Genomic DNA, 66405 nt, shown 5'->3' on the forward strand with positions numbered 1-66405 from the left:
GAGTGTATGTTAATAAAACACATATGTAATAATCACTACTGAAATACGACTACTATTGATATAATTATTTCAATAGTGGATGAGATTCAATTCAATAACAAACATAGGTTGCAACCACTATTGAAATAATGTTCACTTTTGAAATAAAGATTTCATTATAGATTAAATTATGGTTTTAGTTTTGTAATATTATCAGCAACTATCAAAATAATTATTTAAACCACTTTTGAAATTATAAATTAAATACCTATCTATATCTTAATTTAAGGATAGATGATACAAACAAAATATGGATGCATGGATTGGTATATATTTTAGGTCTGATTTCATTGAAAATGATGAAAATAATATATTTCTAGAATATAAAGTAATTGTAAAATTGTAAACCTTCCTTATTAATTTATACACTTACATTATTAACCTAAATTTTTTCCACTTCAAATCCAATTCTTGTAAAATTTTGGATGAAAAATTAAAAATTACGCGGTGAAACTTTTCTTTCGATACTGGTCGTATTTCAATAGTGGTTGAAACCTATGGTAATCATATTGAAAATGACTCTTCCCCGCTATTAGATAATTATTTCAATAGTGCTCGTATTTCTATAGTGGTTGAAAGCTATGGGTATCACATTGAAATGCTCTCTCACCCACTATTGAAGTAATTATTTCATAAGTGGTCGTATTTCAATAGTGGTTAATATCTATGTTTGTTATTGAAATGCACTCTTAACCACTATTGAAGTAATAATTTCAGTGGTGTTGGTATTTCAATAGGGGTTACTAACTATGTTTGCCATTGAAATGCGCTCTCAACCACTATTGATATAATTATTTCATTAGTGGTCAAATGTCAATAGTGGTCACAAACTATGTTTGTTACTGAAATGCACTCTCAACAACTATTGATATAATTATTTCACTAGTGGTTGTATTTCAATAATGGTTACTAACTATGTTTGTTATTGAAATGTACTCTCAACCACTATTGATATAATTATTTCAATGGTGGTTGTATTTCAATAGTGGTTACTTACTATGTTTGCTATTGAAATGCACTTGCAACCACTTTTGATATAATTATTTCAATAGTGGTCGTTATTTCAATAGTGGTTGCCACACAGCAGCAAATACTGAGTATAGTATTTATCTGGAAAGGCAAATTATTATCACCACATAATAAAACATTAGTATCAATAGAAACCAAATCAAGCATGAACAAACGATTAAAAAGAGTACTTCTAGCATTAGAATAATTTGTGCATGCAAAAAAGAAATGGTACACATCTTCATTTTTTCCACATAAACATAATCGACAACTTTCAATTTTTCGTTTATATAGATCATGGTTAAGTATATATACAGTAATGTCTTAACTCCGTATGAATGATATTTGTGTTTCGCCTACCTAAAGAAAAGGTATGATGGTAGATTATCATTTTTTGCTAGCAAGTTTTTACGAAGTATTTTGATTGAAACGGCTTCTATGGTCTCTGTTTTTAATAGGTTCCATTGTTTTGTAGGGTCAGGTACGAATGAGTTTCTGAATAACTCTAATTTACACTCAGGAACAATAAAATCTTGTTTGTTACGGGTATTTTATGTGGATACATGTTCACGCTTATTGGGGACACTATTTGTCAAATATTCCGGTGCTCGGCCCGTATTAAATTTAAGGTAAGGTTTGCGTTTACAGGGAGATAACTCTTGCGAATCACCAAAGCGTTTGAAACAGGCGAATTTAAACCAGCGATGCTAAGCATCTCGGTAACGAATTTCCTCTGTCATACTTGATGTTTGTTGTCACTTATTGTTAGGACTAAAAACAAAGGACGTTTTCAGGAGAAAGTCTTATAACAAATCAAAGCATAGGAATCTTAGAAGCCTTTGAGATTAGCGTGATGCATGTGGATGAACCAATAAAGGAGGACTTGTTTATTTTCGATACGGAACATGGCAAGTTACAAGGCCATTTCGATCAGAAGAAAGTCATTGACGCATTGTGCTGTTGTGTGTTTCTCGCTTCACCACTACACTAAAATTTTAAGTGAGAATGGGAAAGAAAAAAGAAAAGACCTGAGAGTATCCTGTAAAGTATTATGCAGTCCGAACAGAGAAGAAAAGTCACGGTGCATTTGACCATGTCCAATGATGATGTTGACAGTTTGATTGTTGATAGTATTTTCATCAGGTAATTATTTAACTATTCATCTTACTGAAAGTTATGAATGATCTACTGACTACGGCTTTAAAAACGATGAATAAACGGTACAAGGATGTCAGGATGTGACTAATATCCCAACATTGCCAAAAAATAAAAATGCATTAATTCAAAAATTATGAAAAATAAAATCCTTGCTTTTTAGGCATAATATTTGTAACATTATTGAAACAGGTATTCAATTGTTCAAGTTACCTTTTTAAATGAGGTTTGATGTTTGATTTTAATTAATATCTCATTTTCTAATTAATAAAAAAGAGACACAGATTGTGCATGACAAGAACATTAACTTTCTTGATCAAGCATTTGCATTTCACTAATTCAATCTGTAAATTTTACAATAATTTCATATTGATTCTTCATTGATTATATTGGAAATTTATTCATTTCAGTGAGTGAATGAAACTCAGTGCAATTCCTTATGCAATTCCAAAAATGCAATTCCTTAAATGTTATTGTAAAAATGAACACATATGATTTCAGATCATGGGTCATTAATATTGGAATAGATAAGAACCAAAAAAAAGTACTTCAGTGTTTCCTTAAAAGATTTGTGTCATCCATCAAAGTAGAGACATCCCATATCAGCTCAAGAATATTAAAGAAAGTTGGATGGATCAAGCTAAGATGTTGAACCAGGCATGGCAAAATCAATGGAGATTTGGAGAAGAACTTCTGACTTGTTATACCCAATGCATATTTTTATATGTCTATAGATTATAGAAGAAAATTTAATGTTTAACCACATCCTATATAGTATATATATGCTGTTTTCCATATATTTAGAAAATATGTGTATGTGATGATTGCAGTGCATGCTCTGTTTGTCCATCTTTGAAATTGTTTTCAGTAAAATAAAAGTATACATCATAGGTATTAATTGAAGGTTGCCTTTGTCTATACTTACATGTAACAAGTTTCTTAAAAGGGTAAAATTGCAAGGAAATTAATACATGAACAATTAAGATTAATATTTTTATACATTAAATTTTGTTCTTACCAGGACCTAATATGCTCAAATGAGTATTTCTGAAAACTGATGAGTTTTGTACATAAAGCTGCAGTGAACATGTATAATATAAAATACATGGTTACTGTCTTGAAATATAAGCGATATTTGGGCGAGGGTAAGAAAACGTGATAGAGGGCGAGGCTTGCCGAGCCCTCTTACCTTTTCGACCCGAGCCCAAATATCGCTTATATTTCAAGACAGTTATCATGTATTTTGTTTATCCTGCAACAGAATCTTACATTTAAACGTCCAAAACAAGCTATTTCCGACAGATTTAGGCACATCCCTGCAGTTGAAACTATGACGCCATGGCGTAAACATTGCAATATACATGACGTCACAATGCTTTTAGAACGTCGGAATACATACACGAGGCTTTATTAGGGCAGTGACCGGATAAAGCTTTGGTTTATTAGGTTACCTTTATTAGGTCAATGCAAGGGGTAGTTGCAGGATAAAATTATATCTATTGTAACAGTTTAAAACATGACACTTGGAAATTGTAAGGTTGTTAATTTAGTAGGAATGATAAGACCAGTTTAGTAATCTACTTAAATTAAAATTTTTCACAAATACATGTAGTTTATTTTAAAATTGTTTACATTTATAATATTTTAATTTTTTTCTGTATTTTGATTTTAAAAAGGAGAAAATTTTGTTATATTTAAATTATTATTTCATGGATATCAAGGAGATATATCTATCACTGTAGCATTGTTTCTTTTTTCCTGTTCTTGACAAATATTTATGACAGTGTTATGTCATTTTGCAGAATTTGCCTTTTCTCTGAAATCAGAAGTACTCTGTAAACTCATTAAAGTATGAATTGATGTCACTTAGAATTCATCTATATTTTGTTCTGTCTGATATTTCAATTTAGATTCTCAGACTACCTAATCCAATGATTGAGCTAATGTCCATGAAGTGTAGAAATAGGCCATCTTTAAAAAATGTTTGGTTGTCGGCCTCTCCAGACCGACTGACTAAAATGACCAGACTAAAAACTTTTTTCAATGCAGGGCCGTATTTTTGTTCTTTTTATTCCTCTAATCCCCCTTAAAGAAATGTTGTTGAAGATTTTCTCACCAACCGACCCAATAATTTTACCCTGAGTCAAGAGAGGGCAAACAAACATTACTTTAAAGATAGCATTTCTGGTCTTCGAAGTAAAGAAATCATTTAATTATAAAAACAGCAGCTTCATGGATGCAATGCTTTAATACAACATTTCACTCAAAAAATGGCATACATGTATAATGACAGTCACCAGCCATAACTGAATAAAGATATTTTGCTACAAAGATGTCTAGAAGTTACTACATGTTGGAATAACTAAATCAGCATGAAGTCAAATTCATAGGCTTTTAATTGGTTAAGTTGCAACATGTTCTGAAGTATGTTTATATACATATACATGTACTTCTAAAGGTGTTGCAGTATAATGCATGGACAATTTCATCAGAATATTCAGATGTAAAGATTGCCAAAAATACTAGAGTTCTTCCATGGAATAAATTTTTAGACCATCATGTAGCACAGGAGGAGTTTATTTTGAATATATTTGTCCAATTTATGCCTAAAAACAATATCAAAAATAACATTTAGTCTTTAACATTCACCATGACAAGGTGATATCAATGTTGTCTTTAAAAGTGTAGAAAAAGCCTGATTTTTATGTTCCGGACCCATAATATAGCCCCTGTTTCCATGGAAATAATATTGGGGACATACATATTTTTTTAGTTCAAATTCATGAAAATGATCAAATTAATAACTTCATGGATTTTGATGGAATCGGTAGATATGTAAAACGTTGATTTTTATATTTTTGTTGCCATGGCAACGGTTTCACTTTATCAAGGAAAATTGAAAAATCTTCTTTTTTACCCAATTTTTCACATTTTTGATAACAGAAAATTAAAAGTTTAAATAATAGAAGCATGAATTATACTAATTCAGGTCATTTTAATTATAAAAGTTTGATAATTTATAAAATAAATCAATTTTTTCAATGAAAATAATATTCGAAGTGAAATATGAAATACGTTAAATTTGGCGTCTTTTACTAAAAAAATGGGACGGGCAATATCTTTGAAAATCATATTAAATGATGAAGCTAATCTCCCTGAATAAATTGATATATAGCATGTGTGCATTTTAAAAAAAATATGAGTTGGAGGGAGACGCAAACCTTACCTGAAACACAGTAGTCATTTTAGCAATATATCGTCTGGTTTTTAAAGTTTCCCACCTATTTTCAGAATAAAGAGCTTTGTTACAACGCGAAATGTAATAACAACGCGAAATGTAATAAACATGGATTATTACATTTTGCTTTATTACATTATGCGTCGAAATCAACGCAAAATGTAATAACGCAAAATGTAACAACACATTTTGGAGAATTATTACATTTCGCGTTATTACATTTTGCGTCGAGATCAACGCAATATGTAATAACACAAAATGTAATAACATGATTTTGGGATTATTACATTTTGCGTTGTTACAATTTGCGTCGAGATTAAGCAAAAAGCAAATACGCAAAATGTAATAAAACACTCTTTGGTCAGCCATATTGAGTACATTTTTTAATAGAGTAGTAGCCGATGAAGAAGAAATAAAACAAAAAGGAAAAAACAGATATATGCAATTTCTTAAAATTAATGAATTTCATAATATATTGATATAATAAGCTATGTGTGTTCAAAATAAGTTTATTTAATGTATTCTAATTATGGGTGTTGCAAATTAGACATGCGCGTGTGTAGATGGGGTTGTTGGGGATATTGAGAAGTGTACGTTTGCTTTTTTTTAATAGACAAATGCAATGAATCTAATAGAAAACCTATTTATTTGTACTGCATGGCAGGTGTAAATATATATCTGAAGAGTTTATTGACAATTGTGATACCATACCGTTCTATGCAAATCACCAGCATTGCAGACAAGCAAAAACACCTCCTCTATCTCTCCATCCAATAATAAAATAGACTGTTCCTGCATGTCCATAGTAATACAATGATAAATATGCTAAGTAAACACTCCACCCTATCCCTGCCCTTCCTCGCTTGACACACACATAGACTTCTTTGTTTACCAATGTACACATGACAAACATGCATATCAAGAGCTAACAAGAAAACATTGATGTAATCATCAATTGTCGCCCGGGAAATATATAAAGTAAACAATGGAAATGGGTCTTAATCATCAAACCGCTTCGATATGTGTGAAAAGGCATGCGTCTAATTGATGGAGACGATAGTCACGAATATTTTAAAGTCGGATAAATATCAAACAAAAACGATACCATTTTAAACTTCAATTCCTCGAGTAAATGTAGACTGCATAAAATATATAAATTGAAGTTAGAAACATGCATCATATATATTTAAAAATGTATTTAATTTTCAATTTTAGAATATAAAACACGAACTGTGCTGAGTACGTTTTTATGCGAGAAGTAAAATTCGATGTTCTAAAAAAAGGGACCTGCCGTTTTTTCGATAGTAAATGAGCAACTTTATATATTAAATGTGAAAAACATATAGATATTTTAACGATTCACCTTATGGAAGTAAATATAATATGTATTTCGTAATTTATAAAGGGAAAGAACATTCTGATTAACAATCTTTTCAATGTTTAGAAAACCTTTAATTCTGAATAACTACATGTTCTCCCAACTCAATCCCCATACACCAACACTTAAACTTAAATGTATAGAGCAGCCCGGTCCTCCGGGCTGCAATAATAAACCTATGGTCAATATATTGTAATTAAATAAATTATGTGTTATTGGTTAGAAATTTAATAAGACTATCAAAAATATGCCAATCAAAGTAAAATTAAAGCTTTATAATTTAGCGCAGTGTATTCAATATATCTAAAGTCAGAGTCAGAAAAACGAAACATTTTGATGTATTTATGTCCGTAAAGGCCCTAACGTTGGTCTCATTGTTTTAGTTCTAAATATTTTGTACAGCGTGTTTACAATGTTGATTATTTGTATATTTTGAATCAATTTTATGATCTTTTTTGATAAACGCGATCCAAAAAGTAGCATTTTGTTTTATTACCTATTTTTTTTATTACATTTTGCGTTGTCTTCAGTGCAAAAATAAAATAACGCAAAATGTAACAACGAAAAAACACGTTATTACATTTTGTGTTGATCTCGACGCAAAATGTAATAACGCAAAATGTAATAATCTCAAAATCGTGTAATTACATTTCGCGTTATTACATTTTGCGTTGATCGCGACACAAGATGTAATAACGCAAAATGTAATTATCCAGGTTTATTACATTTCGCGTCGTTATTACATTTCGCGTTGTAACAGAGCTTCTCTAGATACAAAAATAGGAAGTGCGGTTACAATTCTAGCGGTAGTTAATTGTACTTTCTCAAGTTTTTCTGCATCTTGTTTCGATCAGCTATCCCAAACGGACGAAACATATTCAAGCATAGGTCTGATGAATGTAATATATAATTTTGTTATTTTTTTTAGCTCTACTGGTCAGAGACTAGAAGAGCTTATGCGATAGTAATGCGTCCGGCGTCCGTCCGTCTGTCTCTCTGTAAACAATTTTTCAAAATGCTACTTCTAGAGTTTTCGTCTGAAGTCAATATAACTTGGCACACAAGTAGGACACACTAAGATACATGATTCTATATATCGGTATTTGATTTCGATGAACGATGTTCCCGTGGTTACTAAAAATAGAAATTTCTGTGAAATTGTTTCAAAATGCTACTTCTCCTACAGTTTTGGTCTGATTTCAATATATTGTATACAGGGTTATTTTTGCCCCGTCTTAATTTCGCCCTTTCACACTTGCAAAGTAATTTGGCCCGTTTAAAAATTCGCCCAGTAATAGTTTTTTGTAAGAAATTATACTGTATTCCTTGAAATCGCCCCGTTTTAAATTTGCCCAATTGAAAATAGGGCGAAAGGGGCGACAATAAAACGGGGGCGAAAACTTCCCTGTTTACAGTTACTTGGCACACATATAGACTACAATGAGATACATAATTCTATATATCGGTTTTTGATTTCAAAGAACGATGTTGCCGTAGTTACTAAAAAAAGGAATATCTGTGAAATTATTTCAAAATGCTACTCCTGGTACAGTTTTGGTCTGATTTCAGTATAGCTTGGCACACAAGTAGACTACACTGAGATACACAATTCGGTATATAGGTTTTTATATTTTATGAATGATGTTGCCATGGTTACTAAACATAGAACTTTCTGTGAAATACTTTCAAAAAACTACTCCTCTTACAGTTTTGTTCTGATTTCAATATCAGGCGCGGGTCTAGAGGGGGGTCAGGACCCCCGCCCTGGAATTTACAAGGTTAAGAAATTTATATAGTAAAGCAAGCTAAAATTTACCTTGGACCCCCCCTTGGAAAACGCTGCCCCCCCCCCCCTGGTAAACCTGAATAAGTGCGAAATGGGTATGCAAATGTAAGGATTTGAGGCATTAGAAGACATAGAACCCCACCCCCCACCCCCGAAGTAGGTTTTTCACGTTTGGGCGAGTTTATGGGGGTTTATTTTGCTTGTCAAAAAATTTCTGGGATTGGATTTTTTTTTATTTGGGTGGATCCCCCTTGGAATAAATTTCTGGATCCGCGCCTAAATATAATTTGGCACAGAAGTAGACTACACTAAGATACACAATTCTATTTATCATTTTTTGATTTCGATGAACATCATTGCCTTGGTTACTAAAGATAGAAAAAAATCTGTAAAATACTAGCAAAATGCTACCACAAATACAGTTTTAGTGTAATTATAATATAATGTGGCATGCAAGTAGACTACACTTAGAACATAAAGAGACTTAATCAAGGATCATTATTCTATTTATTGCTGTTGTAAAGTTTGAATTTCCAACTGCTACTTTTCCCTTCCTTTGCTAAAAGTAAAAAACAGTAGAGCTTCAGTCTCGACAGAGACTTCTGGTTCATACCCATTTTGAACTTTATTTTCTTTAAAAGGCCTAGTTTTTATTGGCACTGTTTACAACTCCATCAATATAGTATTCCGACCAACTAAGATTTTGCGACAATAGTAAACCTAAATGACGACGGACTGGAACGCACGTGCACTCAGGTGTTTCACCTTTGAAAATAACTTTGGCATAGCAGAATTTTTTTTCTTTCTGCAATAAACTACCTTAGTTTTAGATGGATTGAATTTAAGAAGCCTATTATTTGACTGAATTTCCAATATATATTCAATTTGTATTTTATATCCAATATATTGTATGATGATTGTTGGAGGGAATTATTATCCGAAAACAATCTACACATTGAAATCATATTTTTAGCAACATCATTTATGTAAATGAGAAATAACAGTGGTCCTAAAACTGAACCCTGAGGTACACCTGCAAAAATATCCTTTTTTTATGATAACAAATCTTTGTACATAACTTTTGGTGACCTTTAACATATATAACTGGAAAACCATTGGAGAATATCACCAGATATACCAAAAGTTTGCAATTTAAAAAGAAGCCCGTTGTGCCAAACTCTATCAAAATCCTTCGAAAGATCACATCGGGGATGTTACCAAAAGGACAAAGGTCACTCTCTTGTAAGATTGAGTGAAATTTTGCTCGTTTTCCCGTATACGAATTATGCGAATTGATGACCAATTTTAAGCTTGGTGAATGAAATGACTGCGACAAAGCTGTCAACACATGAAAAGTAATTTATCTCTTGGTTAGGCCAGGACTTCGTTGATTGATACATGTTTTGTCTCTTGATTTTTATTTAGGCTTTTGTGACTTTTAACAAGCCTAAATTTGAGGTCGACTGAACGTAATCGTGCGATGATCTGCCTAGGTCTTCCCTGTTTTTAGCTCACCTGAGCCGAAGGCTCAAGTGAGCTTTTCTGATCAAAATTTGTCCGTTGTCTGTCGTTGTTGTTGTCGTTGTCGTCGCCGTCGTAAACTTTTAACATTTTCATCTTCTTCTCAAGAACCACTGGGCCAATTCCAACCAACCTTGGCACAAAGTATCCTTAGGTGAAGGGGATTCAAGTTTGTTCAAATGAAGGGCCACGCCCTTTTCCAAGGGGAGATAATCATGAATTTGTTAAAAATTAATGGCATTTTTAAAAAATCTTCTTCTCCAGAACCGCTGGGCCAGGAGAGATGAAACTCGTGTGAAAGCATCCTCAGGTAGTGTAGATTCAAGTTATTTAAATCATGACCCTCGGGGCAAGGGTGGGGCCAAAATGGCCGACCCAAGTTTTACATAGGAATATATAGGAAAAATCTTTAAAAATCTTCTTCTCCAGAACCACTGGGCCAGCAAAGATGAAACTCATGTGGAATCATCCTCAGGTAGTGCAAATTCAAGTTTGTTCAAATCATGCCCCCCGGGGCAAGGGTGGGGCCTAAATGGCCGACCCAAGTTTTACATAGGAATATATAAGAAAAATCTTTAAAAATCTTCTTCTCCAGAACCACTGGGCCAGGAAAGATGACACTCATGTGGAATCATCTTCAGGTAGTGAAGATTCAAGTTTGTTCAAATCATGCCCCCCGGGGCAAGGGTGGGGCCAAAATGGCCGACCCAAGTTTTACATAGGAATATATAAGAAAAATCTTTAAAAATCTTCTTCTCCAGAACCACTAGGCCAGGAAAAATGAAACTCATGTGGAAGCATCCTCACGTAATGTAGATTCAAGTTTTTTCAAATCATGACCCCCGGGGCAAGGGTGGGGCCAAAATGGCCGACCCAAGTTTTACATAGGAATATATAAGAAAAATCTTTAAAAATCTTCTTCTCGAGAACCACTGGGCCAGGAAAGATGAAACTCATGTGGAATCTTCCTCAGGTAGTGTAGATTCAAGTTTGTTCAAATCATGACCCCAGGGGCAAGAATGGGGCCAAAATGGCCGACCAAAGTTTTACATAGGAATATATAGGAAAAATCTTTAAAAATCTTCTTCTCCAGAACCACTGGGCCAGGAAAGATGAAACTCATGTGGAATCATCCTCAGGTAGTGCAAATTCAAGTTTGTTCAAATCATGCCCCCCGGGGCAAGAGTGAGGCCAAAATGGCCGACCCAAGTTTTACATAGGAATATGTAGTTAAAATCTTTAAAAATCTTCTTCTCCAGAACCACTGGGCCAGGAAAGATGAAACTCATGTGGAATCATCCTCAGGTAGTGTAGATTCAAGTTTGTTCAAATCATGCCCCGCGGGGCAAGGGTGGGGCCAAAATGGCCGACCCAAGTTTTACATAGGGATATTTAGGGAATCCTTTTAAAATTTTCTTTTCAAGTACTTCAAAGCTATGATTAGTGATATTTATATGGAATCATCCTCAGGTAGTGTAGATTCTAGTTTGTTCAAATAATGAACGCCTGGGGGGAGTAAATTCAAGCCTAATGTGCTCAGGTGAGCGCTGTGGCCCCTGGGCCTCTTGTTTGTTGGTTGGTGCCCCTAGCTAGTCGGTGAGAGTTTATAATGTCGTCAGACTTGAGAGGAATATCAGCCTTAGAAGCAATGTCTAGGATGAGGTCTGTTGTGTTTCCTTCCTGATATTCAGGGATTCCAGATATTTGAACTAGCGGTCTTCTCCTGTACTGTTATAGCTCGTCCAGCTGCAGATGAAGATCGTTGTTCATTGCAATGAGCTTGGTGATTCTGGTATGCAGAGGCTGGACTGCTTTTGATGCTTCCTAATGAACGAGGTCCGCTATTTCATCTTGGATTGAAAATTTTACAGCAGCAGCTATTCGTCTTATATTTTCCGCACCTATAGCTACTAGATGAGTAACAGGGGCGTTTGATGTGGTGGAGAGTGGGGGGAAATTCAGACAGATTTTGCCCATTCAGAGAGGTTGACATAGCTATGTGTGAATTGTCAGACATAGAACCATTTAAAGCTTAGTTTGGGCTTTCAATAAGGCGTGGCATTCTCGGCGCTACATGTTTACCGCCTGTCAAATGGCAAATAGATTCTCATTGGTATAGAAATTAATAACATTAGGCACTTTAAATTGTTGTTGACAACGATGAGACGACTTAAGCTCCATCTCTTTGCAGGAGGAGAAAATGTAATTGGTTATTTGATACACTAATTGTTTTTCACACCATTTACGAGGCAATTGCTTTAATTACCTCAGCTGTGTCATATGCTCAAGTGACCCTTTTTGGTTGAAGAGTATCAGGCGTTTGTCTATCCTGTATTGTCAATTAAATTTTGACATTTTTTATATCCTTTTCAGAAACACAGGGCTATTTTCAACCAAACTGAAAACCCAATGTTTTCTTTTAAGGGGAGTTAATGCAGAATTCAAGAAAATCCATAGGTATCTTTTAAAAATCTGATGAGGAACCAATGAACAAGAAAAGTTGAAACGTTTGTGAGAGCATCAATACATTCTGAAGATACAAATTTGTACATAGTATGACACCACAGGACGGGCCATAACAGGGGGTCACGAAGTTCTGCATAGGGATATATAGGAATATCAGCGACAAGATTAATTATATTTTAAAATTAATAGATGTACTCACAGAAAGCGTACATTCAATGTTCCAATCATTGCAGCCCGGAGGACCGGGCTACTCTATACATACAAGTTTAAGTGTTGGTGTATGGGGATTGGGTCGGGAGTAGTTATTCAGAATTTAAGGTTTTCTTAACATTGAAATGATTGTTAATCAGATTGTTCTTTCCTTTATAAATCAGGAGATACATAATATATTTACTTCCATAAAGTGAATCTGTAAATATATATATGTTTTTCATATTTAAAATATATAGTTGCTTATCATTTACTATGGAAAAAATGACAGGTCCCTTTTTTAGAACATCGAATTTTACTTCTCGCATATAAACGTACTCTGCACAGTTCGCGTTTTATATTCGAAAATTGAAAATTAGAATATATTTTTGAATATAGTTGATGCATGTGTCTAACTTCAATTTATCTTTTATGCAGCAAACATTTAATTGAGGAATTGATCAAGTTTTAAAATAGTACCTTTTTTGTTTGATTTTTTATCCGATTATGAGTTTTCAAAATACAGTATTCGCCACTATCGTCTCCATCAATTAGACGCATGACTCCTCACACATATTTAAGTAGTTTGATGATCAAGACTTATTTCCATTGTTTACTTTATATACTTCCCGGGCGACAATTGATGGTTACATCAATGTTTTCTTGTTATCATTTGGAATAGGGCAGGGCAGCAACAGGGGGTCAATGTTTTCCGAAAGAGTATGATAAGAAATATCTCTAATTTTTTTTTTTTTTTTTGGGGGGGGGGGGGGGGGCGGATTGCTCAGCAATTAGTGGGCAGATTATATTAAATATTGTAAGAAACAATGAGCATATTATTTTCATAAAATATTAGAATTAGAGGATTGACGTTTTCTTTCTGTGTTATTAGACAGTAGCTCATATTTTCTTACTTTCACATTAAAGGGAAAGGAGAGAACCTGGAAAGTATACTAGATGCCTTTTCAACTAGTTCCAATAAATATCCAGCGTACAAGAATTTCGCAACTAGAGAAAAATCTTTTTATGGCTGTGATAGTAGTATGAAGAAGAGAGCTGGAGAATTTGCAAAAGATGGGTTCTTTTATGAAGGTATGTGACTTTTGTTCTAGCATTTGTTTCCCAACTAGCAACAGCTGACAAAATGATCAAATGTAAATTTAAGGATTGGTGAAGTTTTACAGATAAACTTTGCTGAAAGATATAAAACATTCTCAATTTTTTTTCTTTTTGTAGGTTATGATCGAGCAACATCATGTTTTAATTGTGGTTACTCCAAAAGCGACTGGACTGATTCGGACGATATTCACACAAAGCATTTACAATTAAACGAAAAATGTGACTTTATGAACTATGTGCAAAAATTTTAAAGACTTGAGTTCTGTTTGTATGCATAAATAACATGTAAGGAATTTTATATGTCTTGATGTTGGATCATACAGATTGGTGAGTTAGTACTTGAATGTATAACTCTTTGTAAGTACTGTAATATTGCAAAGTGTAAGGCGTTCATGTTAAATAAGTGCCCTACCAAAAATGTGCCAAAGTCAACTTGAAAGTAATTATATATGCTATACAATTATGTTGTAATTTGATTATGAAAAAGACGATTTGAAAAGCTGAAAAATTAAAATTTGTCTGGGGAATTTTTGTTTCGAAAAACTGTCTTCTTTCACGACATCGGTTTCTAAATGATGATTTCATGAATCTCGGGAATTGATTTACATATTGCAGTTCTAAAATATTTCTCTAGTAGAAACAGCACTTTTATACGGTTACAGGAATAATCTGTTACACCTAATATTTATATTTTTATCAGATAAAATTGTCACAATTTTCTTTCATTCATTAAAATTAGATCATCCTTCTTATTTTTTCCAAATTATTGCTGTCAACATTTTAATTACTTGAGATAAAAGATACTACAGAGATACATCTGTTTCATATTTGGATATTTTACTTGAAAAGGGCGTTAATAGTAATCTAATAACCAAGCTATATGATAAACATGATGACTTTACAATCATCAACTTCACGAAAATGCTGACTGACGTTTTCATACTAATTGTAAGTTCATTATTTAAACTCTGAATTGATGAGGGATTTTTCTGGTTTTTACCCGAACATGACATGGATCACACGGCGGGTGTGACCGGTTGGCAGGGGATGCTCATTCCTTCATGGCACCTTATCCCATCTCTGATGATTTGGAGGTCCTTGTCTGCTCTGCTCCTATTTTGTATTGTTTAATGCACATTTGATTTCAAACGAACAGACAAACGTTTATTTTGGTTAGATGTCTTTCCTTTTTTCTGATGTATTAGCTTATTGTTTTTTTGATGGAATGAACAAATGTTGTGTAGAATTTTATGTTGATTATCTTAAACTTACAAGCAGATCGCAAAGAATTTTCAAATGTTTGAAGTTAGTTGCCTGTTATTTTACGGAACTTTTTGTTAAAAGTACTTTGAACTAGGTTTGATTTTTATTGCAATGTATCCAATTTTGAAAAAGTTATGTTTTTGAACTGTAGAATGTTGTTTAGGTATAATTATTCTTTTTTAAAAAAATAAGATGGAGAGTGGTATACGCAAACTCCCAGAAAGATTGGAATCTTTTAAAATTTGAAAATTTTAGTGAACCAGCAATGGGAAAAATTTGAAAGCATGTGATAGATTATAGTTAGTTTCATTTCCTATGTATTTCATGTGCTTTAAATGTGATGTTTTGTAGTTTTCGGAATTGTAATAAAATACAGCTTTACTGCCACGTTAGCGGTATTTTGAATTAATTTGTTTGAAAGTTACCCTTGAAATTAAACTGCGTAAATGTAAAGACTAGACTTCTGTCCTCCTTTTTTCACAATTATTTTAGGATCACAGGATTCTTATTTTAATTTGACTAGACTGATCCTCCATTCAGTAGCATCCCCTGTTGTATAGAATGCTTATATTAATTGATAAGAGTAGATGAATGATCTATAATAATTACAAGGAACAAAATTGTTTTGGAAGTGGAAAATTATTTCATATGTTTAAGAATGTTACGTGGTTTTTTAAAGCTCTACCGGTTTAAGACAGCAAGTTATGAGTCGTCCATCCGTCTCTCTCCCTACATGTAGGGAATGTATTCCAATTTCAATATTTAAGACATCAAAAGAAAGATCATCATTGATTTATTTTATTGAGGGGGGACTCGCTCCATGTCCTGACCATGGCAGAGTGACCCATTTTGTGGAGTGAGGGGGCGTTCCTAGTGTGGCCCAATGGAATGCTGTTGTTGTTGCCTGGTTGTGAGGAATTGTTATGAATCCGGTAGTCCGTGCTGTAAGAGTTAATGAAAGATTTTTAATTTAAACATGAAAATTATCCAAACTATGTCAAGCATTCTGTAAACTGCACTTGGACACCATATTAAAAAATCTTAATTACCAATTAACTTATTAAGAAATTTCTCGATTAAGGTGAAATACACAGATAATGCAAAACTGGCTGAATTTTCCAAAGTGAAAGTATGTTCGAAAAATATTTAAGTAATTGTGAAACATTTTTGTCCATACATGTACATGTAGTTGGTCTATGCATTTTAGGATGCTGCTAAACATATAAAAGGACTTTGAGGGCCGACAACTTTTTCTCTGAGCTGACACTTGATATTTATGCGAGTTTCTTTTATACACCTGTCTTAAGACGGGACGTATTATGTTTTAGGCTTCGTGTCCGTCCGTCAGTCCGTCTGTCTGTTAGCTTTTCGTTTCCGGCTAATAACTTTAATACTATTAGTCCTAGGATTATCAAACTTTGTCATCTGATGCATCTTTGGTAGAAGGTGTGTTGCGCACAAAAAGTAGGTCGCTCTGACCTTTTATTAAGAAGTTATAGTCAAATATGGAAAAATCCTTTCCGGCCCATAACTAGAAAACTATAAGACTTACAATCATCAAACTTGGCCAGTTTATGCATCTTAGGTAGAATGTGTGTCGCAACCTATATCAAGGTCACTGTGACCTTTAATTTAAGTGAAATTAAAAAAAAATGTGTTTTTTTACTATTCATTTAAGCATCCCAAATAATGTAAGAGTATTGCACTGTCCTTATTAAAAAAAAGCGTTAAATCAAGAAAATACATGTACTTATTTTTTAAGCATATACTTGACAGCAATGCATAACAAATATAATGTATGTTAGAGAAATCCTACCTCTCCCTTGAGTGTAATTATCAAGCACTGGTCAAGAAGAATTTTGATAACAGAAAATTGCATGTCAGATTAGAGAGAAATTAATGAGTTTTGAGTGTGAGGATCTAACTGATAGAGCATTGGTGTTATCTATATCCCTGGGGTATTGGGCAGATGGGTAAGCCTGTTTGATTAAAAATAGCTCTTGTTGGCTAGCCTAAGTTTTAAAATATGATGAAAAGTAATTAAAACTAATTTGATATTGCGTAATAGACTAATCTGATTTTATATAATATTATCAATTTAAAAACTGATTTTATGGGGTGGGGTGGGGTGGAATCAGCATGTCCATATGAATTACATATTAAAACCTGTTGGACATTAAATCTCAACCCAAAAAAAAAATCTTTGAATATTTTATATGTTTTAGGAAAAAAATTATGGTAGATAGTGCACACCCATTCATCTCTTGGTAGTAATGAGCAGACAAACATTCAGTTAAAGATTAATTAATGAGTTCAATGTAGGAAAGCTAGCTGTCTCAATCACTCTGATCAAGCAGTCTTATCTGTATCCTTTGGGGATTAGACAGAAGAAGTGCTGGTCAGTTTATAGCATATGTTTTTGATGGTCAGCCTTTTCTTTTCAAAATTAATTTGGTATAGATTAAGGTGTTAAGACTAATTTGATATTGTTTAATATGGGCATTTAACAGGGTCTAACACAACCAACATAGAAATTTATTAATGATGTATTTTTATTATAATTAATGCCTACATGACACAGGGAATGGATAAATATTTGAAGGAATGGAAAAATCAAGGAAATCTTAGAATCAATGTTGATGTGATTTTCTTGCATGCTAAACTGTTCAAGAAAATTGTATTTTTTTTTTTTTGATTGGCGTATCATGCTGTGGCCTGGCACTTTATTTATTTATCGATCCATTTATATATATCATATATATTTAATATTCATTTCTTTCTAAAAACGATTTCTTTACAAAGTAGATCTAGATTCTATTTTAACAGCTTTAAAAAGAGCAGTGTGCATGTGTACATAACGTGCCACGCGACCATTGAAAATTAAAAGCATATTTTTTAAATCTTGGCGGAGATTGTGTAAAATGAATTGTCACTTGCAGTTATCATGTAAGCGCACCTGTTGTTGAACTCGTTGTTTTCTTCGTAATTGCTGACGTCAGTTCTCTTGTTGACGTCATTGTGCTCGAAGGTGACGTCATTTGTGTGGTAGTCGTAGGTGCCGTCATTTGTGTCGCTGTTGTAGGTGCCGTCATTTTTGTCGTTGTTGTAGTGGTAAGTGATCCAATAGTATTACAGAAATTATGTTTACAACACCGTTTGTGAACACCGTCGGCATCTGTACAAAACTGATGAAATATATCAAATTTTTGAAATAAAATTTAGGGAAAAAAATCCTAAATCAAATTACAAATGAATTTGATTATATACTATTGTGGTTTATAGATTTCAATAAATCAAATGTTAGGTGAGTGTCAATATCAAATATATAATTATCAGAAATATTTTTGAAACTATTAAGGGTACTCACTGTGTCGTTGAAGCAAGTCATCATTGAAATTCCATTAAATATTTCCACACCACATGACTAGCAATTATATATGAAAGCCATTTATTTAGGTCATTAATTTTTCTATTTTTTCTAATCAATCTGAATATCTCTCAAAAATTGTGTCAATGTATTATTTCACCTTAAAAGTTTTTCAATATCTGTAAAAAATGTAATTGAGATCTTTTGTCTTAATACATCCTTTAAAAATGAGGTATGTTCGATTAAACTGTGAAGTAATCATTGCAGACCGGAGGACCGGGCTGCTCTATACAAATAAGTTTAAGTGTTGGTATATCGGGATTGAGGTATGTGAAGATATTCAAAATTAAAGGTTTTCGAAACATTAAAAACATTGTTAATCAGAATGTTCTTTCCCTTTATAAATAACGAAATACAAATATATTTACTTCCATAGAGTGAATCTTTAAAAATATACATGTTTTTCATATTTAATAGATAAAGTTGCTTATCATTTATTATCGAAAAAACGACAGTTCCCTTATTTTAGAGCATCGAATTTTACTTATCGTGTAAAAACATGCTTAACACAGTTCGAGGTTTACAATGTCTATTCTTAAAGTGATATACATTTTTGAAAATAGGTGATGCATTTGTCTGGCTTCAATTTGTATTTTATGCAGCCAACATTTTATTGAGGAATATATTGAGAAAGATTGAAAGGGTGTCGTTTCTGTTCGATTTTCATCCGATCATAAGTTTTCAAAATATTCTCAACTATCGTCTCCATCATTTACACACATGTCTTTTTCACTTAAATCGAAGCGATTTGAGACTCATTTTCTATGTTTACTTTATTTATTTCCCGGGTGACAATTAATGGTTACATCAATGGTTTCTTGTCATGTTTATATGTTTGTTAGATGAATATCATTGTGCATGTATTTACTATAATGTATTCAAATAAGTGTACGTTTATGACTTTATGCTAATAAATGAAAGTCATAAAGTTATTGTTCTCTGTTGAACATAGCCATGGTATAAAATAACTCACAAATGCCTTTGATTGGTACTATCAATTCAAAGAAAACTCAGAAATGAATAGTTAAATAAATGGTTACCTGTGAATCTCTTGTACACACTGTGTTATTGTTCCGGGGACAGAGACTGTCGTCATGGACGCTTGATGAAAGGAAACATTTGTAGCAGTGAACTGGAAAAAAGAGGCTTAAATAAGTAGAAATATGTATCCCAATACATGTTAACAGATTAGGCAATCCGCATTATACAATCTTGTTCGAAAGAAAACTTCATTGTCCTAACAAAAACTTTAAATTGTGTATACTATAAATATATATTCAAAATTACAAAAAAAAAAATTCATTGAATTAGGATATGTTACATATTTCTTTATATTCCATATGATAAAAATCTCGCAGAATCTCGTTGAATTATGCAATGAAGATATGATGCCACCTTTTATCAGGAGAAGTAGCTGCTATTAGCATTGAAAAAAATCATTCTAGTGGAAATTTCTTTAATTACAGTGAGACAAGTGTTATCATACATGCACCGAGAGACGAATTCTGTGGCAAAATAGACAGGATTGTGGATTATAAATTGTAAAATAACACTTAAATTTATCAAAATAGGAAAGAAATTTCACGTAAGAATTTACAGTTTGACGGATTACACAAGTCTTGGATAAGACAATTTTCACTGTATATTTCAAATAATTTTCTGATCCACATTACTGAATAAATAAATGTTTTATAATTAACCTACTACATATATGACAGGTCTTAGGACAAAATATGTTGGCGAAGTGATCGTCCAGACAGCGATCAGTGTGATTGACTTTTCTCAAAGCGTGACAAGCATGGCTGTCCACATCAACACAGTCTTCGGAATCTGTAAAAAGAATATAGTTTACACCGGGATTGTTTAACAAGCACATTGCAAGCATAATTGGGATAATTCAAACAGCATACTGTGCCTCAATACGGATCTATCATTTTTATCGCTTGTTTTTAAATCAATAACAATTTTCTGACTATATATATATTAATTTAAAAGAGTCTCTAAGATTATCAGCATTAGCATGGTCTAGAAGAACAGCTACATACATGTACAGATACCATCCACTTTATCTTTTCTCTACATTAACATGTATGCTTTTTTGTTCATATGCACTGGTCAATTTGAGAATTAAATTGAAGGACATGAAAATAATGTAAGTTTTACTAGGGATCTGATTTTTTCCCATATTCACATGTTTTTCTTCTTTTTAAAATAGATTTTTAGCATTCAATCACTGTTCTTTATCTTCATATTTTACATTAAGATTTGCTTTATTATAGTACATTCTTCTTAATAATGAGATTTAGCTTACAAAATGATTTAAAGAAATAAGTGCATGTACATGTAATGTTAAAAGAAAATTGAAATTCTAACCCATGTATGTGGGAGCGAATTAATCCTGAATTTTTAACACATTTGTATTATGCATTTGTCTTTACATGAATCTTAATAATTTTAATAATAATGATAATTTGGAATATATGTGAATGTGCTTTTTCGAATGGAGTTGAATATGTGATCTGTTAAATTTAATTTCTACAGGTGAATATATAGCTTTATTTTATATACTTACAGTAGGATTTATTTTTCTGTAGGTGTTTATATAGAAAAGTTTCAATTTACTCACTAAATGTAGGAGATTTGGTTTCTTCAGGTGTCAAGGAATTACATCTATCATGCTCACAGCAGTCTCCTCTAGCAGCAATAGAGCGCTGGTTTCCAAGACCATCATGACGAAATGCGTCACATTGCTGCGGTACAAAAGTTTTCCATACATTTCATGTATCATATGTACATGTACGTACAGTAAAAATTGTTTGTCGTTTGAGTAAAGAAAGTAAATTAAACAAATAACTGTTAAAAAACTTTTGGTCAGATCATTATAATTATTTTTAGAAAAAGATAATTCCCTGTATATAAAACTATACTTCTTCATACATGTACACTTTGCAACTTCTTTTGTTATACCCTTATAAATAACTTTCTATATATTTATTACTAATAAAAAGTCCAACAAAAGAAATGTTTATTACATAGGTCTAACAATTTCACTGTTGACGATTAATCATCGTTCAATATCGACGACATGGAAATAGCCGAAGTTAAGAGCTGTAAGAGTTGTTGCTACTAGTAAGGAAGAAGGGAAGAGTGTATGTTTTGTGATGGTGTCAGGTCATTTCTCTCTAAAATTTTTTCTCTCCCAGGTTATTTCTCTCTCCTACCATTTCACGGTAGGTCATTTCACGGTAGGTCATTTCTCTCTCCTACCTGGGTCATTTCACCCCATTTTTAATCTAGTCTTTTATACAGTAATTATTTACATATCCATTCTTGTGTTATTAACTTTTGTCTTGTAAAATAAATTAATATTATCAATTGATGACCAATAAAATTCGAACGAGAGAATGTGTCGGAATTTTATTTTATGGGAAAATATATTTGATATTAATGAAAATAAATTTTATACCATTGTCCAGCTCTTGCTTCGTAGATGCCTGCTCTGTTAAGGGAAATAATTTTGAAAGAAAAAATTAAACTCAATTAAAATTAATTAATTTGTTAAAATAATTAATTTTTACCATAGCCGATGATGAATTTTTGTCTATAATAGCTGAATATTATATAGATACTGATCAAACTCGAATCTTAGAAAAATAATACAAAAAAAAATGATTGAGTTTGTTTGGCGATACAAATACGTTGGAATGAAAAAAATAAAACATTTTTATTTTATAATATGTCAATTTTGATCTTAAGAGAGAAAAGGGAGAAAATACCCATGACATAAAATAATAGCTGCAGAACTGTAGCTCTCCGAAAAGAAATATATTGACAGACTGGTTCAATACATTTTCTTTTTGGAAAACTACAGTTCTGCAGCTAAAAACAGATAATTTTTAGAAAACAAAGGATACTTCAAAATATATATTATGAAACCAGATTCACAAGTAAAAGTATGTAAATATTTACCAATATTTATTTTGAATAATTGTATATTATAAAATTTTTAATAATAAGAACGCGAAGAAAATATTGACGTAAAAATGCTATCAATATGAAAAAACCTTAAAATGCAATATTTTCAAGGTATACAAGATTAACAAAGTAGCCAAACCACATGAATTAATAAGAATGTAACAACGGAAAAAAATATTTCTTAAAAATGAATTATAAGACATCGAAAAGGAACTTACTCGGTGTGGCAATAGACACCTCCACAACTTCGCCGGAAATGGCTAGTAAATTTTAATATGTTTAAAGTACTAGTATATTACACCATTAAAACGATTCTTACATGTATGAATCTAATGTAAGAAAAATTATTTAAGCCCACCTCCCTTTTTAATGTAATGTAATCTGCTGTATTTACCACAATATTTTATGAAATAGAGAATAAATTATCAGGACTGTATAAAATGTTGTCAATCAGGACTAGTAATCTTGATACTCTCAATATCAAATAATCAATGTCAAATAATCTACTGTCTCTAAAAGTTTACATATTCTTGGATTCAATTTAAAAAAATCATCTCATTTTTATACGTATTTTATCCATGGCGTTCAGTTTCCATTGTTATACCAGAGATCATAAATTTTAAGTACAAACAAAAACATTCCAACTATAACACAAACTTGAACTAGCTTTTTGAAAAGGCAAAGACACATGACTCGATCTCATGTTAGCTAGAATGATCTTTCGACGTGTTCAATACTTCCGTTTTATTATCAAGGAGACATTCATGAGGTTTTTACATGTATGCACATACAGTGGAGCCTCATTCATCCGGACGCTTTGGTTCCTAGCCAATTTGTCCGGATATGTGAAGCGTTCGGATACCTGAATCACCAGTTAAACAAAACAATATAACATTTAAAAATTCCATCCCGATGAAAAAGAGTCCAGATACTAAAGCGCCCGGATATCCGGAGTCCGGATATCTGAAGGTCCACTGCATTTACGCAAGATAAAATAATGTAGAAAAATATTTGTAACAATCGGGACAATTTAAATTAAAAATCTATACATCAGTACATTAATTTTACGTTCTTACAATAAGCATGTTAATGTTGGAAGGGGGGGGGGGTAATTTGTGGGAAAAAATTTAAATCTAAAACGTTTAAATTGACTTGATTGTGAAAATGCATACATTTAGGATTAGTCATCTTGCCAAATACATGTAAATGAGTTTGTATTCAATGTAATAAAAAGTGGGAACAAATTCTTATTTATATAATAATCTGGCTGAACACATCTTTTTACAAGTTGACATTTTTTGTCTAAAGACTAAAGGAGCTTTTGTGTTGTCAATCTGTGAAATCGACAATTTACGGATAAACATATGCACCCAGCATGATGATAAAAAAAAACCTTGTAGGGTACCATAAAACCGCAAGACTGCAATTACAAATTCTAACATTTATTTATTTATTCCTGATGAAGACCATAAACGACAGATGACAGGACAATAAACAAATTCACCTGCAGTCTAATTGATAATGAATTTAATTAAAGAAAGAAGATTAAAATATAATATTTCTATTATCGCATTTAAAGTTATTCTATATTCCATTATTGCTGCAGAACTGTAGCTCTCCGATTTTTTTTTTTTTTTTTTTGGATAGACCGCACTGTCAATACATATTTTTCAGAGAGCTACAGTTCTGCAACTAATTCCATTGATTTAAACAATATCTATTCAGTAAACTGAATAGATTGGGCAACAGGCTTAAGCCTATAGATACCCTCTCATTCCATTATGTTTCCATTAGAAAGAAGTCTTAGGATTAATGAATAAGAATAAATAATCTTGTGACTCTGTATAAATTGATTAATTAATACAAAAAAAATAATAAATAAAGGAATGAATTAAATCATAAAAGAATTCTAAAAAAAAATAATTATTCAAATAAATGAGTGAATGCATAAATGCATTAAATTTAATGTTTAAATTCTGAATAATATAAACAATAAATGTGTGATGTCATAAATAAAATAAAAAATACATGTGTGAATTAATAGATAAATATATAAGATGAAATAAAATAAATAAAGTTAAATTCTGCATGGTAATTAACAAAACTTAATAAAATTAAACTTATTACACTATAATTTTTGTGTTGGAGTGAAATGACCTAGGTTGTGGAGAGAAATGACCTGGGTAATGGAGGGAAATGACCCAGGAGAGAGATGACCTAGGCGGAAATGACCTAGGCGGAGCAGGTACTGGGGAGAAATGACCCGGATTCTTTTGTGATAATTTTTGTGATTTAATAAAAATATAATTAATTCTGTTCTTTCTCAGCTATTGTTTTATTTCTTTCTGATTAATATCATAATTTTCCATATAAAGTAATTGATAATATATTGTGTATTGATTAAATCTTAAATGAGCACTGAAGGGTATAACAAAACAGTTACATGTATAGACTGGGATTGGTGCAACATATAATTTGTTGGACCTGAAGGTGAAAATGTTGTCCTCGGCCTCAATGGCCTGCCGTCCAACAAATCATATGTTGTCCTCATACCCAGTCAATAACATTTATAATATTTATAATATTTTAAGATATTGAATAGATTGAACGTGCCCTTTCGGAGTAAATTTATTTTAATGCACAAAATTATCGTAGCAAATGACGAAATAATAAGTAGACCTAACATTGTTTTCAGCTGCAAAAACATAAACTTGTTTATTCAGCCAAAATGACTTACATGGCGATCCATACAACCCAATCTGTACACCATTTTAAAATCAGCATTCAGGGCCTGGGTAACAACACATAGCTGAAATTAAAGTTAATATAAACATATGATTATATGGATATACTGTAACGAACATGTACATAATTCAAGTTCAAATGTCCACTCAAACAAAACAAAATCAGGAGCAGAGCAAACATGGACCTCTAAAACATCAGAGGTGGGATCAGGTGCCATGGCAGAATGAGCATTCCCTGCCAATTGGTTCATGATACTCAAATTCATTTTTAATTCATAAAGTAGATATAATTTATTTATATTTAATGGGTTTGTATAAATATCTACATATTTTTTTAATTAATCGGTTATATAAATATGAGAGTTGTTTGGTTTAATTTTTTTCTCAGATCCTAGTCTCACTTTGAATCTCGGTCTCACTTTTGATATCAGTCTCACTTTGATTTCAGTCTCACTTATTTTAAAGGGATTAATAGTGGAAAAGTGAGACTGAGATCATAATTAACTCGTCTAAGTTTTATGGCCCCCATATACCAGTTTTCCGCTACCTGATGAGGCTGACACTGAGTGGTCACATTACAGTCCCTAGGGTGAGTAGTTTCCGAACAGGAATAACACGTCACTGTAAGAAATATCGTGTAGGATCTATAAAACATTGGATCAGATTGAGTTATCTCTCATCAATTTTAAGATAATGGCAATTTTTTTAGGACAAGAAACAAAGTCTACTAACTGTCGAGAGTTTCATGTTGTATATGTACATAACCATGTGCATAACCATTATACTTATACATGTACATGTAATTCAAATTCTAGGCAAATAGATCCTTTTCAATTCTATTAAATACTTTAATATTAATTTTACTTTCTATCAACGTATCAAATTTTTATAGTTTCTTTGTTCATGTTGGTATATAAACAGAATAATGTATCCATCATGCTTATAGATGTACAAGTTAATCCTAATTCTAGGCAAATAAATCCTTTCCCATTCTCTGACATACTTCTTTTCTATCAACGTATCAAATATAGGTTAATACAAGTGGTGAAAACTTGATTATAGACCCTTCTATTATTGTAACGTTGCAATCGTTGGAGACAGAAAATATGTCAAATGTGTCTAATGTATCTAATACAAGCATCGTCTTACATGATGTTCTGTTTACAGTTTCCGGTTTCCGGTTATTACAGAGGGAGGTGTAACAGCAGTCCCCGGGAAGAACCGTGTTCCGCCGGCCAGACACATTGTCATGGACAAAAAGACTACAATTCTGGAAATATAGAGAAAATGGCATTCAATATAGAAACTCCAAGAATTGAATTTTGCTTCTTTGGAATTTTTTTAGTACATTCATCTCCCATTTTGTAAATTGATAAATTATTAGATATTTGGAGATAATAAATAGTATTCAAGCTCAGAAGTTCGTTAAACAATATGAATTTGGGAGCAGAGCGTCAGAGGTAATATATTTCTGACATAAAAAAATGGGGAATAAATGAAAAATTATATTATTACGTGTATATAATCATGATAATGGGAAAATTTCTAAAGGCAGGTCAAATTTAACGTTGAGGTGAGTTATCTTGCCCATGGATAATACCCGTGACAAAAAAAAAAGACAGTCAGGTGTAACAATTGCAAAGGGTATACCCAAGTACTGAAACTGCACATCGAAAATCTGAAATGATGAACTAGTAATGTATATTATATGCTTTTATTAGTTGTGTTTAGATTTTATCTAAGAACGCCGCCTAGTGGTGAAAAAACTTACCTCTTTCGGAAAACATCCTTGTCTATAAGTCATTCTAAAGGAAGAATCAAGAGCAGCGGTTATTACACATGCCTACAAAAAAGATGCAGAACTTAAACACCTTTTTAGACTTCCGTACAAGAAAAATTCAATCTTTAACAAAGTACGTGTGCTAGTAAAAGAAAAACACAATGATTGTACAAAATTGGCAAATTTTAACAATATTTTTCAAATAGAATACATAATTGTGTAATGCAATTATGTTTTTGACAGTTAAAAATATTTTACATTTTGATTTTCATAGTACTTGTAAACTGATTGTTACATGTACGAACCGAAAAATCTGTTGCAAAAAATGGAAAGAGTTTGGTGAACTACTTAAACTTCTGCGTAGATGCACACACATTTTAATAATACCTATTACTCTCATACTTTGATATGCCAAGAAAAAATATATTCAGAACCAATATGAAAACAAGATCTGTAAGTAACCTTAAAGAGCGTTTTCTTTTTTTAATGAATTGACACTCCTTCAATATCAGAAGCGTTATACAAGCCCTTAACACTCACTCATGGCCTACTTTATTGGAAGATTATATAAATCTCATGTTCGTATTTGGATGACGATACTTTGCGTGAGCTATTTGTATAAATCAAATTAAACACGTGTAGAATTGTTATTTATCAACGTTGGCGTTTATATTTATTAATTAGCACTACTAAAATCGAGGTCGTAGACTTCTATAACTGAAGCTGAACTGAGTGAAAACATCTTACATGTCTTAGGCGCTAGAATATATGAACATACTGTCTGGATAACTGTAGATCATTCTGTTACAATGAATACTGGCTTATCTCCATTTGTAACTACATGTGTTTTATTTTTCACTAAATGTAACATGCATAAATTCTCTTTCATGATTATCTTAATAAAATAAGGTGAAAATTATGAACAATGAAGTATCTGAAAAAAAAAATTTCAAAACTTCGTTAAGGGTAGGTATCTTTCTTCCAAGATCACGTCATTTACAAAAATGTTGATATTCATTGATATTGTTATCTGTATGACAGGCATCGATACCCAGTGGTACTCTTTTTTGTACTCAACACCCGTAAGCAAACATACTAAAAAATTAATTGCATATGATTTGACTGGTTACTGCACAGAGTCGGAATGGCAAACCAACGTACATATATGGAGCAGTATTTCTGAGAGGAACATTTTTATTCATTTATTTTTTTGTAATTTAAATGTCGATCGCAAACAAATCTAATCACAAGTGTATTTTCCTGATTTTTCAGGCTAATGTCCAATACGATTTTGTAAAAGGACTCCATCGTATACGTATAAGTACGCAACTAAACGAACATGTATTTTCAATACAGGAGATTCAATTTTCTGAGTTGTTGATTTGCATATTTTACTTCGATATTTCAGAGAGTTCGACCACATGCAATAAACAAAAGGCTGGATAACCGGTTCTTGTGGATATCCGGAGATGTACGACTAAGCAAATTGTATAACTTCACTGAAAGTCTTTGAGCTGAAACCAAAGCTATGGAAAAAAAATTACCAATTATAGAAAACACCCACATTTGATATCAAAGAGATTACCTCAGACTGCTGACAAGATGTTGTTTTGGTGCAGCTACCAGGATCGTGAATATCATGACAGTTGTGGCACGTCACTACAAAGAAGATGATAATATCAAAACGTGTAAAATAATAAACCAAACAACAATAAAACATGTGTACATAAACTGTATCACTTCTTAACATTTAGTTAATTGTAAGTTTTAAAAATGAAAAAAATTGATCGAAAATGCAACGTTGAGTGACAAAGATCTAACTCTGATAGGATCTTAAATTTGTTTTTACAAAAAAGTCATGCTTGTTGGATCCTCGGCTTTAGTATCAATACTGAATGTTTGTAAATCACAGTAGTAGGATCTATGGTTGTTTATAATACTTTGATAGTGAAAATCATACACTAACAGGATCTGAAGCTGTCGGGGGCAATACTGAGAGTAGCGTAATTTTTTCACTAATTGGGTACACAGCTTCCTGGAGTGTCAATCTTACACTGATAAAATTGCCAGTTGTTGGGGCAATACATGTACGTATAGTAGTGTAAATCTAACACTAATGCGATCAGCGTGCAGCTGTCGGGGCAACACTTACAGTAGGGTAAATCACATATTGGATCGCCAGCATTCGGAGCAACACTAACACTAAATGAAAAATATTACTCTAGTGGGACAAATAGTTATCGTTATAATACTTCAGTGATAGTCAATCTTGCATTGATGGGGAATACAGCTGTTGAGGCTATGCATAGAGTAGTGTAAATCTTACATTGATGGGATCTGCATCTGTCGGGGCAATATATTTAGAGTAGTGTAAATCTTACATTGATGGGTTCTGCATCTGTCGGGGCAATATATTTAGAGTAGTGTAAATCTTACATTGATGGGATCTGCATCTGTCGGGGCAATATATTTAGAGTAGTGTAAATCTTACATTGATGGGATCTGCATCTGTCGGGGCAATACATTTAGAGTAGTGTAAATCTTACATTGATGGGTTCTGCATCTGTCGGGGCAATGTATTTAGAGTAGTGTAAATCTTACATTGATGGGTTCTGCATCTGTCGGGGCAATATATTTAGAGTAGTGTAAATCTTACATTGATGGGTTCTGCATCTGTCGGGGCAAAATATTTAGAGTAGTGTGAATCTGACATTCATAGGATCTGTAGCTGTCGGGGCAATATCTAAAGTAGAGTAAATCTTTACAATGGTAGGATCTGCAGCTTTCGGGGCAATATATAGGGCAGTTTTAATTTAATATTGATGAAATCTGCAATTGTCGGGTCAATACAAAGAACAATGTAAATCTTACATTGATAGGATCTGCAACTATCGGGGCAATACTTACAGCAATGCAAATCTTACATTGATGGGATCTGCAACCGCCAGGGCAATGTTAAGAGCAATTTAAATCTTACATTGATGTGACATGCAACTGTCGGGGCAATATTTAGAGTTAAGTAAATATTACTTTTACGGGACCTACAGTTGTCGGGGCAATACTTAGAGCAATGTAAATCGTACATTAACAGAACCTGGAGCTGTCGGGGCAATATTGAATATAGTGTTCGTCTTACACTGATGAGATCTGCAGTGTCGGGACAATATTGAATTAAGGTGTATCTTACATTGATGAGACCTGCAGCTGTCGGGACAATATTTGGAGTAGTGTAAATCTTCACAAATCCTGGGAAACTCACGCACAAGGGCTGGACATCCGCTGTACTCAACACCAATGGAAATCCCTGAAAATATAGAGAAAGTGTCTTTTCAGCCTTTATCTGTCATAAGATTCTGAGCTATCCTTGAGTTCGTTCTTTTTCATCAATTGTTTTCATTGGTCGTCTTCCTGATTACTCGCCTATAAGTCGGTGTGTTTTTAAGCTTATACGTGTATTAGAGGGATTGAATCAAGTAAATACCAATCTTTTTATAAATCGCCTATAAGTCAGACCAAGAGTTTTTGACCAAAGATTGACTTTAAAAAAAACGACTTATAGGTGAGTATATAGGGTAGTTGAAAACATGTACATGTCACCTGGTAACTAAGTATTCACTGATTCATGTGTCATGCTGGAAATTTGACAAAGATTTGTCTTAATAACATCAAGGACTTTACATTCTTGTTGATAACGATGGAACGACTTATGCCCCACCTCTGTGCCGAGAGAGAACATTTAATTGGCTATTTACTACATCAGTTGACATTCGACCGAATTTCTATCCTATATGTTTATTTCAACAGTGAAGGAAATTGTAAATTTTAGATGATAATTAGGTAACTTAGGGAATGCCACGCCTTACTGAAAGTCCAAACTAAACTGAAAATGGTCCTATTTACTGACCATAGAGATACATATAAGCATGCAGAACATTTTACACGTAGGTACAGTATACACTTAATACAAAAAAACCCACTTTTTTTTGTTCAAAGCTTTCTGTTGTGTTATTAGAGACTTTAAACTATTTAGAAAATATAATAATCTAATTAAGTTTGGGAAAAGGAAAAAAATGAAATTTAATGAAAATTATGGATAATATAAAAGCTATGGATAATGTAACATGCTTCAAAGTACTGCACGTGTCATTCAGTCTTGGATATTTCGAGGACTCCTTAAGAAATGTGTACTATACACTGATTCCAGCGATACATGTTCATCATTGAAGATACAAATGTTAAGCGATGATGTCAATATTGTATATATATGTATATAAGGAAAACTAAATACCAGTAGCGAGTGCTATATAATCTAAAACCTACCTAAACAGTGGAGAATTAACAAAGTCAGGAACCACATAGTTATATACTTACACCTTAATCGTCATAAACACAGGTCAGTGAGTTTGGTATCTTATCTATATGATCATTCATAGTACTTTGACACTTGTAGATGTGTAATAATGTTCTTTCACATTTATCTTGTACAATGCAATGTGAAAATAGTGATATCTAGAGCCAACAAAGAGTCCCTTTTTCATTGGTGCGGTATTAAAGAACAAGTGAATTTCCTACGTAGCAGAAATCTTGACATTGTCAATTGGAACCAGGATAGAGAATTTTTCAATCTGATTTTAAAAGCAGATAATTTGATCCGCTCGCGTGTGTTGATCTATGTGAGCGGATCAATAGATCTGATTTTTACTAGATTGCAATAAACACATACACTGGGACTAGCAAGCTACAGACCTCAGCTTCCATAGTAGATCCTTGACACCATTCATCTCTTTCGAATACACGGCGTATCTTTGGTCGTGCAAAAGATCAAATTGAAAAAATGAAACTTTCACTCTTCCAGATATCTGATAGCTTTTACCTTATGAAATACGGAATACTGTTACCGTTACTGCTTTCAAAATTAGTCTTCTCAAAGAGAAATATTCTGATTCCGTGTTTCCTTTTTCCGTCGGCTTTATTTTAACTGCATGACGGAAAGGACAAAAAATGTTCCAACTATTTTATTTAATTAATATGAGGTGAAGTCCATTTCCGATCGCGTTTAAGAAAAGGCAAATTCCTCGTTGGCATGGCGGATGTCTGAAGCAAATTTTCATTCGACAAATATCGTCTGCTGTGGTTGACTCGCGTACCGTATAACGGCTAATTAGTTTGAAGAAAATTGCTAATTCATTGGATATTGATCATGTTGATGCAAGGATTATAATTTGTACCGAAAATCTGGTGGAAACTTGATTAATCTGTCGTAGACGTATAAAGGACCAGTCATCGATCATCAGAGTACGTGATTTAAAGTACACTTTAGATTAAAAAAATGTTAAGAAATAAATCAAAACCTGGAAACTAATATTTTCTGATTATAGAAACTTGATAGGAACATAAAAAAAAATATCTCCATGCCATTATATCATGATATTAAAATTTTGGTTTATACTGTCATTATCATCTGACCTCTTAGCTATATTTTGGTTGTCATTATGTCATAGAAAATGCTTAGGCATAGGTTAAACAAGTACCATTGTCTCAAACCACGGCCCGGAGTCCGCATATAGCTCTCTCCTATCAGAAAGAGAGAGAATCGTACATTTTGGCCGTGGTTTTCGACGATGAAATTATAGGAAATGAGATGGAATTCTGTAGTCGATCCACTGAGAAATAAATGTTGCTATTCAATACATGTACTATGTGATAAGTGATTTTAACTGATGAATGCATCTTGTAAACTTGACTGCAGAAGGGTTTGACTTTTTATAGTCTGAGAAACAATAAAACTTGTTTAAAAACACGTTAGTATTAACGCAAATTTAAGTACAAGATTAATTTTTTGCATTATATATGAGAGATTTGCAATCAATCAAAAAGAGAAATTTTATGATGCATATGTCACAAACAGGAAATGTATTTTTAAAAAACTATGTGAAAATAACACGGACATAGCACAAGTATACAATGTAAATAAAATCTTGTCTATTTCGTATCGGTATTTTCCCGTTTTTACACCGTGCACAGTGTGAAATCTTTTTTTTAATCAAGAAATAAAAAAAGCATCGAGACATATCGGATGACAGTCTTCATGACGAGGTTTGTCACGATTTCTTTTGATGGTGTTGTCATCAGCAAACAATATTAAACCAGCTGATGGAATAAATCCTGACTGTCTAATACCCAGCAGAAGATCCATAGTCTTGTTTGAATGAAAGTTTTTAGGCGAAGAAGAATTCCATTAAAAAAACAAAGAACTCTAATCAATAAGCAGAGCAATAAAAAAATGGACGTTAATCTACAAATTAAGAAGCAGAATCACATGTCCGAACAGTCTACCCATGCGCACTTGATCGCCTGAGGATCGGCAATGTTTAGGTAGTCATTGCTGAAAGGGAGAGAGGGCTTGGCCTCAGGAAAAAGTCTGCGTTCCAAAGCTTCCAGAGAGTTTTGAAATCTTTGATTTATATCGACGGATGGCCGCTGATTTTTCACAAGGTTATAAGCTTGTCGTAAGAGGAATCCTTCATGGCTCATCAGATACTGAATCGCTGCAGCAGGTGCGCGGGAGTTTCCATGGTAACTAAAAATTAAAACGTTTTTCCCACATTTTCTAGCACCGTCGATAAATTTATTAATTTCCGAGAAATATTGTTCAATATCTTCCTTGTCGTCATCTTCGACTCGAATGATCAACCTCGACCGGAAGTGACGACTATCATGTCCACAGAGACATGGACAGTGGAGCTTCTTGGAGGAAGGCACTTGAGCAGAGGATAAATTGCTGATGTCGACCAGCGAATCGATCTTGAGGCGACACAGTTTGGGTTCATTGTACGGTACCTCGATACTCCCTATAAAGAGATAATCCAGAACCTGAGACACACAGTCGTCTCGATACATCCTCGATTGGAGACACGTAGGAATTTTCAACGAAGCGGTACTTCCTTGTGATTTTACGGATAAACGCGGAGGGGTGTCCGAATAGCTACGAATTAATCTTTGCTTAATGGCAACAACTGGACTTTTTGGCAGCTCTTGGGCACTTTTGCACTGTAGTTTAGACAGGGAATGGACTATCTTTGGGGACGTGGAGTGGGTGTAAGATGTCGTAAATATGTCTGCCACTGGGGAGTTTCCTTTGTTTGTACAGGAATCACTGTTTTGCTTTGGTATGGCAAGATGCTGTACGCGCAAAGGATTTCGGTCTTGGAAAGACTTGTATAGTGGTCTATCGTAATCACTTTTGGGGAACGATTGAGATGCCGGGAATGGACCAATCTTAGTCTCTTCTGGACTTTCCTGATCAGGGGTGTTTTTGAAGGGTGCTACAATAGTTTCCTCGGGCTTTTCTGATAGGGTTTCTGTCGAGTTTCTTTTAGCAAGATTTGGACAAGAAGTAGTATCGGTGCGTTCAGGTTTGGTTAGTTCTGTCCTTAGATTTCTGACAAATTTGAACGGTAAAATATGTTTGGAGACAATATTCGAAAATTTCGACTTTGTGTCGCTGGTTCCTTTTTCAAGGGAACTATTCTTTTCAGGGTTCTTTGATCGAAAGAAAATATCTTTCAAAGATCTAGGTCGGCGGGAAGCAAACCGTTCTCGTTTTTGTTCTGTTGGTGTTTTGCTGTTGTGGGGTGAGTCTGGGATTGTGTTGAATATTTCAGACGACTTCCTGTTGGAAATTGATGATGACTGAGCAGAAATGGAAAATGACGTAACTTCCGGTAACTCATTCAGCCGCATACGTCCATCTGTCGACATGATAAAAACATCTGCAAATAAAAAAAGAAATTGTAGACATATTGTTTGTTAATTATTTCAAAACAGATTTTCTTAATCAAAATTACACAGTCGAGTAAATCCAAAGAATTATAATTCACCGCCTTCGGTGCCTTAGTGTATGGGAGCCGCTAGGAGCGTTGATGAAAGTTAAGCAAAACATGAAGCTCATGGTCATGGGGACAAAAATATTTGTATTTGGGAAAGTCTTCTCAAAGATAATATACATGTTCATTTAATATATGATTATGTAGTATATGCACAATCTACTATTCATGACTGTATTAAATAGTATTTGTCTTATTAATTTTATTCTGATTCCTCCCTTTGACAACTTCTGGCGAGTATTGAAATCGTTCAATACAAGGTAACCCTCAAGGTCAAAATTATTGTCATAAAATAGGAGGTTCTTGTGAAAAGAAATTAATACATTTATGAAATATTTGAGCCCTAGTTCAATCAGTTCAAAAGTTATAATCTTGGTAAAAGTATTTTAAAAGTAGGCCACATTCAAAAGTGAAGGCCAAAAGGTCAAATATTTTTATATCAATAAAATGACTTGTCACAGTCAATAGACATTTTAGGTACGAAAGCCCTAGTTCCAACAACTTAGAAGTTACGGCCATGGTTAAAGCTCGGAAATGTTTGGTAAAACTTGGTCAAACTCCAAGGTCAACAGGTCAAATTTGGTGGTACCAAAAGAAGACTTTTGTCACAAGGACACAACTGTGAAGTACGAATATTATGTACATGTACAAAGTTAAGTTTTTGCGGACAAAAAGACAGACGGACAGAAAGAAGGACAGAGCAAAAATACAAACCCCCGAATCTTTGCTTATGGGGGCATAATGAAATTGATCAACGCTAATGAGTATGACTAGAACATTCCGTTTGATTTATTGTCTAGAATGATAATTGGCTACATAAAACATTACGAGATTAGCCCTATAAGCCTGATCAGCATCATCCTGGATGATCGATGTTATGCTAAGCCATTCTGCCTTCAGCCAACAAGATCGTAATGTATGAGAAAGAGTCTGACCCGCTAAAAGTTAATATTAGAGGTCAGTGCTCTTTTCTATCCCATAAATCCAGTAATCACAATAAATACGACTGTGCTCACCTGAGTCAAGTCATCTGATTCTGATCGTCCATAGATCAGAATTTCAGTAACAATCTATGGCGACATAACATATTATCTAGCAGATCTTATGTATAAAAGTCTTATATAGGCCAACTTGTGCTTTATGTTTTCCAAAGAGAAAAGTATCTCAAATATCACGAAATTCCACCAGAATTGACGATTTTTGGGATAATGTCCTACATATTTTTGGCACCCTCTTGTGGCGTCCGTGTAAGATTTGAATTAAAATTAGAGTTTCTTTTAAAACAAGCACCATTTTAAGATCTAAACTTCCAACTATCATATTCTGAACAGTGTTGTGATTTCTACATAAAATAAGATGACAGACTCGGTTGTTACCATATACCCTATCCTTTCATACCATGCTGATGAGCATTGGTAGTAATTCAAAATTTAAAAAATTCTTTCAAAAATGTATATATTTTGTAGTTTTATGAGATGCATATGTTCAACCCTTTACAGAACCCTCCCTAGGACGTTCGATCCTGAGATTTTGAGTGTAATTTGGCCAGTTCCCTTAATTATAAAATTCTGCATCATTTTTAAGTTTAAATCTGAGTTTTAAGTTGCAAATTTAACTATATTCAATGAAAAAACAGCGATTAAATTCCATCCAAGTAGAATTAAGATAGGAGCTATATTTTGTGGCGCAAAGTTTTTTAGACAAAAATGATCAGTTTTTCCATTTTGAACCATAACAGTATTGTTAATTTTGGATTCCTATTTTTCCATCCTCAGCCAGGCTGGCTGCACAAAAATAACTTAGTTTATTAGTGCAGAAAGGTCAAATAATTGATTATGCGAAGCAATTTAAAACTTTTTCTTAGTCACAATTTTTAGTGTCTTTTTAAAACAAACTTAGAGTTCATTTTGTTTCATGCTTTAATTGGATAAAAATATTGGAGGGAAAACGTCAAAAAAATAATTTTTAATTAAGACACAAATTTCACTGCAAAAAGGTCATATTAAATGTACTGTAGCGCCAAAAGAAGCGTATTGACCCCCATTTTTAGCTCTACTGGTCAGAGACCAGAAGAGCTTATGCGATAGTAATGTGTCCGGCGTCCGTCCGTCTGTCCGTCTGTCTGTCTAGCTGTCCGTCTGTCTGTAAACAATTTTTCAAAATGCTACTCCTCCTACAGTTTTGGTCTAATTTCAATATACCTTGGCACACAAGTAGACTACACTAAGATACATAATTCTGTTTATCGGTTTTTGATTTCGATGAACGGTGTTGCCGTGGTTACTAAAAATAGAAATTTCTGTGAAATTCTTTCAAAACACTACTCCTTCTACAGTTTTGGTCTGATTTCAGTATAACTTGGCACACAAGTAGACTACACTAAGATACATAATTCTATATATCGGTTTTTGATTTTGATGAACGGTGTTGCCGTGGTCACTAAAAATAGAAATTTCTGTGAAATTCTGTCAAAATGCTACTCCTCCTACAGTTTTGGTCTGATTTCATTATAACTTGGCACACAAGTAGACTACACTAAGATACATAATTCTGTGTATCGGTTTTTGATTTCGATGAACGGTGTTGCCGTGGTTACTAAAAATAGAAATTTCTGTGAAATTCTTTCAAAATGCTACTCCTCCTACAGTTTTGGTCTGATTTCAGTATTACTTGGCACATAAGTAGAATACACTAAGATACATAATTCTTTGTATCGAATTTTAATTTTGATGAACGGTGTTGCCGTGGTTACTAAAAAAAGAAATGTCTGTAAAATTGTTTCAAAATGCTACTCCTCCTACAGTTTTGGTCTGATTTCAGTATAACTTGGCACACAAGTAGACTACCCTAAGAACTTAAAGAGACTTTATCAACGATCATTATTCTATTTAGTTTCAAATCCCAGCTGCTTAAGTACTTTTCTCTTCCTTTGCTATAAGTTCAAACCAGGAGCTTCAGTCTCGACAGAGACTTCTGGTTTGATTTGAATTTTAATTAAGCTCTGTATGTAGAAACTAAAAATATACTTGGCAAAAAAAGTTTAGCTGTAAAACACGATTTTATAGTTCTCTACCGGTGAAACTGGAGGGGACTAAAAGTTTCCTCTCTGAGTCTGTCAGTCCGTCCGTCTGTCTGTCTGTCTCTCTAGCTGTATCTGTCCGTCCGTCCTTACGTTTGTCCTTCTGTCTGTCTTACTTGGTTTTCCACACTTTTTTCCTAAAGGCTTGCTGATATATTGAGCTGATCTTTGGTATGTCAGTATATATATCTTGATGAGTTAAAGATCAAGTTTGGATTTCGTTCCGCTCCAATGATTTTTAGCGAGGAAAAATGACATTTTAATACTTTTTTTTCTAATTAGGATTACGATCGGGTTCATGTTGCACTAAATCAATGTTCCAAACGAGCTTGTGTCATAAGAGAAAAGGGGATCCCGGTATGGGACATGCATTGCTTAAGTAATGCTCTCAGAATGTTTGTTCTTATTTTTTGGTAAATCAAGGCCATCAAACCAAACTATTGTATATGAGGTCGAAAATAATATATATTCACCTTTATGCTGTACAATCTAAGATTCATTTATTCTGGTGATATTAGATGACAATTGATTTTCTCCAACGAAAAAATACGTGCATTTTCGATTAGTTTCTCAATCAGTGTATACACCCAAAATAATAATAATTATAGTAATGCATACATGTAGGAAGAAGATGTCTTAATGAAATATAAACGATCGATAGTTTGAAAATTCTCAAACTTCTTGTTTTAAAGTTAAAACTTTTTGAATTTCCTTGTTCTGCTTGCAGTATATCAATTAAACAAAAACGGTTTTCTTTTCAAAATACTAGTAAACAGCGACAGTCCACAAACCTATGCTTGCAAATAATAAGCTTAGCAGAAAAATCTGGTTACAATTTTCAAATTAATTCCCGTCTTTGAACTCAGAAGGAAATCTAGCTTCAAACCATCTCTTATTCTTTGGTGATTAATTGAAATGAGATCAGGCTGTGCTTTTTTCTGATATTGGTTGTTTCATAAGCAACCAACATGCAATCTAGTCTCTAGTCTAGCATATATGAAAGCATAGGCATTTAATGTGCCTTTGTCGATAAACACCTGAGTAGCAAATACAGAATTTGTCCAAAATCGGATGTATTTTTTCGTTGAACCTTTACAAGATTACGATAATCAAAAATGATGATGTTTTGGGGGGTGTTCGAATTTACCCAAGTGTCTGTGCAAGGCGGTATTGAATGTATAACAGGAAAATGCACATGGCATATGATAGTTATAAACTTATAGAATCTTGCTATAGTAAATGCACCTGTATTTTAAGACGATCCTGGACGGTAGATTTCCCCCAAACTTTGCATGTACACTGATGTTAATGTAAGCTATATATGGTATAAAAATGAAGAGTTTCGCTTTTGTAGTTTTTACTCAATGAAACCACAGTCGGCCCCCTTCAGGTTTTATTTTTTTTTCCTTAAATATTTTTGATCATGTGCCTCCGGACTGTTCACGTGACGACTATTTCCGTATCTTCCTGTCACGTGCTGGAGATTTTGATGATTTTTTTTTCAACATGCGCAGTTAAAAAAATGATCTCACCGCTTTTGTACACATAATATATAATACCATTTCATGATTATATAAAATATAATGTAATGAATTTTGAATAATAACAAATGCACCATAAACATTGCATATACTGTCCAATTTTATTCACACAATTTGATGAACATTGAAGGGAACACAACAAAAATCTTTGAAAAATACTATCATTTTTGAAGTTGTGATAAAGGATTTCCAATGGAAATATACCTTTTTACAAATTAAAGATTTGTTGTAGCAATATCGCTTTTAACGAGGCTATGGGTAATCCATTTTGCTTGGCATGCATTTTTAACATTTTTTTTTTTAATTACTACATTTCAATTTTCTCCTTCAAATAAAAGGAGAGCGTTTATGACTATATAAAGATCATATATACAAAATGCAACAAAAATGATCTATATAAAATAAAATTTTAAAACTAAAGTATATGAATTTTTTCTTTGCCAAATGATAGTTGACAGCTAAATATACCGTATCTAAAAAAATAAGTTAAATCTGGTGGTTAATTTGGAATTGAATTGTTGACCCGCCAGCCTCCTTAAAATGCCTCAGCTGTCAGTAGAAATTCAAAGGAACTAGAATTCCGGGTCTACACGGATTTAAATATCGTTTGCTTGTCATTCCGGAAATGAAACGCGGTGCATTGATAGCGGGTAATTCTGAGCACTTACAGTAATTGATCCGACCATCTGTCGGAGAACATCAAGGCAACATGTAGCTCAAGTTAATCCAAGAATTAATTAAGGCGAATGTTGATGTAAAATGTGCAAAAATCGGAAAAGCAAACTTTGTAAAATGAACAATACGCTTGCTGAAGAGCGATCATTTGGCGCGTTTTCGAATTTTTCCGGTCTAGCGTAGAAAATGTCTCGCGAATTGTAAATTGTGAATTAAATAGCAAACATTGTTACGAAAATCTAAAGTATTGCTGTAATCCTTGTTTGATCAAGGTAACACGTCAAAATTGAAACAGAAATTCCAGATCTTCTATGCTTTCTGTGTTGAGCTCTTGCAAATCAGATTTTAAATTCATAATAAAAAATTAATGACAGTTATAAATGTTTACGAAAATGTAGAAAAAGAAAACACGTTAACATTTTAAAACATTTAAAAGATTGGGAAAATATCATTATATTTGATATGTCTGCATTTCGTGCAGATTTTTTAGCAATATACCTGCAGTCATGTTTGCACTGGTCCTCGATATTTTTAAAGAAATTTAATAACCTGCAGTAATGCTATTTGCACATCATTTTTGGAAATTCGTGAATGCTATTATTAGTTTTTGAAAACGTTTAAATGCTAATATTTTTAAAGAAATTTAATAACAATATAATCAAACAAATATCGTACACTGAGAATATCGGGGCATAATTTCTCTCTCTCTCTCTCTCTCTCTCTCTCTCTCTCTCTCATTTATTGCTGTTTACAATTTTTATTACGTTGTGAGCCGTATTAGTCAACATTGATTCATATATCGCATTATATGCCCTGTTTATGCTTCAGAAATGATAAACTAAAATACATTAAGAACGCAATTAATGAAGAAGAGAGAAATTATATCATTCTTCTTCGTGATTATAACATCCATATTGATTGAATTTTTTATAAGAATTTTATGATATAGGATTATACATGTAAAAATAATTGAGGAAAAAATCTGCGCGAAACAGAACCATGATTATCATTAAAGATAAATTACAGTATTCTGATAATGAAAAATAACCTTACTGATAACACGCAAACCAATGCTTTGATATAATAAATAGCTTATTTATATACATTATTAAATCGATTTTAGTGTCTACCAATAATAAAGGTATCGTCAATTTAAGTAAAATGTGCACGCTACAGATAAATTACATTCATATGCATAGTTAGGCCAAATTAATTTTATACCTATCTTGCTTGCAGAAGTAGGATTTTTTTCTTCTCATTTGTAGATCGATTAGACAAAATGTGCACAGGTAATTATTTTAAAGAAATGCCATTTTTGCACCGGGAAATATTTAATTAAAAGGAATAAGATTTCCTAATGCTTGCTGTACTTTTACGACAATTCGAACCAAGAATCCTTCCCTTTAGTTCTCTTGTGTTTTTTAATTTATATTTTTTATTTGATAGTCATTTTTTTAAGAGAAAAAAACCATGCTGCAGATTTACATTCACTTATTACCAAGGTTTTTATTTCATTTTACTATTAAACGCCTTATTATTTAGTTGTATTTTTAGAGCTAGCCTTTTGGAATGAAGAGGGAAGGGGGGTCCATACCTTTATGTTAACTATACATTACGACAAACTCGATTCTGCTTGCAGAGAAATGTTTTTATTCCTTGAATTGAGGAACAATATCAAAAACTTTTAATTTATATATAAATCTAAATTTAAAAAAAAATTACCATTCAAAAAATTACGTATACGTACCGTGTATATTTCTCAGCTTTAAAAGTTTCATTATTTAAGAAAAAATAATATCTTCATTTCAAATTATGTTTGTTTTTTTTTATAGACAAGGACATTGTATTTATAAGAAATGATAATAACAACAAAAACATGAACACCTTATTTCAAAATCCAGCACGATTTAGTAAAACAATCAAAGGTGTGGCAGGTGGAATACTGAATAAATTTATAGTCCATTGTTGACAATAAACAATGCATTCAATCATAAATAAACAATTCTAATTTATGGTAACCTAAAATGAAGTCCAAATGGCAAATACGTCAAAAAGTCAACCAGACCAAAACATTATACAATAGAAATATGAAAAAAGATTCATTTTTCGATATAAATTTTACTTACCTCGTAAGGTTGTGGTACCTTGGGTTGTCTATAATACAGAGAGATGTCAAACAATGGCGACCGCGCCCCCGGCTAGCCGTGCTAGTCGACAGATGATAATAACAATATAAAATCGATCGCTGCCAGAATCACAGATAACAACTACCTGGACAATTTCTCTATTTAATGTCAACTTAGATTTTCACAGTTTAGCTGTTCCATGGTAAGTCATCTCCAAGTTACCAGAAATAAAACTACTTGACAAATCAATTAACAGAATTAATCCTTGCGACGTTTCCCCCAAAAGATTTTTTTTCAAACAGCAAAATAAGAGATTATGAATTCTTGGGCTTCTGTCGTTGATGTAAATGGTTTCAGGTATGCGATGACAATATTGGATTTTCGCACCGAAAAATAGTTATATACCTGAAGAGATGCGGAATCAATGTGAGGGATCGTTTTCATTTTCACCAGAGCTCCCGAGATGCTGACAATCCTGGTTATCCAAACTCTTATTTTTACGTTAATTTTTTTCTGGTCTCCGCTAATTGCATTCACTTTTTTGTCCTCTGTGCTCTCGCTTTTTTTAAATAGTGCAATACGTGCGTTTAACAGCAAAAAGTATTTACATGTATTCTTAAGCCTCTTCTTTTTTGTGCCAGGCTCTAGGGCCATAAAACTTAGACTAATTCACTTTTGATCTCTGTCTCTGTACAAAGGAATTAACGGTGGAAAAGTGAGATTGAGATAAAAAAAAAAAAAAGATGAGGTCATCTAAGTTTTTTTTTTACCCAGGAGCCAAATGATGTTCTTTTAAGTTCAATGTAAAATGGCGTCGGTTTATGTAGAATAATTTTAATTTTACGAAAGACTACTATAGGTACGAAGAAATCCCTCACTCCTCAATGGCCCTGAGTAAAGGGACTTCACTGCTCACAAACCCGGCCTGAGTAACGAGCCCTCTCTGCTCAATGGCCCTGAGTGACGAGCCCTCACTGCTCAATGGCCCTGAGTAACGAGGCCTCACTGCTCAATGACCATGAGTAACGAGGCCTCACTGCTCAATGACCATGAGTAAAGAGGCCTCACTGCTCAATGGCACTGAGTGTCGAGACCTCACTGCGCAATGGCTATTCAATGGCCCTGAGTAACGAGGCCTCAGTTCTCAATGGCCCTGAGTAACGAGGCCTCAGTTCTCAATGGCCCTAAGTAACGAGGCCTCAGTTCTCAATGGCACTGAGAAATAACGAGGCCTCACCGCTCATTGGTACATGTACTGAGTGTCGAGGCCTCACTGCGCAATGACCCTGATTTACGAGTTCTCACTGCTCAATGGCACTGAGTGTCGAGACCTCACTGCGCAATGGCTATTCAATGGCCCTGAGTAACGAGGCCTCAGTTCTCAATGGCACTGAGTAATAACGAGGCCTCACCGCTCATTGGTACATGTACTGAGTGTCGAGGCCTCACTGCCCAATGACCCTGATTAACGAGTTCTCACTGCTCAATGGCACTGAGTGTTGAGACCTCATTGCTCAATGGCCGTATGTGCCGAGCCCGTACTACTCAATGGTCCTGAGTGCTGAGTATATGTATAAATTTGCAGCTCTTCATCAAGTTTTTGGCGTCTTCAGTGAGGGGAAAAATTTCGAGAGGAACCTTTTTGATAGAGAGGGGAGAGAGAGAGGAGACTTGAGATGGTAAAATTGTTAAACATGTACAGTATGTACATATAATGTATATATGTTAGACTTTAATTAAGCCTCAAAAACAATTTACAAGTTATTTTGTTCACCGACTATTTTGTTTTGTTTTTTGTTCTAAATAATCAATTTATCGGTTGTATAACTGTCATTTAAAACTATTTTATCTAAAATAGAAATATTTGTCACATTATTGAATTCTAATGCCTTATAAATACAGATGTGCAAATTGCATGTATCTCAATAACTGAATATTATTTTTATGGCACAGGCTCAATCATTTCACTTTATCTTCTGTATTTAGAAAAAATTACTCCACTCTTGGTTACTTACAAAGATTAATTCTAAATTTGGAGTTGGTTTGAACCCTGAAAGGACCAGCAATGAAATGCACGCTAAGCTAGGTCAACCACGTCTAACTGCTATGATGAGTACACTCTCTGATTATTTTATCTGACATTTTCTAGAGAAGCTCTCCAAAGAAGGGGGGCTACATTATTGCAGCTAAGTCACGTCAACTGACGATCGCAACTAATTAACATTATTCATCCAATTTTAAAGATTTGAATTTAAAATAAAATTATTTTGTATTTAAGCGTATATATTTTTTGTATGTTTGGAGATTCCAGCAAAATCAAAAAAAAAAAATAATAATAAGAAAATAATAATGGATGAACAATGCGTGTAGAACTATATACCTATAGAATATCCATAAAAATCAAATTCGATATGTGGACTAAGTATATTTAGCGCAGAGTTCTTATTTTTGAAAGGTATGAACAAATAAATCTTTTCTTAGGAAAAATTCTCCCGACAAATATAATAATACATGTACATGTAATATTAAGAAAGATATATAATTTATTTTGATATGAGTACTTCTTGAGGTTTTGGACACAAGGAATAAAACTATCCCCATGTATATCGGTGCTCTTATTATCATTCTTTGATAAATATAGAAATTATCATACAGCTTTCTAAAATATGTTAAAGACCTCCTTCATAAGGGTCCATTTTACGTTGTTCTGTTTTCTCCTCAGACTGCACCTATTTTTTATGTCCAGCTGGAGTCCTTTGCATATTTTTGTGTCTTTCTGCAGCTTACTGATGCTTTCCTGACGCTTTCTTTTGGCTTTGAGTTTCTCAAATTAAAGTTTTATCTTTACTTTAACCAGTGTGATCCGCCGTTCTCATTGCAATGTCCATAGGTTGAGACCTCGAAAGACTGGACACACAAAGAATATGGTTGCAGGGAAATTATTTCAGGGAGTTTCAGACGTAAATACAAGCTGATGTGACCGACCTACAAAAAAAAAACCAAGATGGCGCCGATGTGTACCTGTTTTTTTATTAGGTAGGGGTAATATGTTTTTTTATGAAAAGAAGATTAAGGAAAGGTTTGCACGGGTCCGTGAAAAAATTCTGCCCAATGAATTTTTCTCATTTTTACATATAACGTTCCTAATGTCAATGATACCATTATATTAAAGTATCAAGCATGGTCATCAGGCTTAGTTGCCATGGTAACCATCATTTTTTAATCTTTTGATATTTATGAGGTGAATGTTTTATAATGCCATACACGCAACAAAATTGAAGCAAATTAAATATTTTCCTGCAGATATTTAATAATATGCTTTATATTTATTGAAAATAAAAATTGTTTCGGAAACTATGGATAAATGTAGTAATGCCATTGTTTTTTGGGGAAGTATCAATTGTAAATTTGCAGTAATATTTTCACCTCAATAGCAGTTTTTAACGTCTAGACAAAAAATTACCCAATGAATTTTCCCAAAACTAATATATGCTGTACTAGTCATTATAAGTGACTTATGGTTAAAATATGAAGTAAGGTAATCAGATTAATTTTGAAGCTACACGCTTTCAGTACCCCCCCCCCCCATTCCTAGATAAAAAAATTTCACATATGATGGTTTGTTGTTGGACCTTAAATAAGCATAGTCTGTTTAAAGACAATAAAGGCCATATGTATAGATAAATAAACTCTTTTTCTCTGAAAATCTGGCAGCTGATGCTCATTTTATATGTGAAGCACAATGATTTACTAATCACCGACAGTGGTCACGAAAATAACTTTTTTTTTCAAACTCATTTTTTCATCTCCAAAACATTTATTTTGTTACTATATCAGTATAGATAAATAATATATTATAAACCAGTGCACAATCCTCAAAGGCCTTATTCTTCATGCTTTGAACACTCACCGATGTTTCTTCTTAGTGACCTGGAATCGGGGGGGGGGGGGGGGGTCAGACATTCGAACACATTGAATGAAAAGAGGTTATTTTACATTGTACTTGTAACTGCATTCATATTTGTATATTTTTTTAAATAAATGTGTTCATCCATAAATTATCTTATTGGCCAAATTATAGTAAATCTAAATATTCACATTTACAAATGTTTTTCATTCCGATTCTTTTCAAGTAAGTACACTTCATTTTCTCCTGTACATGGATGAGCGCTATCTCCATTGTGACGTCATAATGACACAATTGACGTCAAAACTACAGATCTACTGTTTTGATTCAAAAATAATCATTGATTGAAATAACTTTCCGTCGCTTTATGATCTATGCTGGAGTGAAACATCTATGTTCATGTCCATGTGATTAAAAAAAACCATTTTTCAAATGTATTCCCATAAGCATGATGAGTTCACATGTTTCTTTTATTTATTCATGTACATAACTTCCCTGGTATTCTTTCAGAAGAAGTGTGTTGTGTTTCAATACGACGCATAAAACATTTTACAAGAATCGTTTACAATATATGTGCGTCGATGATTGAATGTTTACACGGTCGATGACACTGCTGAAAATGCTCTTATATCTTATATAAGATCTTATAGGAGAAAAGAAAATCCTCTGCGATATTTTTTAAAAGATATGTCTTCTGGGCATAAGTGGTCTTTGCCGTACGACATTTATCAAAATCGCCTTCGTTCATCAATATTTATACATGTATCTAGTAAATCACGCCGTCTGAATCTCTTATTGGAAATTATCTATATATTAGGGATGTCAAATTGGTCACTTTTCAATACTAGGTTACTCGGACGTTTTTCCGATCGAGTACCGGGGTACTCGGTAAAAGTGTAAATAAATATGAACAAGTAAATTGAAGACTGTAAAACATTGTAAACTCTTATAGAAATAAAACCAGATGCACTGATAGGAGGCTTATCCGTAAATGTATTTCTGTTCTAATAATGATGAGCACTTCGTGTCCGACGAAATTTAATATAACATTTTTTAAAATTCAATTTATTTATCAGATAAACACAAGAAATAAAATCATAAGTTGTTCATAGTGTTTTTGTTAAAAAAAAATAATCTGCTCCGTAATTGTAATATAACTCGATCTTTGTCGAGTTTGACGACCAGGTATCGGTCGTCAGAGTTACATACAGTATCAACTTGAACTTGATCAAGTTCTCCTAACACAGCGGATTTACGATTTTCGTACACTTTTTTGATCCTAGATTTTGGACGGTATTTTGTAGTTTGGCGCAACGATGGACATCAGTTTTTTAAAGCCTTTGCCTTCAATCAGTTGTAATGGCATGTAATCAAACACAACCATATCAACAATCGCACGTGTAATATCATTCACTCTTTTTCCGAGAATTTACGGCTTCTCGGAGAATTGACAAAATTATCTAATTTATTTAAACATAATGGATCTTAAACGATGTTCAGTGAAATCAAATAATTAAAGCCAAACAAAGAATAAGGGAAGAAGGCAGCGGAAGGTGAGAAAAGCCAGGTACCCCAGGTGCTTGGTCACGATAATTACTGTATAAACACTGCCATACGGTCATTTAGAGTCGTAGTAAACCCTAATTACTGTATGTACAAGTGCAATGAGCATTTTACGTTTTAAAACAGATTGTTTAATGCATTAATGAATAAGGTTAGAAATATTCAAAAATATACATCCGAGTAACCGAGTACCGATTTTAGTATTCGATACTCGGACGTTCGATCGAGTACCCGGTTAACCGGGTACTCGTTGACATCCCTACTATATATAGATGTAGATCCTATGATAAAGAACAATCTTAAATAAAATTCTAATTCTTAAATGAAGATATAAACCTCAAGATATAAATCAAATTTATTTTTAATGAAAAAGATTTCAATGTTTAGAGATATACAATAGATAGACGTGTCAAATAGATAAAAAATATGATCAACGCTCACCAATACTCTCAGTGCATCGTAACAATCTTAAATATCTTATACTTTTTCTACTTTAGAAAAATAAACCCCTTTTGTCACAGTCATGAGCGCAAACGTACAACGCTCCTTATTCCGGAAATAGTTACAGCAAACATTCTTTTTTAATTCACAAAATGACGTGATCACGTGACACCGTGCAATCGCGTCCTTAAGTAACATCTGGTGCCTGTGAATTTTAGATTTTAATTCAGACCTTTTTCACTAAAAATTGTACGTGTGGTGGCTATAGAAGGCGAAGAGTAATTATAAGTTGATTTTACATGTGATGCGTACATTGACCTTCCTTGATGACACGCGGCATTAATTTTATTCCATAGTTGTGGGAGACTATAATTAAGTGATTGCTCATCCTAGGTGAGTAGCTGTGTAGAAATAGTTATTTTTTTACGCTGAATTAAAGACCATTGAACTCTAGATTGATTTAATCTTCGCAAGACGTAACGTTAAAATCGTAAAGAATGCTGAATAACATCACGTATAGTTGTCGTCATCCTAAACTCAAAAGAAAGATAGGAAATAAATCGCTACTTGTTTTTCCAATTTACAAAAAAAAAAAAAAATCAAGAAATTAAATTTTGTCTTATGTTACATTAACTATTGCTCGGAACTAAAATTTACTGAAATTTATGATCATGATTCTCATTTGAAATTCTCCAATTTTTTTTTTTATTTACTCAGAGTTATTTCTCTTTACATGCTATTTTGAATGCCGTATTTAAAAAGAAAAAGGAGAGAGACAGAGAGAATAAATAAAATTTATAATAAGAAGAAATTCGATTCTTCACTTGACTCCTATGTTTTCTATTTCAAATGATTACATGTGTGACTTAAAGTAAATGCTTCCAGCCATTAAAAATAATATAACTACAATGTTTATATAATAAGATTAAAAGTTTCTAAAGCAATATAGATAAAGTTTACCAATATTAGTATTATTATAACATTGTTACATGTATATACAAGTACTTGTTAAAATCAACAAAACAAACGAAAGGAATTGATTCTTAAATAGATTGCTGTCAATTGATACATGATAAATCTCCATATCTCGCCTCGAGTAGCCACTCGTATAGTTTAAAAAAAATACTGTAAAATCACATATTTTCGTTGGGTCAAATTTTCGAAGTTAGAGGAAAAAATATTGGTTTGTGGGGATTTGAATTCGTGGTTGGAAAATGTTTATGTAATGTAATGAAAATGTAATGCATATGAAATTTAACATTTTGTGGTGGTCATAAAATTCGTGGGTCTCTCCATACCTCGAAAACAACGAAAATTAACCCCACGAAAATTAGTGATTTCACAGTAGTGAATTGGAGATTTCTAATGAAAATCAAAGGTTCAAAAACAAATTCTGTCAGATTGTTTGTTCCTATCTTTAACAATTTGAGGAAGCAAGTTGAAAGTGTGTGGGGGCTAATTGAAGGTGGGGGGCTAAACCAACGAAAGAAGGGAAATTCCAATTTCAATGCCTATATTATGTATATATTTGCAAAAAAGTGGGGGGGGGGGCTAAGCACCCCCCCCCGCCCGGTTCCGACGCCTATGTTTGATAAAGTGTACATCAATCTTGGTTTAGTGCACAATTATCTTTGTAATGAATATCGGTAAATGTGTAACTTAAAAGAAGAAAACAAAAAACAGAGATCATTGTGTTCCATTTTTATTTATTATACGTAGATGCACACAAAAGTATGGAAATAGATGTCTTAAGAAGATAAGAAGTACATTCCAGTGTTTCGTCTTTATAGACTCCTCTCTGGTAATCATTAATTATAATCTTTGCTTTTGTTCCGGTCTGCAGGTATGGGCACTCTTCCTTAATGATATTTACCTGTCCTTCACGATTTATAACAATCGAGACATTGATTTCATTTCATATAAAAGTGTTTTCACAGATCCACGTAGATTAGTGATCGAAAGCATTACAATGCCTAAACTCTGAAATTCCAAATCTCGCTTTTAACGAGATTAAGCGTGGATTAAACCTAATAAAAGGAGGATCTCCCATCTTTGAGAGGGTCGTGAGGCAGGTTTATTGATGTATACACGGCGTGATCATTTAGGTAAAAATATTTCAAGTTTAACAATAAAAAAGCAAGTCTCTTACTTATCTACCTTCAAACCCACTTATGTAGGATTTAAATGTGCACATCTTGGGATTTTGTAAATTCTTTTAAAAATGATTTACTTTTTTTATATAATATATTGAAATAAAAGGCCAGTTCATACTATATAAGAAATTTATTCCTTTTTGTACTTAATGAAAAATGAATATTTTCTTATATCATTTCTCTCACTCTCTTTCTCGATCATCAAGTGACATACTAAAAGACGCCAAATTCGATTTTGTTTTCATTCAGTATATGTTTGGTCTGCCACGTCAGTTTCAGTTTGAGTACATGTATAGTCTAAATCTGTAGATTGCATATTACATGTATATTTAATATAATGATGAAGAAAATCCGAGTTTAAATGATTATTACAGACAAAGTACTTGGTACAATAATTCATTTTTTTTCTAACATTTATCGTGTGATGATTTCGCAACCGATCTTTAAATTTGCAATTCATGTGTCCAATCTAACTTGTTACATTAAGTTATTCCACACAAAATAAAATAAAAATGAGTTTTATGTACATGTACGAGGGCCGTTCAAAAATTACGCGGACTTGTTGCACAGAAAAAATATTTGACAACATAATCGGGCAAAATGTCACACATAATATAAAAGAATCTTTTCTTATATGGTCTACAAAATTTCACATAAAAATGTTGTAAATTGGTATCAATTTTGAGTGATTTTTCAGGACATATCATTAAGTCACGGAGCAGCAAAATCTTCGACGTCACAGGCATTATAAAAAGTATGTGATTGATCTCTCATTTTCTCAAAATTTTCCCAAGAGTACCTGTACATTTTGAGTTACCTTATCTATTCAACATCCAAACACCATTTCTTTTCAAGCTTAAAATCTATTAAACAAGTAAAGAATATTCTTTTTTGTTATAAAAACAAAAAACTTTAGGTATTTATGAGATATATTGTAATATTTAATTAGTGACTCTCAATCATGTTCTTTACAGTCCGGACAAAGTTTTCGTCGAAAATCTTCTTCCCGTCCTCACGTATAGCCTTTTTACAGAGGTCTAACAGTCTAAAATATGAAATTCCTATTTGTGGACGAATGTCACGAATACCCTAGTTTACTACATGTTTTATTATGCGTATTTTGGATCTATGTTGGCGATATTTCGAGCATTATACATAATTTAACAAAAGTGTGGTGCGCCGTCCATTCAGGAGACGTAATTTTCACAGTGGTTTTCACGGGAATCGCATCAGAGAAAAATAACTATATTTCTTTTAATACTTCAAATATCACGTCAGAAATCTAAATACATAATCATAGAACAATTTAAAGATATATTTGAGAAAATTGTCGAAAAATGTTGCGAATTATAGAAAATAAATGAGTTAAAATTTGGATTCCGCATGCTTTTGCTTTAATTTTTTTTGTCTTGCTCCGTACCTCTCCATCAGCGATGTCAACATTCCGATAATTTTAGTAAAAAGTTTTTAAAATACAAAATTTTTGCTCAAAATTTATTGGAATCTTTAAGATACATATTTCTGTGAAATTTCATAACTATATGACGTCTTTAAGAGTAAATAATAGCCCAGTCCGCGTAATTTTTGAACGGCCCTCGTATTTCCACTTAGAACTTATATTTTAAATTGAATAAAATTAATTCATTTTTATCTTTTCAGTTATTCGGTGAAATACTTCTAGTAATTAAATTAGTTATCACCATGTGGGATTTAATTTTGAACACCTATGTTAATGGTAACAATCCTTGAGAAAACAGAAAGATAATGAAAATTTAATTTACTTCCTAATTTGCTAATTGTCAGAAACACCAGTTTTAAATATATCTCATGTAAACCTATTACAGACAAAAACATGTAGTTCACATATCATTCCATTTTTTAGAATTATATTTTTAATTTTGTCGCTGCTTTTCACAGAAATCATCGATAGATTTCATAAAGTGTTCGATTTTAGTGTTCAGTGTTTTCTCGTAGTTATTGTGAGGGCTCTTCTGTTTTTTAGAGGAGTTTTCCTCCACGAGCTGCTTCAACAGACGTGCTCGTGTGGCTTTCGAGAACGTCATATCAACGTTCAGAATTTGTTCTCGCTGGTCCTCGGCAAAAACAGGAGTTTCCGTAGCAAGTTTTTTCATCAGTTTCTCTCGCTTTTTCATTTTGAATGGATCGTGTTTATATCGGTCTTGGGGCTTGACGTAATCGTGCAGCTTTCTTCCTCTGAACCAAAGATAATCGCGATGATCTACGTCAGTCATACTCTTTAAGTCTGGGTCCTCTGCATGAATCAACTCGCCACCTGCCACCGTGTGGGGGCGCTGTTTCTCAACATGTGATAAAGTAATGGCCGTCGTTCCGTCTTTCTCTAGAGCAACATTAACAATCTGAATTCGTCCATCATCCATACTGGTCTGAGAGCGCAGGAGTCTTTCACCTTTTCCGGGTTCATCAGGGACGGAATTCCCACCAGTATTATAGTCCGGTGTTTTCTCATCAGACGGAATAGTGTAGACCAACATATATTGCTGTTCGCGTTTGTCCTCCATTTCTTCGTTTGGAATTTCCAGGACTGTTGGTAGACGCATGCGTTCTTCGTGTTCTCCTGTCTCTTTTTCGCCACTGTTCGATAGATTTTTAGCCGTTTCATCTTCCGCGTGGGTATCATTAGTAGCTTTTTCGTGTTTTGCTTTTTTATCTGAATCCTTAGTTCTGTTCAATTCAAAATTCCCTTGCATATTACTTTCAAGAAGATTTTCATTTATGGCCACCTCTTCAATCCCTTTAAATTTGGCTAGTTTTGATTCTTCAGTTTCATTCAAATTCACATCCTTGTCATCTTTAGATAACAGCGTCGCTTTTTTCACTGATGATGCTTCAGAGAAAGACATAGAAACTAAATCCGTTTTTTCAGACTTCTTAAACTTTGCGGATTTGGTTCTTGGAGTTCTTCCAAATTGGTAATTTGCGATTGGTTTGTTCGTGTTTGAATATTTATCGTAGTCATTAAATTGACCGTGCATATCCTCACTTTGAGAAAACGTTGTACCAGAAACATGGTGATGATTTTGATCACTTTGAGAATTACATCCATTAAAACCCAAGGATCCTTCTCGACTGTCTTGTATTGCCTCACCATTATCAGGACAAGTATCTAATGTGTTCGAATCACTCGATTTTCGGAAGGATTTGGCTCGCCTCTGAATTTTTCGTTCTCGAGATTCAGAAGATGGAAAATTGTTCTGTTTAAACAAAACATTGAATGTTGACTCCGATGGCGTCACCGACCAAGGTTTGTTATGACGTTGCATCTGACGTACTGTCACGTGATCACTTTTTTCGCAAAGGAACTGACAATCCGGACATGGACTATTCCCGGAAGTTCGTCTACTTTCGTTGCAGAATTGAGAAATCCTTTTCCTTTCTTTTTTTAAGTTATCGTGATACAATCCCCTCTCATCTGAAAGTTTGCTAAGTTTTTCCTTCAAGGCCTTGTCTTCTCGGCGATTTCTCGTCATCGCAAGAACCTCACTTTCGGTAAACCTTCTCCCCATTTTCAGTACACTTCTCCGAATAACTAAAAGTAACTTTACATTAATTTCTAGACGTTTCGTCGGCAAAGTGAAAACACAGAATACATTCGTGACATTTTATGTCTCTCGTTCTGTATGTTTTTGGCTTTTTAATAAATCAGCGCACGTGCTGTGCCGTACAACCCGGGAAAGTATTTGACAAGGTTTGTCAAAAGCTTAGAAGATAAAAATTGATCCCTTGTCTGTTAATACAAGATTTAAGAACGTCACTTGGTGCAGATAAAGGAATCTTAACACGGCTATTTGTTCATCAAACATCAATAAAATTTCAATCTCACATCATGTAAGGTTCCTTGATTTTTGCTAACTCAGAGGTCAGACTTTACGTGTGTTTTAAGCCGTTTTAGAACACTGGTCCTCTTTTCCTTGTATCGATTTCGTCCTCCATCAATCACGGGGCCTGAATCAGATTTTTCCCCCGATCGGTTCGACTTGGAAGCTTAAAAATTTTGACAAAGGCTGTTAAAGAAAATCCGTTCTCAAGACGGGGGAAGGCGGATATGTTAAAAGGGTGGTCAAATTTTTAACAAAACAATAGAAAAACAAACCTACATGAGATTTTCTGACCCAACGTATAGATTTAACAAATTAAAAGTACAAAGGCATTGTTGCCTTCCATTCAAAATCAAAACAGTAGCATCTTTTTAAAGCCGATTTAATACCCTGTTAGTACAAGTTTGATAAGTCAACATGCGGGACCGTTCGGTTTTCAAATTTTAAATACGTAGAATCTAATATTTTCTTTCATGGCCTTTGATATTAATGTTCGCATTTGTGTTGTTACATTGATTTTAATTGTATGCATTTATACGCTGGTTTTTCTACCCGTTTCAATTGTTTGTAAAGCATTGTAAAAGCTCTTGTGGATTTTCGGGGTACGGAAATGAAAGTTTCTTTCTTTTAAGACATACAAAGAAGATTTTGCTACACGTTTACTCAGAAGTAAATTCAAAATGAAAACCAATAATTAATTTTTACAGCTAATAATTATAAAATCTCAACATATTTATTATTCTCAAAGCATGAGGCTTGAAAGTAAACAAGATGTTTATAAAACCTAATTTTTGATGACGTTATTTGAGAGAAGAGATGTACGATGTCAAACATAGTTTTTTCTTGGTGAGGATTGGCGTTACGAGTATAGCGAGTCAATATTTTGTGATGTTAAATCCGACTCCTGGGGGAATCGAAATCATACTAAGGGACTGGGGGGTCGTTACGCAAGTGTAATGGATGATTTTTTTTATTAATTTGTCTATTTCTCATAATGTCAAAACAATTTTAACAAAGAGAGAAATTACAGTGTAAAGCTGAAACATATTGAAGGAAAATAGAAACAGGAAAAAAACAAACAAAAAAAAGAGAAATTTACTTATACTATTAGAATTAGATGAAATTAATTTTTTAAAAAGCAATGAATTGAACAAGACACTTTTTTAACTCAACAATATAACATGTTCACTTGATTAAATATGTATGGATAAAACATTTTATTTTTTCAATTCAGTGCCACTGTTTTTCACTTAACAGTCATGATGCACAAGTTGATACGTGATACCCGTGATTATTTTAATCTAGAGCTCAAAAAAAAAAAAAGATACACGCTGCTTTATTCATTGTGCAGATATCCATGAAAATCGAAAGTACATTTATATCACCCGCAGAAGCGCCGGATTGTGATATTATAACATGTACACTTCCAAATCCGACAGACATGCAGACGGTTGGAGTGTCATAACAAATACACCCGTCAGTTTCAAAAGATCTTAGAATGCCTCGTGGACAAGAGTTTCCAATATATTAGTTACCTCAAGTTTTTTGCAACACGCAACCCGACTTAAAGAAAATGAAAATAAAATTTTCGACAGGTGAATTCTTTCCAAATTTCCACCTTAGCCTCTAAAATGATAAGTACATTGACTTTTATCAGATAATCGGTTTAATAAATTACAGGTTTAACACGACAAAGTGGGAGCCGTGCTGTAAATAAACACGACTCGGAGATGATTTGCAATAAATTCTGATTTATCTCGCAGAATGGTAGTTCATTCGTGATGTTATATTAGTCTGGTCTTACGATCAGCGGTGTTAGCAGGTAACGGCTTATAATCTAGGGAAGGTTAAGTATACTTTAAATACTGAGGGTGAAGCTAGAACACTTTGTCACTGATTAAAAAAAATAAAAGAAAATTTATAAAAAGTAGGTTGATTTGTTTTATATTGATAGCAAGGTCTGGTACATTCATAATTTTTTTAAATTATACTTTTCTCTTATTTTTTATTTGAAAAAAAAATTATAATTGAGTTAACTTTATCAGATCAATTTTGGAGGTAAATTAATTCAATTCGTTTAAAGTGCATTGATAAGGATATGATAATATTGTTATTAAAAGCTTATAATTTGATAGGAAATTTTCTCTCTCTCTCTCTCTCTCTCTCTCTCTGTCTTGAAGACGGCAAACTCTTTTTTTCTTTTAATGGTTTACATGTATCGGCTCCTAATTGCTAGGGTATAGGGAAGATAACTCTAAAATGCCTATGGACCAATACTTTTCAAGAATGATTCATGACAGAGTTATCCAACTTGAAGTAGTAATCTGACGCGGAAAAGTTTGCATATAAATCTGAGGGTATAAATATTATTACGAATTTAGTAAAAGTAGAAATCAACACCAAGATCAATTTTAGAATTTAAAATAGAATTGTCTTAGACGAAGAACCAATGAATTAGACTTAACAACTCACATGACACAAAGTTAAGCTTTTTTCTTATTCGTGTAAATAGAGCAATCTGTGAAATGGTTTTTAGATGTTGGCTTATTTTGCACATGCACTCGCGTGCATTATTAGAAAGAGTCAGACTATGGAAGATTAACTACATATGACAGTTCCATCTTCACGTGTCTAGAACTACACTTGTGATAAAATCCAAATGTTTAAATACATATCATATTCTGATAATTTTTACGGAACAAAATTATCTACACACACGGTGAATGGGGTAATTTTTTTCTTTTTTTAATTTTTAGTTTTTCGCTAGAATCATAAAATTTTGGAAATGTGGTGTAGACATATCCGTTACCAAATGACAGTTGATAGCCTTAAAAAAATAGTTATTTATCTGATAGTTAATTTGTTGAACCCCCCCCCCCTCTAGCCTCCTGAAATGCCACCTTTTATCAGGTGTTGTGCAGTACATTGGTTACCGTGTTAGTATGAAAGGAACATGAAACACAGTACACTGTACATCGGATTTTTATTGCTTGTTTATGGAATCTCATGAATCTCATATTATTTTTCAAAAATAGAATTTTTCAAATATATTTTTTCTCTCGGAAAAGTTTTTATTTATCACAATTTTTTATATCTTAAAAATAATATTTCTATTTTAAATACTTAATTACAAACTGAATGATTTTTTTTAAATATCTGAAGCCATAGGTATTCTGCACACCTTGATCACTGATCTCCTTTAATCCTAGTTTATAAAAAGTCAAGTTTTTTCCATGCTTAAGCAACTAGCTTGCTCTACCTTTTAGGTTTGGATCATAACATACTGTATAACTTCCGCCCCAATTTCTATTTTCTCTACTTTACTTCTCTCTCTCTCTCTCTCTCTCTGAGAACATGTGTTTTTTTAATTCATACCCCTCTTCAATGACTTTTTTATAAACCCAGCTTTGTCCCAGTATGATTTATGAACTCCTCTTTAACGCTTCCTATCTCTTATTGAACTGTTGATTTCATTCCATGCCTCTTCATACTTCATATATACATGTATAGTGTACATATATACTCACCCTTTTTGTATTTCGATCGTTTTATTTACTTTTACTGTTCAAACTACACCTGTGTCGTTTTCCACGTGTTATCTGAAGAACTAACCTGAGTAAATACTCCTAAAGGCTGCAGATGAAAGCGTTATTTGCTGAAACTGTTGATCTATATTTGTAAGAATTCTATGTAAATAATACACGATCGAAGACAACAATAGGTGACATGTCCTTGAAAAGGAATACTTAACTGCAATAAAAGTTACCAGTGGAAATGGTGAATTTTAGAAACCTGGAAGAAATATTTTTTTGAAACGAACGGAAAAGCAGAACTACGTAATAAAAATTATATTTACAGCCCACATTGCTAACGTTTTCACATCTTTTATATTTTTGAGTACTACTAGTATTCTAACAGGATACAGACTTTAGAAACTTTTTTAATTCCAGGAATGCACCCATTAACAATACATGCAGTATTTAACTTAGATTAAAAAAAAATAAATTACATAAAACAAATGCTTACATTTTTCTTTAAAAGTATATGGTAGGCATACATATTAGCTTCTATATGTATAAAGTCCAATGGGCATAGCTACATGTATGTCAAAAATTCCTCAGTCATACCCAATACAAAATTTCGCCTATAGATAATTGCAGCCCGGAGGACCGGGCTGCTCTATACATATAAGTTTAAGTGTTGGTGTATGGGGATTGGGGCGGGAGTAGTTATTCAGAATTAGAGGTTTTCTAAACATTGAAAAGATTGTTAATCAGAATGTTCTTTCCTTTATAAATTAGGAGATACATAATATATTTACTTCAATAAAGTGAATCTGTAAAAATATGTATGTTTTTCATATTTAATATATAAAGTTGCTTATCATTTACTATCGAAAAAATGACAGGTCCCTTTTTTTAGAACATCGAATTTTACTTCTCGCAAAAAAACGTACTCTGCACAGTTCGTGTTTTATATTCGAAAATTGAAAATTAAAATATATTTTTGAATATAGGTGATGCATGTGTCTAACTTCAATTTATATTTTATGCAGCCAACATTTACTTGAGGAATTGATCCAGTTTAAAATGGTATCGTTTTTGTTTGATTTTTATCCGACTATGAGTTTTTTTAAAATATTCGCCACTATCGTCTCCATCAATTAGACGCATGTCTTTTCACATATATCAAAGCGGTTTGATGATCAAGACTTATTTCCCATTGTTTACTTTATATATTTCCCGGGTGACAATTGATGGTTACATCAATGTTTTCTTGTTGTTCCTTTGATAGATCTGTATACCAAATTTCATTTCAGTAGCAAATTATTGGAATTTTTCTAAGTCCAAGGGGAATAACTCTGTTAAAAATTGCTCGATCGTACCCAAAACAAAACGTTGACCTAGAAATTCTTATCATTAATCTGTATATCATGCACATTTCATTCCGTAAATGCAATGTATGTGAATAAAACGAAACTTGGTGGACTGAGAGACAGACAACAGCAAAGCAATATACCTTCCCTTCTTCAAAAGAAGCCTATAGTTAATTGATTTTAAACGATAAAGCTCAATATTTTGATTTGATTTTAATTCAGTTTTGTGATTCTAGAGATAAGCTGGTGATAAGTGGGAAAAAACACGAAAAACAATGGAGCCCCCCCCCCCCCCCAAAAAAAATAATTCGTATTGGCACTGGATAATCTGTAATACGATTTGGAATCTTGGCCGGAGAGATACTCCTAATATGCTAATCACATTAAATTTTTGCTTTTTCTTGGTCAGTATTGATATTTTACTAGTCAATAGCAACCCATATTTATTTACACAAAAGTTGCATTGTGAATTGTGTGATATTTACTTTTTGCTAATCAATCGAAATTTAACCATGTTTAAGAGTTTGTTGTATAGATTGTACATGTAATTGTTTGTTTTCTTGTCAAGAAGTTGTTTGATACTGTCTTAATTATTTCAAATATTGAACTCCTTAAAGTTCCCCTGGCCTTAAAGTGCCTTGTTAATTTCAACTTTTAAACCTGCACTAACGCGGTTCAGCAAGTGAAATTCTCACATGACAATATTTTGATTTCGTCTTGCTGTGGGGAATTCTGAACCCTAAATATGACCTTTACTCGTATATTTTAACCAAAACCAAATTAATACTTAATAATAATAATAATAATAATAAAAACTTTATTTAAAGAAGGTAACCTGGTTAGTGCATGCACTATTCTTCCCCAGGGCCCTCTATAATACTTCAGGAAATTAAAAGCTTAAATATGTGTTCTGAGGTGATTCTTTTGTTTCCTCCATTCGACTGTATCGTTAGAGGTTCATGCATCTTTAATTCCTAATGAGATGTTTATTGTCTCCTAAACACGTTATAAATGTTTACCATTTGCAAAGCAGTTTCAGGGCTTGTGTCTGATACTTCTTACATTTTGTCAATAAAATATGCATGCTCCACTCAAACAACTCAAATTGAATTTTAAACATAGGATTCCCTTTCTATATAAATACATTCAAGATTCACGTAGCAGACTTGTTCATTCTGAATACTAACTCCACTGTAAGCTAGATACTAGACAGACTATAAATCTTGAAAATCTACTTTAAGTTATGGTCAGCTCTCGAAAGACATGCACGCAAATTCCTGCTAATGGTACATTAATTCGAAGTGCTGATCCGGCAGCAATTAGCGAGAGAGAAAAGGAAACGAGGAAATTGTTTCTACATTTGAAAAGTTTCTTCTGATCAATCATGGATTTTTTTTATCTTCCAATATTCTATTTTTTAAAAAATCTTACTTTTATTTGGTTTAATCGAAGCTTTGTACGTATTGAAGCAATATTATTCAAATATTCAAAAATATTTATTAATTTATTTTGCTTTGAAGACGGCCTGAAATAAAAATGATCACTGTTTCAGCTTTGAATGTCCTATACCCTTCTTGCCTGAATGCTTTGAATTGTGAAAGTACTTTTTTGACATGCTAAACATGTTAGCGGCTGATTCGATGCTTTGCTTGAATTTACTTGTTCATATTAAATTTCTCAACTTAAAAGCTAAATAAACAGTATATAGTGGGAGTTTTATACAATTCCAACCACTTTAGTGGTACAAACAAGTACATACGTTAATAAAATTTCATTTTGCATATAGTCTATAATTTATACTAGACTTTTCCAAAATATTTGATCCTCATAAACAATTGTAAAAGCTTGTGGTATCCAATAGTACAATACATGTGCTTGCAATTTCATTTTTGCTTTAATGCAAGCAACAAGTGTACTAAAATATACTCAATATTAAGCTTTGAAAAACAAAATGCATGTTCAAGCAACGTGATTTTTGTAATCATGTGTCAGTGACTGATAATTGAGCAAGATTTTTGAACACAATGATTGATCTCTATCTCACGTAGTCAGAATTAGAGGGTCTTTCATTCAATTCCATTGCCAGACCCTTTTTGAATCAGGTATAAATGCCAGTCATGGATATTACGAAATCATATCAAACACTATTCTCGTTTTTCCACATGTTAACTCCATCTTGGTTCAATTCCAACATTTTGATTGGATAAGAGATGTTCGGTAAGTTTACTCAATCCCGTCATCCTGTTGTTTCCACTTGATTGTGACGTCACGATTTTTTGCTTCCTTTTCTAGTTTCTGTATGTACTGACTAACTCGAGCTTGGCTAGCCTCGTATCTTTCTCGTTCTTCTCTAAGGGCATCACTCATTGTATATGTAGTCACTACTGGACCCTGTTTACGTAATCTGGCCAGTTTCTGCAGTTCCTTACGCAATTCATACGCTGCTACCGACTTGTCAAAGAACAGTTTGTTTGGTTTATGAAATTTCTTTGGAGTTGAAAGTTTGTTGTTTTTGGAATTTACAGGAGACGACTTAGGGCGTTCTTTTTCGTCCGGAATTAAGCTTGAGTTTGGAATTGTACTCTGAGCTCTGTTATCAACCGTACCTGGAAGATCGGGAGCTTTTCGTGACGTCATCGGTGCCGATTGACTTCGTTTGGCCGACACAAACACGGAATTTATATCTCTTACCGAATTTATACATTTCTCGTCGCTAGGAATATATTCCTTATATACGGAAAACTTAACAGAGGGCCGCTTATGTTTTGTAATAATTCCAGACTTATGACGACCGCTGTCAGAATCAGAGTCACTTTGACTCTCACAATCACTGTCTTCATCATATCCTTTATTCACTTCCGGTTCCGGAATAGTTTTGCCTTCTTCATCGTTACCCTTAACATCGTTTTGTATTTTCTGACATTCCTGCCTGATCCTGCCGCTTCGTACTTGGTACTTGTGTGCCTCGTGTCGATGCGTTTTCTGTGAAGCTTTCTTCTGATTTTCAATGTCGTCCATTAACATATTATACCGTGTCTGGACAATTTTATTCCTCCGAAACGCGTCCCTCTCATTGTCACTCCAAAACACCACAGGGCGGGGGAGTTTCCGCTCCCCCTCCCCCATCCTATATTTAGAAGCACTCCCATTCTTTTTCGATGGTTTCTTTTTGACATCTATCAATTCAATTTGTGCTGAATTATCCATGATGTTGTAAATATCACAACCATTAAAGACCACTATGGGAATTCATCTAAAACTCCAATATCAAATCCAGCGTTTTATGTTTAATTAAAACCAGAATCTTTAGAAAGAAGAAAATCAATATTTCCTCTCGTCCGTTGTCTTATGTTTTATGATTGAGTTCATGATATGAACATAAATTTTCCATATCCAAGACGTATCACCGTTTCTTTGTAATGTCACACAGTATACGAACTATTTGCTTAATATCTTGAAAAGGGGTAATTTCGCTATCATATTGAAATTAAAATACACAAATCACGCACACCAATATATCTTCTGTACATCGATTAAGCGAATTAAAATCACAATCTAAAGTGTATCTTTTGAAAGCTTCACAAAGACCTGTCTAAAACCAAGTGTTTACATAAGAGATAAAACTCGCTGTCACATCCGATCAGTAGACAAAATATCAGACCCTGGTCTTTCCATACAACGATATGATCCCATTATCTTGTGTCCCTCTCATGCACAAAAAATTTCCTCAAACGCAGTCTACATTAACCATGTGCAGAATACTTCTTCAAATGGGTTCACCGTGTACCAGCTGAACATACATATAATATATACCTTTCTTATTGTCAAATCGATGTAATTTTGTGTAGACTCTGCTCCGCTTTGTACGCGAGTCGGGTCTTTCAATTTGCTCACAGATCGTGTTCATAAAGTTTATTTTGTCCAAACTTTTATAATAGAGAACAGTCATTTTCACGTTTATGAAGTTTAGACCATTCTTTAATACACCACAATCAATAATAAAGTAAAAGAACTCTACCAGACCGATATACATGTACCGCGGGACAACTTATTTATGTAGTTATCCATTCATAATTCAAAGAAGAGTGTTTAATTTATGATCGGATCCAAAGATCGACCATTGAAAGCTCATTCTGAATGTTTGAACGTCATTTCTTTGCGCACAGTGCATTGATAGCTTTAATATTGGCGGATAATAAAACCCTTCCATTCTTTCTATTGTCACTGCCTGTGCGATATAATGCAAGTCATGTCAGAGGAAGTTTAAATGAACATTTTCAATAATGATGTAATTGAATCTAAACTATAATTAAAAAAGTCCTACCGACGTTAAGCTAAATAATAACGCCGACTCTTAAATGCAGGGTAGAACATGGTATATTATTAAAAATTCGCCGAGTAAATATGATTAAGTTTTAAAATCTGGCTACCACATGCAAAGATTAGATAATTTTCCTGTCAGCACACCGTTTAATATTGAACATGACATATAGAAAATCTGTCGAAGGTTATCCTAGGTCACAGATTTACTACATACATGTACAAATTTGTGGGGGGTTTTCCCCCTAGAAGATGATGACTTATATACAAATACTATTCTTTACAACAAAATTCTCTTCTCCAGCCATAAAATGGCTATAGTTAAAAATATAAATTAATTTCCGCGGATTGTTGCATTAATTTTGCCAATTTAAGTGTGAATCAATGTTTTAAGGTTTTAACTATTGTCAATTCTCACCCATTTTTCTGTAGTAAAATATGCACCATTTTATTGCAACAAATCACTTTTATAATCTTAAGTAAACTAATGTTTACTAAGGAGTTTTTGTAACGGTTCTTAGTACATGTCTCACATTATCAATGGCGTCGGCAATAAAGAAATCGACACTTGGGAAGCCAACTGGATAAAAAAGAGAAGGGTCCTAAGAAGCTTTTTATGACTTAAACTAATTAAAATTTCCGGAAAATCTTGATATTTTTCTCATTACGTCAATATCCTGATTTCCTGATTAAAAACAATAATCATATAAACATACAAAATAAAACAATGAATAAATCAAACAAACAAAAATAACATATTTACCTGTTTTTATTTACAATTCTTGTCAGTGAAAATCATAATATACACGTAAGACCTGGCAATTAAGAAGACAGTTTCATTCTATAAAGATACCACTGCACACTAAAATAACAATATATTATCAATCTTAGACCTATCGACTTTTGCTTTAAGTTACTTTAAATGGAACAAAACCGGAAAATATATGGTCAAGAATTTTTTTACGAAACATTTATGTTAAATACATGAAGTTTTTTTTTTCGAAACGGAAACTTAAGCGCAAGGGTCCCTTTTAGACCTTCTGTCCTCACAAATTTACTTGTTCAATATACAAAAACATGTGTCTTTCATTTGAAATAGTTAAAATTTCCAATTATGTCAAAAACAAAAAGCACAAAAAACATTTTTCCCCATCTTCCCATCTGAGAGACATAAAAAAAAGAATTTATCAACATTATAAAATGTTCAACTTCAGTGAACAGTACAAATATTTAAAAAATAATATTTTAAAAAAATCGGCTCAAATGCATAATTTTGATCCTGTAAATTCCAAAATACAAAGTTCTTATAAGATATTTTTCAGTTCTAAATGTCAGGGAAGCTATTTTACATTAAAAGGAATGTCTGAATTAGAAAATATCTGAATTCAACAAAGATACATGTACCCGAAAAAAGAGTTAGTGTCCTTGTCAACATTTTAAAAAGATTGAATAATTGTTATATTTAAAAAAACGAAAACGAACACTTTTAACATTCTTTTATTTTACAAAATTAAATGTTGTTTGTTTTCTACCCTCGGACAGATAAAAATTTAAAATAAAATGAACATGCACAAATCATTTCTGTATATCCTGATTTGGTATTGGGGAACCCCTGACAACCAGCTGAATCATCGGTATCCATGCAATCCAAGGACTCTCATTTTAGACCTTAGGATTCTTGGAAAATTCTGCATCTAATAAGTGTACCTTTAACTTCAAACAGTAGCTCGATCTTACCACATGTAAACAAAAACATGGCTGACAGGTCTACGAATGAGTTTTTTCCTCCCATTGCTTCACATCACTTCCTTTTCTACAGTTGTATCATTGATTTGCAATTTTGAACTAATAAAAAGCAACGGAATCCAGTTTTTTGGTTATGATTTTAGAATTAAATTATATGGAGTGACTATATTCTTTGTAAGATTATTCGAGTATACATGTAACCTGGTTTGGGCTAGTTTCCCCTGTTTCGGAATTCGCTTCATGGACTATAAAGAGTAAACTGACCCGAACCAGCGAAAAATTCTCGAAAAAATTGTTCAAGAATTTGAGTTATCTTTATACCTTTCGAAATATTCTTCCAAAAAAATTGTATTAATTTGGTATAATTTTAAATTGACAACTGTACATTTTTTTGTAGAAACCAATAAAATCATTCGAGGATAGAAATACCTTAAACATAAGAAAAAGATGGAAGGGTTTTAAAAAACAAGATAAATATCAATATATACATGACTTTCTTTTATTATGTAATATAATAATTTCTTGCCGAAACATGATATCTTTTTTACCATCCTGATTAATCTATTATTTCAAAATTATGTTAAGTATAAAATGAACATCTAGATATTGATAACAAATTTGTACAATATACACATTATATATTTAATTCTGTTAAAAGCTGTAAAATATATATCTTTAAATTTAATTTTAGAAAACTTGATTCTTGTTGATATACTAAATTTCTTATTTTTAGATCGGGGTCGATCTTCTTAAAAAGAGACCAACTCTACTTTCGATTTTGATTGAAAGATTGTGACTTAGTTTTTCTCAAAATTTTACCACATGGGATATTCATTGAAGAATCAACATGGCTTCATCACTTTTACAGAATGACCTTACAGCATGTTCCATTTGTTTTGAAAAATTCAGGACACCAAGATGTTTGCCTTGTTCACACTTGTTTTGCCACAGTTGTCTATCGTCCTACATCGTGACTTCGTGTGCGTCTAAAGAGGCGCCCATAGGGTTTGCATGCCCGCTTTGTAGGGAATTTATCCCATCACCAGCCCCCAGCGAAAAACCAGAAAACTGGGCTGAAAATTTTCCTGTCTGCAAAATACTTGAAAAATACTATCAACTAACGGAATCCAAATTATGTTCATCATGT

At 33.1% G+C, this 66405-nt stretch overlaps 2 protein-coding genes and 1 long non-coding RNA gene across 3 annotated transcripts; 1 reads left to right on the forward strand and 2 right to left on the reverse strand.

Moving 5' to 3' along the window:
- The first annotated feature begins 13707 nt into the window (after nt 1–13707).
- Nucleotides 13708–15554, forward strand: LOC134241742 (uncharacterized). Its single transcript, XR_009986722.1, has 2 exons — nt 13708–13872; nt 14017–15554. It is a non-coding gene; the product is annotated as an uncharacterized LOC134241742 (long non-coding RNA).
- Nucleotides 15555–15955: 401 nt separating this feature from the next.
- On the reverse strand, nt 15956–31479 carry LOC134241786 (uncharacterized). Its single transcript, XM_062723809.1, has 13 exons — nt 31409–31479; nt 30276–30392; nt 28674–28747; nt 27080–27151; nt 26458–26578; nt 25856–25929; nt 25302–25373; nt 21216–21339; nt 20294–20419; nt 19630–19721; nt 18530–18586; nt 18119–18347; nt 15956–16104 (listed from the first exon to the last, which is right to left on the reverse strand). The coding sequence occupies exons 1-13, from the start codon at nt 31443–31445 to the stop codon at nt 15956–15958; spliced, it is 1344 nt and encodes a 447-aa protein (XP_062579793.1). The 5' UTR covers nt 31446–31479.
- Nucleotides 31480–32957: 1478 nt separating this feature from the next.
- LOC134241750 (uncharacterized) lies at nt 32958–42623 on the reverse strand. The gene is made up of 2 exons (XM_062723775.1): nt 42396–42623; nt 32958–34860 (listed from the first exon to the last, which is right to left on the reverse strand). The coding sequence occupies exon 2, from the start codon at nt 34847–34849 to the stop codon at nt 33404–33406; it is 1446 nt and encodes a 481-aa protein (XP_062579759.1). The 5' UTR covers nt 34850–34860; nt 42396–42623; the 3' UTR covers nt 32958–33403.
- Between the last annotated feature and the right edge of the window lie 23782 nt (nt 42624–66405).

Source organism: Saccostrea cucullata, unplaced genomic scaffold (genome assembly GCF_032062105.1).
Source record: "Saccostrea cucullata isolate Sc308-1 unplaced genomic scaffold, CSIRO_AGI_Scuc_v1 ctg5321, whole genome shotgun sequence".
Taxonomy (NCBI): Eukaryota; Metazoa; Mollusca; class Bivalvia; order Ostreida; family Ostreidae; genus Saccostrea; species Saccostrea cuccullata.

Coding starts and splice junctions, on each gene's coding strand:
- LOC134241786 (XM_062723809.1), bottom strand. CDS start 31,445: ATGTGGTTCCTGACTTTGTTAATTCTCCACTGTTTAG. Junction 26,579..27,079: donor AAGGATGTTTTCCGAAAGAG/GTAAGTTTTTTC, acceptor CTATATTTCCAG/AATTGTAGTCTTTTTGTCCA. Junction 20,420..21,215: donor AACCAAATCTCCTACATTTA/GTGAGTAAATTG, acceptor TTCTTTTTACAG/ATTCCGAAGACTGTGTTGAT.
- LOC134241750 (XM_062723775.1), bottom strand. CDS start 34,849: ATGTCGACAGATGGACGTATGCGGCTGAATGAGTTACCGGAAGTTACG.